General features: G+C 58.5%; 2 protein-coding genes and 1 long non-coding RNA gene across 7 annotated transcripts; 2 read left to right on the top strand and 1 right to left on the bottom strand.

Moving 5' to 3' along the window:
* Positions 1-9,644: 9,644 nt before the first annotated feature.
* Positions 9,645-50,262, top strand: PALM (paralemmin). Of its 5 annotated transcripts, none has more exons than XM_031007822.3 (9): positions 9,645-9,934; positions 27,344-27,395; positions 28,214-28,294; positions 28,992-29,122; positions 32,516-32,666; positions 35,627-35,648; positions 37,716-37,775; positions 42,227-42,358; positions 48,217-50,262. In XM_031007822.3, exons 1-9 carry the CDS (start codon positions 9,930-9,932, stop codon positions 48,744-48,746), a joined length of 1,164 nt encoding a protein of 387 aa, XP_030863682.2. In that variant the 5' UTR covers positions 9,645-9,929; the 3' UTR covers positions 48,747-50,262. The 5 variants fall into 5 exon arrangements, with proteins under 5 accessions (XP_030863682.2, XP_030863683.2, XP_055226967.1 ...); XM_055370992.1 differs by lacking the exon at positions 9,645-9,934 and adding an exon at positions 10,297-10,302; XM_019016386.4 differs by lacking the exon at positions 9,645-9,934 and adding an exon at positions 19,849-20,483.
* LOC129528797 (uncharacterized) lies at positions 17,923-20,769 on the bottom strand. The gene is made up of 2 exons (XR_008674088.1): positions 20,506-20,769; positions 17,923-18,348 (listed from the first exon to the last, which is right to left on the bottom strand). It is a non-coding gene; the product is annotated as an uncharacterized lncRNA (long non-coding RNA).
* A 9,453-nt stretch (positions 50,263-59,715) lies between the features above and the next one.
* On the top strand, positions 59,716-67,507 carry MISP (mitotic spindle positioning). Its single transcript, XM_019014381.4, has 4 exons — positions 59,716-61,584; positions 62,771-62,901; positions 64,796-64,834; positions 66,666-67,507. Exons 1-4 carry the CDS (start codon positions 59,805-59,807, stop codon positions 66,753-66,755), a joined length of 2,040 nt encoding a protein of 679 aa, XP_018869926.1. The 5' UTR covers positions 59,716-59,804; the 3' UTR covers positions 66,756-67,507.
* The last annotated feature ends 775 nt before the right edge of the window (positions 67,508-68,282 follow it).

Genomic DNA, 68,282 nt, shown 5'->3' on the forward strand with positions numbered 1-68,282 from the left:
TGGGCCTCCCAAAGTGCTGGGATGACAGGCGTGAGCCACCGCGCCCGGCCCCTCCCCTGCGAAAAATTGTTTTTCAAGACAAGATGTTGCCTGGTCACTGAGACTGCAATCACAGCTCACTGCAGCCTCTGCCTCCTGACTCCGCCTTCCCTGTATCTGGGACCACAGGCTCACAAAGCCACCACGGTAATTAAAAAAAAAAAAAAAAAAAGCTAGACACAGTGGCTCACACCTGTCATTCCAGCACTTTGGGAGGCCGAGGCTGATGGATCACGAGGTCAGGAGATCGAGACCATCCTGGCTAACACGGTGAAACCCCGTCTCTACTAAAAATACAAAAAAGTAGCTGGGCGTGGTGACGGGCGCCTGTAGTCCCAGCTACTCGGGAGGCTGAGGCAGGAGAAGGGCGAGAACCCGGGAGGCGGAGCTTGCAGTGAGCCGAGATCGCGCCACTGCAGTCCAGCCTGGGCGACAGAGTGAGACTCCGTCTCAAAAAAAAAAAAAAAAAAAGTTTTTTTGGAGAGATGGGGTCTCACTATGCCGCCCAGGCTGGCCTCAAACTGACCTCGACTGATCCACCCACCTTGGCTTCCCAAAGTGCTGGTGTAATAGGCATGAGCCACTGAGCCTGGCCTCACTTTATTTTTTATTTTTATTTATTTCCTTTTTTTCCTTTGAGATGTAGTTTCACTCCTATCGCCATTGCATTGAGAAGTGCAATGGCACGATCTCAGCTCACTGCAACCTCCACCTCCTGGGTTCAAGCAATTCTACCTCAGCCTCCTGAGCAGCTGGGATTATAGGTGCCCACCACCACACCCAGCAAATTTTGTATTTTTTTTAGCAGAGACGGGATTTCTCCATGTTGGTCAGGCTGGTCTTGAACTCCTGACCTCAGGTGATCTGCCCACCTCAGCCTCCCAAAGTGCTGGAATTACAGGCGTGAGCCACCGCACTCAGCCTCACCTTATTTTTATTTTTTTGAGACAGATGCTTTGTCACCCAGGCTGGAGTACAGTGGTGCGATCTCCGCTTACTGCAACGTCTGCCTCCCAGGTTGAAGCGATTCTCCTACCTCAGCCTCCCAAGTAGGTGGGACTACAGGTGTGTGCCACCACGCCTGGCTAATTTGTTTTGTATTTTTAGTACAGACAGGATTTCACTGTGTTAGCCAGGATCGTCTTGATCTCCTGACCTTGTGATCTGCCTGCCTCGGCCTCCCAAAGTGCTGGGATTACAGGCATGAGCGTCTGTGCCCAGCCTCACTTTATTTTTTAACCCCAATAAATGTATATCCACAGGAAATTGCTTCTTCTTTTTTTTTTTTTTTTTTTTTTTGAGAGGGAGTCTCGCTCTGTCACCCGTGCTGGAGAGCAGTGGTGCGATCTTGGCTCTCAGCAACCTTTTCCTCCTGAGTTCAAGAGATTCTCCTACCTCAGTCTCCCAGGTAGCTGGGATTACAGGCATGCGCCACCACGCCCAGCTAATTTTTTTTTTTTTTTGAGATGGAGTTTTGCTCTTGTTGCCCAGGCTGGAGTGCAGTGGTATGATCTCAGCTCACTGCAACCTCTGCCTCTCGGGTTCAAGCGATTCTCCTGCCTCAGTCTCCTGAGTGGCTGGAATTACAGGCACCCACCACCACGCCCAGCTAATTTTGTATTTTTAGTAGAGACGGGGTTTCGCCATGTTGGTAAGGCTGGTCTTGAACTCCCAACCTCAGGTGATCTGCCTGCCTTGGCCTCTCAAAGTGCTAGGATTACAGGTGTCGCCAACGCGCCTGATCTTTTTTTGTATTTTTAGCAGAGACAGGTTTCGCCCTGTTAGCCAGGCTGCTCTCGAACTCCTGACCTCAGAGGATCCGCCCGCCTCGGCCTCCCAAAATGTTAGGATTACAGGCGTGAGTCCCCGTGCCCGGACCTGCTTCCTATTTCTTGAAATGGAAGATAGCTGCCTTAAGAATACACATAGCACTGGCTGGGTGCAGTGGCTCGTGCCTGTAATCCCAGCACTTTGGGAGACTGAGGCAGGCGGATCCCCTGAGGTCAAGAGTTCCAGACCAGCCTGGCTAACATGGCGAAACCCCATCTCTACTAAAAATACAAAAATTAGCTGGGTGCAGTGGTGTGTGCCTGTAATCCCAGCTACTCGGGAGGCTGAGGCAGGAAGATCACTTGAACCTGGGAGGAGGAGGTTGCAGTGAGCCAAGACTGCACCGTTGCACTCCAGCCTGGGCGACAGAGTGAGACTCCATCTCAAAAAAAAAAAAAAAAAAAGAATACACATAGCACAACCCAACACTGCCTGCCTTCCAGCCAGACTGGAGAGGGCTGGCTTGGCCACTGCTGGGGGTCCCTGAGCTGTCTAAAGGCCCTGCTCCCCGGAGCTCTCTGGCCTCGGTTTTCCATCTAGGGAATGGGTTGCCCTGGGGCAATGCCGAGAGTGCTGATGAGAATTCAGCAAGGTTGGCTGGGCGCAGTGGCTCACGCCTGTAATCCCAGGACTTTGGGAAGTTGAGGCGGGCGGGTCACCTGAGGTCAGGAGTTCGAGACCAGCCTGGCCAACATGGTGAAACCCCGTCTCTACTAAAAATGCAAAAATTAGCTGGGCGTGGTGGCGGGCACCTGTAATTCCAGCTACTCGGAAGGCTGAGGCAGGAGAACTGCTTGAACCCAGGAGATGGAGGTTGCAGTGAGCTGAGATTGCGCCACTGCACTCCAGCCTGGGTGACAAGAACGAGACTCCGTCTGAAAAAAAAAAAACAAAACAAAACAGCAAGGTACTGGATGCAGCATCCTGGTGGGGACTGGGGCCCTGGCGCCCCTTGTAAAGCGCCTGTTTGCCCATCCGTAAGCTAGATCCTGCCCCGTCCTTCCCATGGAAGCCATCACAGTCAGAGAAGAGGGTAGAAGACAGGAAACCATCCATTCATTCACTCGACTCATTCCGTGAGCATTTATTGAGCACCTACTGTGTACAGACAGTGTTGTGGGCCTTGGGGACTCAGCAGTGAAGAAGACAGGCAAGTTCCTGCCCTTGTGGGGCTGACATTCAGCAGAGAGGCAGGAAGGAAACGCTGAACACAACATGTAAATGACATTGTCTGTCAGAAGAATTTAGTGGGAAAGAGAGTGTGGACGGACAAGAGGAATAGCAAACGCCAGGCACGGTGGCTCACGCCTGTAATCCCAGCACTTTGGGAGGTCGAGGCAGGTGAATCACCTGAGGTCAGGAGCTCCAGACCAGTCTGGCCAACATGGTGAAACCCCGTCTCTACCAAAAATACAAAAATTAGCCAGGCATGATGGTGGGCACCTGTAATCCCAGCTACTCAGGAGGCTAAGGTGGAAGGATGGCTTGAACCCAGGAGGTAGAGGTTGCAGTGAGCTGAGATTGCGCCATTGCCCTCCAGCCTGGGCAACAGAGCAAGACTCTGTCTCAAAAAAAAAAATTAGCCACGTGTGGTGGTGCACACCTGTAGTCCCAGATACTCAGGAGGCTGAGGTGGGAGGATTACCTGATGGGGGACGTCGAGGCTGCAGTGAGCCAAGATCACGTCACTGCACTCCAGCCTGGGTGGCAGAGTGAGACCCTATCTAATTCAAAAAAATAAAAACAACAAGGGTACCGAGGGGACCCAGTGACAATGGGGAAACTGGGGAAGTTCTCCCCAGAGGAACGCACAAGGCGTCTAACAGCAGGTGTCTAGATGGCTGAAGCCCAAGCTGGTTATGGGGCAAGGAGAGGTGAGCAGGGAAGAGACAGGATTGTGTGGGCTCAGCTGTGCCTTGTGGGGCTGCAGGGCACTGGGGAACCATAGATGGTGTTTGAGCTGGGGCAGGCCAGGGCATATTTCTCTGGTGAAGGAGTGGAGTAGGGAGAGGAGGTGGGGAGACCCAGAGGCGACACGGCTCAGGGTTGGGGTGGGGGCCACAAGGCCTCAGCTAAAGTCATGGCTGGGGAGAGGCGAGGGGGGGTCTCTGACTCAGGGACAGGGGAGGAGTGAGGTTTTGGGGACCACCTATAGCTTCCGGTCGTCCAAGGCTCCAGAGGGTGGCCAGATCTGCAAGGAATGGTGGGGCGTGCTGGGCGGAGCCCCGGGGTGGAGCTCTACGGAAGTAGGAAGGGCAGGGGCGCCCTCAGGGAAACCTCACTCCTCCGCTGTCCCTGAGTACAGGAAGGGGTCAGGCCAACATCGCTCTGGAAGCCTGGAGGCGGGGCCGAGGTGCAAGGGCGGGGCCGACATTGCCTGGGAGGCGGGGCTGAGGTGGAGGTGCAGGGGCGGGGCCGACATTGCCTGGGAGGCGGGGCTGAGGTGGAGGGGCGGGGCCTACATTGCCTGGGAGGCGGGGCCGAGGGGCAGGGGCGGGGCCGACATTGCCTGGGAGGCGGGGCCGAGGTGCAAGGGCGGGGCCGACATTGCCTGAGAGGCGGGGCTGAGGTGCAGGGGCGGGGCCGACATTGCCTGGGAGGCGGGGCTGAGGTGGAGGGGCGGGGCCTACATTGCCTGGGAGGCGGGGCCGAGGGGCAGGGGCGGGGCCGACATTGCCTGGGAGGCGGGGCCGAGGTGCAAGGGAGGGGCCTACATTGCCTGAGAGGCGGGGCTGAGGTGCAGGGGCGGGGCCTACATTGCCTGGGAGGCGGGGCTGAGGTGGAGGGGCGGGGCCGACATTGCCTGGGAGGCGGGGCTGAGGTGTAGGGGCGGGACCGACATTGCCTGGGAGGTGAGGCCGAGGCACAGGGGGCGGGGCCAATGTGCAGGGGCGGGGCCGACATTGCCTGGGATGCAGGGAGGTGGGGCCGATGTCGGGGGGCGGGGCCATGGTGCATGGCGGCGGGGTCGGGGCGGGGCCGAGATGGCCTAGGCTGCTGGGAGGTGGGACTAGGGTGCAGGGTGCGAGGCTAGCGGGGAGATGCAGGGGCCGAGATTGCGCAGGAGGCGGGTCCGAGGTTCAGGGGGCGGGGCTAGGGCGCAGGGGGCGGGGCCGACATTGCTTCGGAAGCTGGGAGTGGGGACCGAGGTGCAGGAGGCAGAGCCTCAGTGCAGTGACTGCTCCCCACGGGACGCGGATGGGCGCTGCAGTGCCTGTGGGTGGGTGAGCGCAGTGAGGCGGTGGAAGTGAGGGTGTGAAGGGCAACTTGAAGCAGCTTCTCTCCGGTCCACTACACACCCCACCTTGTCCCACCTCCACACCTTTGCCAGGCCGTTCCGGCCACCTGGAACGTCTCCCTCCACCGTTTGCCCGGCCCATTTCCCCGGTTCATGTGGCATCACCTCCAGGCCTGTGTGTGCTGGAGTCGGGAGGTGTGGGCGGCGCGAGTTTTTCGTGCAGGGCCTTGAGAGTGGCAGGAGGACTTTAGCTTTTGCTCGGAGGGAGGTGTGAGTCCTGGAGGTTTAGAGCTGGGGCGGTGGGAGAAATGATCCCAGCAGTCCCTTACCCTCCCCACGGCCTCCTCACTTCCTCCTATTTTTACACAAAATGCCTCCACCACCCTTCAAACCCTGAATCTTTTATTTTATTTTATTTTTGAGATAGGGTCTGGCTCTGTCACCCAGGCTGGAGTGCAGTGGTGTCTTCACAGCTCACCGTAGCCTCGATCTCCTGGGTCCAACTGATCCTCCTACCTCAGCCTGTGAGTAACTGGAACTACAGATGCATGACACCTCACCTGGCTAATTTTTTAAAAAAATTTTTGTAGGCTGTGTGCGGTGGCTCACACCTGTAATCCCAGCACTTTGGGAGGCCGAGGCAGGCGGATCAAGAGGTCAGGAGATCGAGACCATCCTGGCTAACACGGTGAAACCCCGTCTCTACTAAAAATACAAAAAATAAGCCGGGCGTGGTGTCGGGAGCCTGTAGTCCCAGCTACACAGGAGGCTGAGGCAGGAGAATGGCGTGAACCTGGGAGGTGGAGCTTGCAGTGAGCTGAGATCACCCCACTGCACTCCAGCCTGGGCGACAGAGTGAGACTCTGTCTCAAAAAGAAAAAATACATTTAAAAATGTGTATATGGCTAGTGCCTGCTGTACTGAACAACCCAGTCCCCAAAAGCAAATGAAATAACAGCTGCCACCAAGTACCACGGTCACGTCTAAAAACCAATTAACACCTCGACAGCTCATGCAGGTTCCGTTTACTCGGGAGTAAAAGCGGGCCACCCGATACAGGGTCACTATGATCCCCCAAGCCCGTGCCTCGCCCTGTCTCTTCTTCCTCCTTATAATTAAAATCTTGAAGGACCCCGATGGCAGCCTGTCCCACTGCCCTGCCTGGGTCTGGCCCCTGCAGCTTGTGATGCTTCTCAGACCCATTCCCAGCCCTCCGGGGGGTCACGGAGGGGTGAGATCAGACAGAGGTTTGAATCTGGGGGTGGCCTTTCCTTGGATGGAGCAGTATTTTTTAAAAAAAATGGGCCGGGTGCGGTGGCTCACGCCTGTAATCCCAGCACTTTGGGAGTCCCAGCTACTCGGAGAGGCTGAGGCAGGAGAATGGCGTGAACCCAGGAGGTGGAGCTTGCAGTGAGCTGAGATCGCACCACCCATGAGCCTGGGTGACAGTGAGACTGTGTCTCAAAAAAAAAAAAATTTGTAGAGATGGGGTCTTTCTGTGTTGCCCAGACTGGTCTCAAACTCCTGGGCTCAAGTGATCCTTCTCAGCCTCCCAAAGTGCTGGGATTACAGGTGTGAGCCACTGTGTCTGGCCCTGAATCATTTATTTTATTTTGAGCCAGGGTCTGGCTCTGTTGCCCAGGCTGGAGTGCAGTGGCATGATCACGGCTCACTGTAGCCTCAACCTCCCAGGCTCATGCGATCCTCCCACCTTAGCCTCCCAAGTAACTGGGACCACAGGCGCACACCACCGTGCCCAACTAATTTTTAATTTTTTTTTTTTTTTTTTTTTTTTTGAGATGGAGTTTCACTCTTGTTGCCCGGGCTGGAGTGCAATTGTGCGATCTCGGCTCACTGCAACCTCCCCCTCCCAGGTTCAAGTGATTCTCCTGCCTCAGCCTCTGGAGTAGCTGGGATTACAGGCATGCACCACCACGCCCGGCTAATTTTGTATTTTTAGTAGAGACGGGGTTTCTCCATGTCGGTCAGGCTGATCTCGAACTCCGGAGCTCAGGTGATCCGCCCACCTCAGCCTCCCAAAGTGCTGGGATTACAGGCGCACACCACCATGCCCAGCTAAGTTTTGTATTTTTAGTAGAGAAGGAGTTTCACTGGCCGAGCGTGGTGGCTCACACCTGTATTCCCAGCTACTAGGGAGGCTGAGGCAGGAGAATTGCTTGAACCTGGTAGACGGAGGTTGCAGTGAGCCGAGATCGCGCCATTGCACTCCAGCCTGGGCAACAAGAGCGAAACTCCGTCCCCCCACCCGCCAAAAAAACAAGTGGTTTCGCCATGTTGGCTAGGCTGGTCTCTAACTTTTGACCTCATGATCCACCAGCCTCAGCTTCCCAAAGTGCTGGGATTATAGGCGTGAGCCATGGCGCCTGGCCGCAAAAACGGAACTTCTGCATCACAGGTGACTAATGGTGCCAGGCACACAGTAGGTGTTCAATAAATCACTTTGGACTAAAAGAACACAGAGGCCAAGGGGAAGTGAAGAAACGACTCACAGGTCAGTTTTATTGGGTGCCTAGTGCAGAATTCAGTACACTACGGCCCTCGGATCAGCTCTGGCCCATTGCCTGTTTTTGTAAATAAAGTTTTATTGGGTGCCTAGTGCAGGAGTCAGTACACTACGGCCCTCGGATCAGCTCTGGCCCATTGCCTGTTTTTGTAAATAAAGTTTTATTGGGTGCCTAGTGCAGGAGTCAGTACACTACGGCCCTCGGATCAGCTCTGGCCCACTGCCTGTTTTTGTAAATAAAGTTTTATTGGGTGCCTAGTGCAGGAGTCAGTACACTACGGCCCTCGGATCAGCTCTGGCCCACTGCCTGTTTTTGTAAATAAAGGTTTATTGGGTGCCTAGTGCAGGGGTCAGTACACTATGGCCCTCGGATCAGCTCTGGCCCACTGCCTGTTTTTGTAAATAAAGTTTTATTGGGTGCCTAGTGCAGGGGTCAGTACACTACGGCCCTGGGATCAGCTCTGGCCCACTGCCTGTTTTTGTAAATAAAGTTTTACTGGGTGCCTAGTGCAGGGGTCAGTACACTACGGCCCTCGGATCAGCTCTGGCCCACTGCCTGTTTTTGTAAATAAAGTTTTATTGGGTGCCTAGTGCAGGGGTCAGTACACTACGGCCCTCGGATCAGCTCTGGCCCACTGCCTGTTTTTGTAAATAAAGTTTTATGGGCACAGAGCCATGCCCATGGTTTTACATATTGTCTCTGGCTACTTTCACTCTTCGATGGCAGAGCAGAGTCACTGCCGCAGAGACTGTGGCCTGCAATGCTGAAAATATTTACTCTCTGGCCCTTTACAGAAAAAGTTTGCCAAACCCTGAGCTAGTGTGTGCTGGGCCCGGTGCCAAGCCCTTTGTGTGTGCTCACTCAGTTAACCCTCCCACAGCCTTAAGGGCGGGGGCGGGGGGGTGGGGGGGAGTAAGGCTCCGAGAGGTTGAGAAACAGACCCAGGGTCACACAGCTTGGAGATGGGTGAGCTGGGAATCAGACAGACCCGGGACCCCTGATATTCCTTAGGATCTTTGCTTTGTTAACCTTTGCTAATTTATCTTATTGTCTTAAATGCTAAAATGAATACACATTCTTTGTAAAAAGGGAGAAATAAAGAAAAGGTGTTGACGGCCTTCTTCAGCCTGGGGTACATCCTGCTGTATCTTTCTCCACAGCTCATCCGGGGCTACTTTCCTTTAAATCTACAGCCATTCACCAAACATCGGCAGAGGAGAACCGTTTTATAAGAAAACTAAGGAGTTTGGAAGAATCTTTCCTTCCTGCCCACCCTGGACCCCCATGAGTAGGTGTGCTGGGGCTGGGCTGCAGTGTTCTCACGGGAAACCGGGAAGCTGGGCCCACGGCCTACATGTTGGGGAAGACAGGTCCTGCCTGTCTCCTGCTGTGGCTCCCCAGTGCTCTGAGGACAAAGCCTGAGCTCTTCCTGATCCTCCACCGTCCCTCTCACTCACTCTGGTCGTCTGGTCGCTGGGCCTTTAGTGAGTGTGCCATGGGGGCCCTGGGGCCGATTAAATTCATCGGCCTACTTCCAGCCCCGGGGACCGGGCTCAGCTCCCAGCCAGGGCACAGACAGATCAGCACCTGCGGTTGTCTCCACCCCAACCCCCGGCCTTTGCAGGCACAGCGCCCTCCACCAGATACTCCCGCAAAGGAGGCCTGGGGACCCTGCGGGCGGGGACGGGGGTGCAGGGAGCTGTCAGCTCCTCGCAGCGGCCTCCCCAGGACCCCCCTATCCCCTCGCTCGCCCTGAAATGTGTGTCCCTCTCGGCGTCTGGGCTCTCGAGAAAGGCCTTTGCTTGTCTGACTTCGCGAGGGTCCCGGCTCTGGCCCAGGAGCTGGGGAGGGGCGGGACTTGGTGACAGCCGGGTCCCAGCGCCGCGCCCAGACCTAGGCCCTTCTCAGGGGTGCCCCGGGGCGGGGCGCGCGGGGCGGGGGGCGGCGGCACAGCCGGCAGGAGGCGCAGCGCCCGCTCGCAGCGCGGGGAGGTGGGAGGGGAGCGGGGCGGGGAGCGGGGCGGGCGGGAGGGAGAGGGGAGCGCGCCGGAGACGCGCGCGCCCAGCCCACCCCCCGCGCCCGCCGCCGCCCGGACAATAAACAGCAGCTTTGCGCGGGGCGATGCCCGAGCCGGTGCCGCCGCCCCCGCGCCGCGCAGCCCCGGCCGCCAGGCCTTAGCCCGCCCCGGCCCCCGCCAGGCCGCGTCCCCCTCCCCTCCCCTCCCCTCCCCTCCCCCGCGCGCCACCCGCGCCCGCCCCCGCCCGGCACCGCGGACCCACCCGGACCTCGGCGGGGAGATGGAGTGAGTAGGCGCGCTCGGGCCGCGGGGCTGGGGGCCCGGAGCTCCGGGAGCCGGGGAGGGGGGAGGCCCCCTCTCTCGCGCCCCATTGGGGGCGTCGCTGCCCCCGCGAGGAGCAGGAGGCGGCGCGGGGCTGCTGGGGCCGCGGCGCAGCCGGGAAGAGACTCGGGCTGGGCCGCGCCTGCCGGGAGGCCTCCCCGCTCCCGGACCCTTGCTGCCCACCCACCGGCGCGTGGGGACCCGGGCAGCGGCGGCTCGGGCCAGTCCAGGACGCGGGGAGGGGGAGGCTCGCGTCTCCGCCCGCGCCCCGCCCGCGTCTCCAGGGCGAGCCTCGGTTCTTGGCCACCTGTGGGTGGCCTCGGGGAGATGGAGCGACCCCTCCCCAGATTGCACTGGTCCGGCCTCGCGCTCACGCACCCTTCCCCCGCTCCAGTCTGAGCGCACGGCTCCTGGCGCCCTGGACGCGCGCGCGGGCCGGTGCCCCCCCACCCCCGCCCTTCCCAAGGGCCTCCAGGGGTGTCCTGAGCCCCCCGCCACTGCGCAGGTCCCGAGTTACCGCTGGAGGGAGAGGGGCTGCCCTCGGCTTCCCGGGTCTCTGGGGTGTGTGAGAAGGCAGAGGAACCGGCGTTTTCCAGCGGGGCGCCTGGGTGGGATACCCTCTCGGGGAAGTGTCTCGGAGCTGGGGCTCCACTGGTGTAGCTACAGGAGTGGGCTGGCCCTGGGCTGGGATCCCTGGACCCCCGCATGCCTGCGCCTGTGTGTGGGGGGGTGGCCAGTGGAGGCACCGAGCGAGGGCGCGTGGTCATTTCGGGGACCGGTCCCCTCCTCCCGGTGCTCGGGTGCCCCCCTGCCCCTCACTCCCACAGGTGGGCACTGCACGGGCAGGGGTCAGGAGGCGCCTCCTGGGGTCACCCACCTGCCCACTTCAGGACGGGGGAGCCAGCTGCTCTGCTGAGGCCCGGGTCCCCACCCCAGCCCGAGGACCGAAGACCGGATCTGGAGGCCGCCTGTGGCCCCCTGCCCTTCCCACTGGGCGTGTTTTCTAAGCTGCCAACTTTCCCCGGGGGATTCACCCGTGACCCGCCACGCCCGCGGCTGGGTGGGGGCCGCTGCCTCCCTCCCTCCCTGGGAAAGCGAGACACCCAGTGTCCTCTGCTTTTGAAAACCCAGACAAAGGCCTGACCCCTCTCCCCGTCACCCCGCCCCGGGAGCTCAGCCAGGGGCTCAGGGGAGCCAGGGCCTAGACTTGCCTGCTCCACACCCCCACCCCCCAGCCTTGTTTATCTGCCCTGCTCGCCAGGCCCCGAGGGAGCCTCCGGGCCTCTGACAGCCAGGCCTGGGCAGGGTGTGGCTGTGGGGAGGGGGCTGCCTAGGAGGACGACGGAGATCTCCCTCCCAGAGGAGGGGTGTCAGCGAACACTCCGGGTCGGGCCCATTGTTTCCTTCCTGCCACCCCTTCCTTTCCCACGGGGGATACTGAGGCCCTGAGAGGAGCTGCTGCGCCCCCCCCCACCCCCCCTCCATCACACAGCACCTGGGGCTGGGGGGCCTCGGTGCCTCCTGCTCTGCCCCACGGTTTCTCCGTCCTGGGTCAGAGGGTGGCCCACAGGTCCCCCATTGGGTCATCATTGCTTTTGGGGATGCAGACATGGGACAGGCACCCAGCGTTAACCGGCTGCTGTGAGCCGCCATGCGAGGACGCCTCTCTCCCCGGTTCCCGGGCTGACAATGGGTGGGGACAGGCCCATCTGGTGCCGCCCGGTCTTGGACACCTGCCCCTTCGTTCTTCTCCCCGGCGGGCTTCAGGCACGAAGGCCCCGTCCGCTAGAACGTGATCGCTTGCCTCCTCCCGTTTCCACAGATTTTCCAGTCGAAGACACGGGAGCTGGCTGTGGTTTGTGGTGGTGCCCGTCTCGCTGGAAAGTTTCACAAATGAATTTAAGAATTTAAAGAATTTTAAATGTCATTCAAGAACAGGTTAAGTTATTTTTTGTTAATGTGAGGATTTAAGGAGAACTAGCGGGTTGCTAACCACAGGGCCGATGCTGCCAGGGTGAGGAGACCGTCCGGGAAGGAGCTGGGGAGAATCTCTGCTTCGGAGGGAATCTCTGTGCTCTGGGAGGGTTTGTGTGGCCCCTGAGTGACACATGGTCTGGCTGGTAAAATAAAGATACTTTGGCCTGGAGCAGCCATTCTCCAGCACCCACAGCCTTGTCCTGGGTACAGGCAAGGCTCAAACCCCCAGGATGGGGAGGAGAACAGACTTGGGCCTGGACAGATGGTAAAGACCGGCCCAGACTCCTCCCTGCTTGCAGACCTGGAAATTTTCAAGAGGAAAGTCTCCGTTGGGTGCTAACTGGGTCCTTAACGCTCCTTCACACTTGCTAATCCCCCTTTTTAATGAGAGGCAGAGCCTGTTAAATCCAACAGTATCTAGTGATAATTGAATTTAATAACAAGCTTTTACTTCCGTTGTATCTGTTTCTTCCTCCATGTTTCCGCTGTCGTTTGTGGCGGTGGCTTCTGGTTTGCTCAGTGTTGATCACAATATAATGTTTCTTTCTAAAACAAGGCGATTTGATTTACACTGGAGTGGCTTTGAAGGCAAAGAATAGACAGATACTGTCCAGGAGGCGGCGGAACGTGGGAAGGTGGTTTCTTTCTTTTTTCCATGTTGCCCAGGCCAGTCTCGAACTCCTGGGCTCAAGCGACTTCCCTGCCTTGGCCTCCCAAGTAGCTGGGACGACAGCATTGCATGGGAAGGCGGTTCGAGAAGTGCAGGCGTAGTTTATTCACTCGGCAACCATTAAGTGGGTACCTGCCTTTTCCACGGCCCTGTTTTGAGTGCCCTATATGTGTGTGAATTCCTCTGATGCTTTTTTTTTTTCTTTTGGAGACAGAGTATCTCTCTGTTGTCCACGCTGGAGTGCAGTGCTGCGATCTCCACTCGCTGCAACCTCCGCCTCCCGGGTTCAAGCAATTCTCCTACCTCAGCCTCCCGAGTAGCTATGACTACAGGCGCCCGCCACCATGCCCGGCTAATTTTTGTATTTTTAGTAGCGACAGGGTTTCACCAGGTTGCCCAGGCTGGTCTTGAACTCCTGACCTCAGGTGATCCGCCTGCCTCGGCCTCCCCAAAGTGTTGGGATGAAAGGCGTGAGCCACGTGCCTGGCTGACACTTGCCTTTTCCACGGCCTGTTCCGAATGCTTTATGTGTGAAAACTCCCTTGACCCTTGATCCTTTTTTTTTTTTTTTTTTTGAGACAGAGTCTTGCTCCATCACCCAGGCAGTGCAGTGGCGTGATCCCGGCTCACTGCAACCTCCACCTCCTGGGTTCAAGCGGTTCTTCTGCCTCAGCCTCCCAAGTAGCTGGGACTACAGGCGCCCACCATCATGCCCGGCTAATTTTTTGTATTTTTGGTAGAGACAGGGTTTCACAGTGTTAGCCAGGATGGTCTCAGTCTCCTGACCTTGTGATCCACCCGCCTTGGCCTCCCAAAGTGCTGGGATTACAGGTGTGAGCCACCATGCCTGGCTTTTTTTTTGTTGGAGACAGAGTCTCTCTCTGTCACCCAGACTGGAGTGCAGTGGCGCGATCTCGGCTCACTGCAACCTCCACCTCCTGGGTTCAAGCGATTCTCCTGCCTCAGCCTCCCAAGTAGCTGGGATTACAGGTGCGTGCCACCACGCCCGGCTAATTTTTGTATTTTTAGTAGAGAAGAGGTTTCGCCATGTTGGGCAGGCTGGTCTCAAACTCCTGACCTCAGGTGATCCGCCCAGCTGGGCCTCCCAAAATGCTGGGATTACAGGTGTGAGGCACCGTGCACGGCCCACTACCTTGATCCTTACAGAAGCCCTGTGAGAGAGGGAAACTGAGGTACAGGGCCGTCCAGTGGCACATGTAAGGACACACAGCTGCAGAGGCATGGGTGGGGGGTTTGCTCCTGGGTGGGCCGAGCATGCTGTCTCTAAGCCGCCGGGGACAGGGGAGGGTTTTTGGTACCTGTGTCTGGGGGTTGTGGTCTTGTAGGGCGTGGTGTTCTGGATATCAGACATCCTGGTGTCGGCTTTCAATCCTGGTGTGTTTATTGAGAAACACAGACGGTGGCCTTGTCGGTGGTCTTGGCTCCTGGGGCATCTGCCCTGCCTCTGTGCCCACCCACGCCGTTCTGTGATTTGGGAGAGGAGTGTGGAGAGGGGGGTCCTGACTCCCCGTCACACCTTAGCATGTCAGTCTCCTCTGGGCCTCACTGTTCTCATCTGTCGAGTGGGGATGTGACTGCCATCATTAGGGGAGGTGGGGGTAGAGGAAGGGCAGGTGCTTTATGGGCCTGGACCCTCTGAGCACCACCCAGTGGGGGCATCTCTGCCTCTACCCATTAGCCAGGTTCATCCTCAAGGGCCTCAGATTTTGAACCTAGGAAATTGGCTTATGTTCTTTTTGTTTGTTTGTTTGAGCCACAGTCTCGCTGTCACCCAGGCTGGAGCACAGCGGTGTGATCTCGGCTTATAGCAACCTCTCCCTCCCGGGTTCACGCGATTCTCATGCCTCAGCCTCCCAAGCAGCTGGGACTACAGGCATGCGCCACCACGCCTGGCTAATTTTTTGTATATTTTTAGTAGAGACGGGGTTTCACCATGTTAGCCAGGCTGGTCTCGAACTCCTGGCCTCAAGTGATCCGCCTGCCTCAGCCTCCCAAAGTGCTGGGATTACAGGAATGAGCCACCATGCCCAGCCTATGTTCTTTTTTTCTTTTTTTCTTTCTTTTTTTTTTTTTTGAGACAGAGTCTCACTCTGTCACCCAGGCTGGAGTGCAGTGGGGTGATCTCGGCTCACTGCAACCTCTGCCTCCCAGGTTCAAGCCATTCTTCTGTCTCAGCCTCCTGAGTAGCTGGGACTACAGGTACCCGCTACCACGCCCGGCTAATTTTTTTGTATTTTCAGTAGAGATGCGGTTTCACTGTGTTAGCCAGGATGGTCTCGATCTCTTGACCTTGTGATCTACCCTCCTGGGCCTCCCAAAGTGCTGGGATTACAGGCGTGAGCCACCGCGCCCAGCTTGTTGTATATTTTTTAGTAGAGACAGAGTTTCACCATGTTGGCCAGGCTGGTCTTGAACTTCTGGCCTAAAGTGATCCGCCCACCTCGGCCTCCCAAAGTGCTGGGATTACACGCATGAGCCACCATGCCCAGCCTATGTTCTTTTTTTCTTTCTTTTTTTTTTTTTTTTCCAGACGGAGTCTCGCTCTGTCGCCCAGGCTGGAGTGCAGTGGTGAGATCTCGGCTCACTGCAAGCTCTGCCTCCCAGGTTCACGCCATTCTCCTGCCTCAGCCTCCCGAGTAGCTGGGACTACAGGCGCCCACCACCACGCCGGGCTAATTTTTGTATTTTTAGTAGAGACGGGGTTTCACCGTGTTAGCCAGGATGGTCTCAATCTCCTGACCTGGTGATCCACCCGCCTCAGCCTCCCAAAGTGCTGGGATTACAGGCGTGAGCCACTGCGCCCGGCCTTCTTTTTTTTAGACTGGGTCTTACTGTGTTGCCCAGGCTGGAGTGCAGAGGTGTGATCATAGCTCACTGCAACCTCCACGTCCCGAGCTCACGTGATCCTCCACCTAGCCTCTTGAGTAGCTGGAACTACAGGTGCCACCACCACACCCTGCTAATTATTATGTTTTGTTTTGTTTTTGTAGAGACGGGGTCTCCCTGTGTTGCCCAGGCCGGTCTCAAACTCCTGGGCTCAAGCATCCTCCCACCTCGGCCTCCCAAAGCACTGGGAGTACACACGTGTGAGCCACTGCACCCAGCCTGATGTTCTTTAAAAGCATCATATGGGCCGGGTGCGGTGGCTTATGCCTGTAATCCCAGTTCTTTGGAAGGCCGAGACAGGAGGATCACCTCAGGTCAGGAGTTCGAGACCAGCCTGGCCAACATAGTGAAACCCCATCTCTACTAAAAATACAAAAATTAGCCGGGCGGGCGTGGTGGCGGGTGCCTGTAATCCCAGCTACTCGGGAGGCTGAGGCAGGAGAATCACTTGAACCTGGGAGGCGGAGCTTTCAGTGAGCCGAGATTGCACCACTGCACTCCAGCCTGCGTGACAGACAGAGCGAGACTCCGTCTCAAAAAAAAAAAAAGCATTATATCACCTTTTTCTGAGTGTGGGCCCCTGTTTCCTCTCATCCTTTCTTGATCTAGGAAATCTGTCATTTGTTTATTGAACAAATAAATGCTCCCTCCTCACCATCCTCGTGCTGTGCGGGATCAGCAGGGTCTGGAAAGCTATGCAGCATCTTCTCTGAGGTGTGAGAAAGGCTTCCTCATCCAGTCCATCATGAACCTTTTCTGAGAAGGATGTTTCAGGGTTCATCCAGGCAGGCAGAAGGGATGCACCTTGTGGAGGGACTGGCATGTGCAAAGGGCTGGAGGTGGGAAAGCATTGGAAGAAGAGAATGCTCTTTGGTGTTTGTTCCTGCTGGGTCTTGAGTGCCAGGATGGGGAGTCATGGATAGTGTGTGAGCAGGGGAGGAGCAGTGGCTGACCTGGTCATCAAAAAAAAGGTGCTGGCAGCTGAGGAGTGAGCCCAGGGAGGAGCAAGTCATGGCCAAGCCTTGATTGTGGCCACGAGGGCTGCATGGAGAGAAATGGCAGAGCCAGAGGGGGCAGGACCCCACATCTAGGAGGGCAAAAACAGGATTCCAGAACTGCGTGTGGTCAGTGATGCCCACAGGGATGAGGCTCCCTGGCTGGGGAGAAGTAGCCTGGTCCCTGGATACATGAAGGGGTGGAGGGCGTCCTCTAGGAGGATGGCTGCGTGGATGTCTTGGTGTCTGAGGAGTGTAAAATTAGGTCAGAGTGGCTGTCTCCCGCCCCAGGGTTTCAAGCAGAAATTCAGGGACAGTCAGAGCCGGTCACCAGGACAGAGCCTGAACTGGGTGGGAAGAGGGAAGGGGAGCTAGGCCTTGGGATGGGGAAGACTTAGATTAGGGCTGGGCACGGTGGCTGACGCCTGTAATCCCAGCACTTTGGGAGGCTGAGGTGGGCAGATCACCTGAGGTCAGGAGTTCGAGACCAGCCTGGCCAACATGGTGAAACCCCGTCTCTACCAAAAATACAAAAATTAGCCGGGTATGGTGGCAGGTGCCTGTAATCCCAGCTACTCGGGAGGCTGAGGCAGGAGAGTCACTTGAACCCGGGAGGAGGAGGTTGCAGTGAGCCGAGATTGTGCCACTGCCCTCCAGCCTGGGTGACAGGGCGAAACTCTTTCTCTCAAAAAAAAAAAAAAAAAAAAGAAAGTTTAGATTAGGACCAGAGTGAGGCCAGCTGAGTGGGAGGCGCTGCATGGTCAACAGACTGGTGGTGGGACAGGGCCAGGCCTGGGAGCCCCTCCTGGGTGGGCAGAGGCTGTGGGCAATGGAGGCAGAGATGCGGGACCCTGAAGGCCGGGGAGGGACAGAGGCCTGGGGTTCTTCAGTAACCCCTGTCAGGGAGCGAGAAGCTGATGTCCTCATCAGTTTGTATTCAAACGCTTCCAACCATGGAAAGTCTCAGGGCAGGGCCAGCAGGGGCTTCAGCACTCCGTGGGGGTTGGGAAGGACCCCAGCCCCTGGCCTGGCTCTTGTTGAGAAGGCTGGCATTCCCATTACACATGCACGTATACACACACGTACACAGGTATGTATACACACGTCTGTATGTATATCATTCTTAACAGCTTCATTAAAATACATTTCACACGCTGCACAGTCTGGCTGCTTAAAGTGTACAGCTCAGGCGTTTTTAGTACACTGACAGGGTGTACTTTTTTTTTTTTTTTTTGAGACAGAGTCTCTCTGTCACATAGGCTGGAGTGCAGTGACGTAATCCCGGCTCACTGCAACCTCCGCCTCCCGGGTTCAAGCGGTTCTCCTGCCTCAGCCTCCTGAGCAGCTGAGATTACAGGCACGTGCCACCACGCCCAGCTAATTTTTGTGTTTTTAGTAGAGACGGGGTTTCACCATATTGACCAGGATGGTCTCGATCTCTTGGCCTTGTGATCCACCTGCCTTGGCCTCCCAAAGTGCTGGGATTACAGGTGTGAGCCACCGCGCCCAGCAGAGTTGTGTATCTTTCACCACAATTTCAGAACATTTTCATCACCCCCAAAACAAGCCCTGTCCCCATTAGGCATCCCCTCCCGTCCCTTCCCCAGCCCTCGGGGAGCCAGTCCCCTTCCTGTCTCTGGATCGGCAGGTCCCGGACATTTCGTAGACATGGGATCACACGCTGCGTGGCCTTCTGTGTCTGACGTCTCTCACTGAGCATGATGTCCTCAAGGTGCATCCGCGCCGTGGCCTAGGTCAGAGCCTCGCTCCTGTTCACGGCTGAGTCATGTCCCAGTGCGTGGACGGCCACGTTGCGTTTACCCACACATCTGTGGATGGACATCCAGGTTGGTTTATCTGTGAATCTGTAGTTATCCCCTGAGATGTTTGGAGCTTGTGCTCTGTTCACACTGAGGAGTCCGGGTCCTACTTTACATAAGTGTAAGTCGTGACAGTGAGTTTCTTTAAAAAGAAGAGGCAGTGATCAGATGACAGGTGGCCCTGGGAGTGGCGGGAGTGTGAGAAGAGGGGGCCGGGATTGGGGGGACCTCTGGGTGGGGGCTTCCTCTGAAGATGGAAAGACCCTAATCGACTCCCTGGGGCAGCAAGCATTTATTGAGCACCTGCTGTATGCCTGGTGCCAGGGACATGGCAGGGACAAAAATGACACAGTTGCTGTCCTAGTGGGAAGACAAGATCACGCCTGTAATCCCAGCACTTTGGGAGGCTGAGGCGGGCGAACCACCTGAGGTCAGGAGTTCGAGACCAGCCTGGCCAACATGGTGAAACCCTGTCTCTACTAAAAATACGAAAATTAGCCAGGCGTGGTGGCATGTGCCTGTAATCCCAGCTACTCAGGAGGCTGAGGCAGGAGAATCACTTGAACCCAGGAGGCGGAGGTTGCAGCGAGCCGAGATCGCGCCACCGCACTCCAGCCTGGGCAACAGAGGGAGACTCCATCTCAAAAAAAAAAAAAAGAAAAGAAAAAGATAAGTAAAGTGATCCGGGTGGTGACGGCTGCAGGGGTGCCTGGGGCTGAAAATTAGGCCAGAAGAGGCCTAAATGAGGAGGTGACGTCTGCAGAAAGGCCTTGGGCCTGAGGCCCGGGGAGGTCTGGGTGACCGTGCACCAGGCAGCAGTGCAGCCAGCCCAATGGCCCTGCAGTGGGAGCTCTGTGGGACGTCTCAGGAGTGTGGCTGGAGTGCAGTCACGTGGGGAGGGACCATGGGGCCTCTGCAGCAGGGTTTGCCCTGAGACCCTGCTGAAAGCCAGGGAAGGGCCCGTTCATGCCTCACTGCCCCGTCTTCCCCTGAGGGCCCGGGCAGGGTCCCTTCCCACCCCAGGTTAATAGGCAACAGGTTTGCTTCTCTGCATCTGTGGCCTGCTTTGACCTCCGTCTTCTCCTCTCCCCTGGGGTGATGCCTCTCTGCCGTTTAGGGTTCTCGGTGCCCCAGAGACTGGGGTGGCCCTGGGGGCCTCAGTGCTGCATCCTGTGAGGGCTGGGAGGAGGTTCCTTCCTGGAAGGCTGCCTGGAGGAGGTGGCTGTGCTTGAGCTGATCTTGGCGGTGGAGAAGGGAAAGGGGAAGCTGGGAGCTGATGAAGGGTGAGGGGCTGACATTGGGGCTTGGACTCCGGGGCTTGGAGCAGGGCAGGGCGGTGGAGGAAGCAGGGCGGGGGGTGCCAGCGCTCAGGGGAGACACAGGCTTTGAGGACCGAGGATCACCGGGACTGGGAAACAGCTGGGGTCCAGACTCCCCGAACTCCATCCCCTGCCCGGTGGGGGAAGGGACCCCCCTGCTCCCCCCGCACCTCACACCTCGCAGCCCCGCGTGACTCCCCCACCCCCCACAATGGCCAAGGTCACCGTCAGCTCTTTCCTTTCAATTAGCAGCAGGAATGTTCCCGGCGCTGGGCTCGGCGCCTGCCCGGGCAGGGACCCCCTCGTTCTGGCTGGAGCTGCCCGGGCGTGGGTTCTGGAAGGACGAGTGCGACGCCCCCATCCCACACACGCCCCTCCCGCCTCGGACAAGGCCCGCCCTGCTCGCTGGGTGACCTTGGCCGTTGCGTAACCTCTCTGGGCCCTTCCAACACCAACGCCCCGCACCGCGGAGGCCTCTGCGGGGCTCTCGTCGGGTTTGGGCCTCATGAACTCATCTCCTGGAGCAGGACTATCTCACGCGCTCCAGACGACGCCCTCGCCGGGCCCCGAGCCGCCCACACCGCCACACGCCGTAAAAAGCATCGCGGGGACGGGAGGCCTGTGCGCGCCGGGGTGGGCGTCGGGCGGGGGGCGTGGCGCTCCAGGGGCTCTGCGCGGCTGCGGGGAGCCAGGAGGCTCGGAGACCCAGCACCTGCCCCGGGACCCCCAGCACCTGCCCCGGGACCCCCAGCACCTGCCCCGGGACCGCCGCCGCCCTGAGCCTTTCCACGCCTTTGCCCGGGACTCAGCTCCTCCGCCCAGCATGTAAGACCTTTTGTGATCTGACCTCCGCTTCCCTCCGTGAGCCCGGGGGAGCCTCAGCCTCCGCCGTCCCGCCGACCCCGGGAAGCCCCTGCGCCGGGGTCCTGGTCGCGGCCTCGCCGATCACATGGGAATGAGACTCCCCCGCGCCTGGCGGGCCCCGCCCGCAGGAGGATGAACGCCGGGAGAAGGCCGCCCTGCCCGGCCTCAGTTTCCCCGTCGGTGAAATGGGGCCGACCCGGCCGCAGGAGGGAGCGAGCGCTGGGGGAGGCGTTCTCGGTTTGTGGCCGTTTTGATCCGTGCGTCGTGGTCATATTTCGCTTGATTTTTCCGATCTGTGACGTGGAGCGTTCTGTCGGCCTGACCTGGGCTACCCGGCGTCGGGGGCGGGTCCACACCCCTCCCGGACGGAAGCCCCTTCCTGGGCGGGCGCCCCCCGGACGCCCAGACGGGACCCCCCTCCCCTCCCCCAGCCGCAGCGCGGGGGAGAAATTCCCGACCCCTCCCGCCCGTCTAGGCCGCCCCAGGCCCGAAGCCTCGGCCCCCCCAACCCCCCCAAGCACAGGCCGGGGGCGGGAGATGCTGCGCCGGCCCTACCCCCGCGCGCCGGGCCTCGGCGTTGCCATGGGGACGGCGCGGTTGCCACGGCGACCGCCTCCCGCGGGCCCCTCCATCCATCACCGGGGCGGCGGCGCCCGGGCCTGGGGAGGGACGAGGGGCGCGCCTGGGTCTGGGGAGGGGCGAGGGGGGCGCATCCTGCGTGTCCTGGGGAAAGGCGAGGGGGCGCCCGGCCCTGGGGAGGGGCGAGGGGGGCGCCGGGTCTGGGGAGGGGCGAGGGGCGCGCCTGGGTCTGGGGAGGGGCGAGGGGGGCGCATCCTGCGTGTCCTGAGGAAAGGCGAGGGGGCGCCGGGTCTGGGGAGGGGCGAGGGGGGCGCCGGGTCTGGGGAGGGACGAGGGGGGCGCCTGGGTCTGGGGAGGGGCGAGGGGGGCGCATCCTGCGTGTCCTGAGGAAAGGCGAGGGGGCGCCGGGTCTGGGGAGGGGCGAGGGGGGCGCATCCTGCGTGTCCTGGGGAAAGGCGAGGGGGGCGTCCGGGCCTGGGGAGGGTGAAGGGGGCGCCGAGTCTGGGGAGGGGCGAGGGGGGCGCATCCTGCGTGTCCTGGGGAAAGGCGAGGGGGGCGTCCGGGCCTGGGGAGGGTGAAGGGGGCGCCGAGTCTGGGGAGGGGCGAGGGGGGCCCCGGGTCTGGGGAGGGGCGAGGGGGGCCCCGGGTCTGGGGAGGGGCGAGGGGGGCGCGTCCTGCGCGTCCTGGGGAGGAGCCTGCGCCCTGGGGCTGCTTCCCGCGCGTTCCCTGCCCGCCCGCCTGACATTCCCCCGCCCTGGCCGGCGGGGCAGGGACAGGCTGCCCCAGGACAGACACTACCGCCTTGTCTCCAGCCTGGGAGGCGGCCACACAGCCACACTCTGTCCCCGGGTCCGGTCTGAGCGGCCACCTGCCTGCCGGGTGGGGACCTGGGCAGGCGGCGTCCAGCCTGATCCTGGGGCCCAGGAGTCCCGCCGTTTTGTGGACCTCCCGCCCCAGCTCTGCTCCCTCCGGGGTGGCCCCGAGCCCACTTAGAGCTGGAAACCAGGACTGTGGGTTGGCCCGGGGCTGGGCGGTTGTTGTTCCAATCTGGCTGTGCCCAGGGCCACGCTGTGCCCTCCCTGGACGTGGCTTCCAGCCATGGGAAGAGGGTGCCGGGCAGGGGGAACCGTGTGTGAGAGGCCCTGGGGTAGGAGGCTTGGTGCATAGCCAGGGGGCCCTGCAGGAGTAGACCAACAGGGGGGAAGTGAAGGGGCCGACCTGGGGGTTCCTGTAAGGGCTCATGGGAGCCAGGGAGCCTCTAGAGCTGGAGAGGGACAGGGTCTGATTAATTATTACTATTATTATTATTATTATTATTATTATTTTGAGATAGGGTTTCACTCTGTCCCCCAGGCTGGAGTGCGGTGGCACGATCTCGGCTCGCTGCAACCTCCACCTCCCGGGTTCAAGTGATCCTCCTGCCTCAGCCTCCCAAGTAGCTGGGATTACAGGCGCCCACCACCACCCCCAGCTAATTTTTGTATTTTCAGTAGAGACTGGGTTTTGCCTTGTTGGCCAGGATGGTCTCAAACTCCTAACCTCAAGCGACCTGCCCACCTTGGCCTCCCGAAGTGCTAGGATTACAGGCATGAGCCACCGTGCCTGGCCTTCTTTTTTTAATTTAAAATATTTTTTTTGTTTGTTTGTTTTGTTTTTTGAGACAAGAGTTTCTCTCTTGTTGCCCAGGCTGGAGTGCAATGGTATGATCTCGGCTCACCGCAACTTCTGCCTCCCAGGTTCAAGTGATTCTCCTGCCTCAGCCTCCTGAGTAGCTGGGATTACAGGCGTGCGCCACCATGCCCGGCTAATTTTGTATTTTTAGTAGAGATGGGGTTTCTCCACGTTGGTCAGGCTGGTCTCAAACTCCTGACCTCAGGTGATCCGCCCGCCTCGGCTTCCCAAAGTGCTGGGATTCCAGGCGTGAGCCACTGCACCTGGCCCATTTTTAAAAATTTTCATTTTTTTAATATATATTTTTTGAGACGGAGTCTCGCTCTGTCGCCCAGGCTGGAGTGCAGTGGCGCGATCTTGGCTCACTGCAAGCTCCGCCTCCCGGGTTCACGCCATTCTCCTGCCTCAGCCTCCTGAGTAGCTGGGACTACAGGCGCCCGCCACCATGCCTGGCTAATTTTTTGTGTTTTTAGTAGAGACGAGGTTTCACCGTGTTAGCCAGCATGGTCTCGATCTCCTGACCTCGTGATCCGCCCGCCTTGGTCTCCCAAAGTGCTGGGATTACAGGCGTGAGCCAGCGCGCCCGGCCTTAAATTTTTATTTTTGAGACAAAGTCTTGCTCTGTCACCTAGGCTGGAGACAGTGGCACAATCACGGCTCGACCCAGCCTCAACCTCCTGGATTCAAGTGATCCTCCCACCTCAGCCTCCCAAGTAGCTGGGACCACAGGGACATACCACCACACCTGGCTTTTTATTTATTTAGTTAGTTAGTTATTTTTGTAGAGACAGGCTCTTGCTATGTTGCCCAGGCTGGTCTCGAACTCCTGGGCTCAAGCGATCCACCGGCCTTTGCCTCCCAAAATGCTGGAATTACAGGCTTGAGCCACCACACCTGGCCTAGGGTCTGATTCTCTTTTTGAGAAGCTGCCTCTGGCTGGCGGGTGGAGAGGGAGCTGTGAGGGGGCAGGGAGTTGGCAGGGAACACTGGAGGCCTGGGCTAGGGTGGGGAACGTGGGGTAGGCAGGAAGCGAGGGCCCGGGCCTCGAGGGAATGCACAGTGGATGGTTCACTGTCTGCATCACCCGTTGCTGGGGCTGACCCAGAACTCCAGCTGAGCTGGCTATTCAGGAAGGGCTCCCAAGCCAGAAAGCTGGATCAAGCCTTTCCTGAACCCCACCCGGTGAAGGCAGCTGAACCCAGCCTCCCTGAGGAGGGAGAAGGGAAAGCCACAGAGGGCACAGCTGGTGTTCCCGGGCCCCTGGGAGGCACCGGGAAGGGTAGGTGTCACCTGCCAGGAAGGGAGGAGCCAGTGGGGTCACCTCTGGGGCATGGGAGCTGGACAACTTCACAGGCCTCAGCAGGGCCAGGAAACCGAACCCAAGTGGGATGGGCAGGCGGGGCACCTCGGGCTCCAGGGAGGTCTTGACCCGGAGCAGCCTCCCAGGCGGGGCTGGGGGTGAGCCAGTGCGCTGTGCAGTTTCATTTTCTCTGCTGAACTGGGGGAGGGGACGGGGGCACAAGGGGGACGTCATAGGAGGCCTTAGAGCTGCAGGCATCTGTGCCTCCGTGTTTGCGTGGATGGGGAAACTGAGGCCCAGAGAGGCGCGAGGGCTCTTTGGAGGCAGGACTGGCTCTGGGCCCTGACACCAGGCTGAGAGGGCTGGGGGTGGCGACAGACACGAAGGGCGGGCTGTAATTTCAGTTTCTGGGAAGATAAGATGTTGGGGATCGGGAGAACCTGTCTCCTACCCCCTTACCCCTGGTTCCCGCCAGGCCCTGCCCGTCAGCCTGGGCCTCCCCCTGTTGATGCCGCCCAGGGCCCTGGCATTGTTCGGGACGTGAGACCGATTCTCCAGAAATCCCCTACTTGAGTTTGGGACACCCACCGCCAACCCCCACCGTCCTCTCCCTGCCTCGCTGCAACAGCCTTGGAAGCCTGAGGGTCGTTGGGAAGGTCAAGGCCAAGCTCAGCCCCAGTCTAGGGCTTGGTGCTCCTTGCGTTTTTGTTTTTGTTGTTTTGCTTTGTTTTGTTTTGTTTTTGACGGAGTCTCGCTTTGTTGCCCTGGCTGGAGTGCAGCTGCGTGATCTCTGCTCACTGCAATCTCTGCCTCCTGGGTTCAATCAATTCTCCTGCCTCAGCTCCTCAAGTAGCTGGTTTTACAGGTGCCTGCCATCACGCTCGGCTAATTTTTGTATTTTTGGTAGAGACGGGGTTTTACTGTCTCTGTTGGCCAGGCTGGTCTCGAACTTCCGACCTCAGGTAATCCACTTGCATCGGCCTCCCAGAGCGCTGGGATTACAGGCGTGAGCCACCGCGCCCGGCCTGCTTTTTGCATTTTACTAAGCACCTACTACGTGCAGCTTTCTGAGGGCCCACAGACCAGGGAGGGGAGGGGTTGGGTGGCAAAGCTCTTCTTCTAGGAGGTGGGAGGGGAAGCGAGAAAGCAGTGGGGTGGGGGTGCCCTGAACTCCATGTGGACCACGGGGCTGCAGACAGATGAGGAGGGGGGCTCTGCACCAGCTTCTGGAGCTGCAGGGCAAGGTTGCTGTGGGGAGGTCAGAGAACCACAGAATTCCTTGGTCCTTTCCTGGGCGAGTGAGCTTGTGGTGGGTGCCTGGTGGGGGTGGCGAGGGCTTCGGTTTCTGGACCTCCTTCCCACACCACAAAGGGCCCTATATCTTTGAAGCCTGAAACCCGGTCCCTTCAGGCGTATCCGGCAACAGTGGTATTCATTCATTCATTTATTGTTTGTTTGTTTGTTTGTTTGTTTGAGGTGGAGTCTCGCTCTGTTGCCCAGGCTGGAGTGCAGTGGCGTGATCTCGGCTCATGCAACCTCCGCCTCCTGGGTTCAAGCCATTCTCCTGTCTCAGCCTCCAAGTAGCTGGGATTACAGGTGCCCACCACCACGCCTGGCTAATTTTTGTATTTTTAGTAGAGACGGGCGTTTCACCATGTTGGGCAGGCTGGTCTAGAACTCCTGACCTCAGGTGATCCTCCCACCTCAGCCTCCCAAACTGCTGGGATTACAAGCGTGAGCCACCGTGCCTGGCCATTCATTCATTTTTGAGACAGAGTCTCATGCTGCTGCCCAGGCTGGAGTACGGTGGTGGGGTCACGGCTCGCTGCCCCCTGGACCTCCCAGGCTCAAGCAGTCCTCCCACCTTAGCCTCCCGAGTAGCTGGGACTACAGGCACACACCACCACACCTTGATAATATTTTTTATTTTTATTTTTGGTAGAGATGGGGTCTTACTAGATTGCCTAGGCTGGTCTCGAACTCCTGGGCTGGAGTAATCCTCCCACCTCGGCCTCCCAAAGCGCTAAAATTACAGGCGTGAGCAGCCGTGGTTTTGCTTTTGTTTTGTTTTGCGACAGGGTCTCACTCTGTTGCCCAGGCTGGAGGGCAGTGGCGCGATCTCAGCTCACTGCAGCCTCGACCTCCCGGGTTCAAGCAATTCTCCCACCTCAGCCTTCTGAGTAGCTGGGAGCAATTCTTGTGCCTCAGCCTCCACGCCCAGCTAATTTTTGTATTTCTTGGTAGAGACGAGGTTTTGCCATGTTGGCCAGGCTGGTCTCGAACTCCTGACCTCAAGTGATCCGCCTGCCTCAGCTGCCCCCTGATATTTGTTAAGCGCCTACTGCTTACCAGCCCTGGGAGGTGAGGCTACAGCTGCACTAGGTGGGCTGTTTTCAAAAGACAATGATTGGGCCCGGCATGGTGGCTCACGCCTGTAATCCCAGCACTTTGGGAGGCCAAGGCGGGCAGATCACCTGAGGTCAGGAGTTCGAGACCAGCCTGGCCAACATGGTGAAACCCCCGTCTCTACTAAAAAATACAAAAATTAGCCGGGCATGTGGGCAGGCACCTGTCATCCCAGCTACTTAGGAGGCTGAGGCAGGAGAATCGCTTGAACCCGGGAGGCGGAGGCTGCAGTGAGCTGAGATCCTGCCACTGCACTGCAGCCTGGGAGACAGCAAGACTCCATCTCAAAAAACAAACAAAACCACAATGATTGGATAAGAGTAAGTCTGGGGTTGAATCCGGACTTGGATCCTTTGCTGTGCGTCCTTGGGAGGCTCGTCTCCCTCTCTGGGCTTTTGCAAGCCCAGGCTTGGGAGGTGGGGCTGGTGGGTCTTTCATCCTCTGTTTGCCCCTCCTGGGGCTGCAGAGTAGGTCTTGGTGGGCAGGAGGGTGCAGAGAGGACTGTCCTGATCTGTCTTATGGTCTGGGCCAGGAGGTGATACACTTCCTTCTTCACGAAACACCCTTCTCTGGCCTTTGATGCCTGGTAAACTCCTATGTATCCTTGGTGGCCCTGCCTCAATGTCCCCTTCTCCCCAAACCCTTCCTGGTCGCTAGGCAGAGCCTCGTCCTCTCCTGTCCTGGCTTCCTTGGCCACTGAGGGGGCAGGGAGGGCCCCACTTTACAGAAGGGGAAACTGGGGTTCAGAGATGAAATCCCTTGCCCTGGTTACCCCTAGGGGAAGAGGCAGAGCTGGGATTTGAACCGCGTCTGATGGACAGCAGGGCTTAGTGAACCGGAGCTTGACCTTATCTCCCTCCTGCAGGGTCCTGGCGGCAGAGACCACGTCCCAGCAGGAGCGGCTGCAGGCCATCGCAGTGAGTTTCCGCCGCCCCGCAGACAGTGTGGTCAGGGTGGGGAAGTGGGGGGACCTGGGGTCTTGGGCCCCGGGCCTGTCCTAGGACCTGGAACCAGGGCATGGTGGGTGGTGAGTTATTTGCTTGGGAAACTTGGATCCTGCTGACCCGCAGAGAATGGAAGTGGAGACCCCCTGAGTCGGCAGCTCCTGGACCCCTGGCCTCGCTCTGCCTGATGGGTCGGCAGGGAAACTGAGGCTGGCATTCCCCGGAACCCTGCTCTCGTCCTGCAGGAAAATAAACTTTGGTGATGGGAGCACAGATGTGCTTTGGTGCCATCTTGGTGGCCTCTGGCCCAAGAAGGCCCTCTTGGTGTCCGCAGACCCCTCTCTGTGAACCGACCCTCCTGTGACGTGGCCCGATTCCCGGGTTCAAATGACTCTCCTGCCTCAGCCTCTCCAGCAGCTGGGATTACGAGTGACCGCCACCACGCTGGGCTAATTGTTGTATTTTTAGTAGAGATGGGGTTTCACCATGTTGGCCAGGCTGGTCTTGAACTCCTGAACTCAAGTGATCCTCCCGCCTTGGCCTCCCAAAGTGCTGGGATTACAGGTGTGAGCCACCGTGCCCGGCCAGTCATTGATTTTCGAGACAGGGTCTTGCACTGCTGTCCCGGGCTAGAGTACAGTGGTGCGATCCGCTGTCACCTGGAAGCCAGTGGGCCACGCGGATCCCTGGACGGAGGAAGCAGGATCGGGCTGGGCAGAGCCTTGCGTGGGTGTGGGGGGGTCTCCGGGACCCCCACGCCCGGCCCTGACCGCACCCGGCCCTCCCCACAGGAGAAGCGGAAGCGGCAGGCAGAGATTGAGAACAAGCGCCGGCAGCTGGAGGACGAGCGGAGGCAGCTGCAGCACCTGAAGGTACGAGCGGGGCCGGGACCCAGGGTCAGGGAGTGCAGGCAGCTGTGAGGTGGAGGCGACCCAGCCCCGGATTCCTGCCCAACCCTGATCCTGACCCCAATCCCAGCCCTGACCCCGACCCCAACCCTGACCCTGATCCTGATCCTAACCTGATCCTGACTCCAAACCTGATCCCGACCCTGACCCTGACACCAACCCTGACCCTGATCCCAAACCTGACCCTGACCCCAACCCTAACCTCAACCCTGACCCTGACTCCAACCCCGACCCTGACCCCAAACCTGACCCCAACCCTGACCCTGACTCCAACCCTGACCCTGACCCCGACCCTGACCCCAACCCTGACCCTGACCCCGACCCTGACCCCAACCTGACCCTGACCCTGACCCCAACCTGACCCTGACCCTGACCCCAACCTGACCCTGACCCCGACCCTGACCCTGATCTCAGTTCTGACTCTGACCCTGACCTGACCCCAACTTCAATCCTGACCCTGACCTTGACCCTGACCCAGACCCTGACCCCAACCTCGATTGTGATTCTGACCTCAGCACTGATCCCAACCATAACCCTGACCCCAACCTTGGTCCTGCCTCAGCCCCAACCCTGATCCTGACCCTGACCCTGACCTTAGTCTTAAGTCTTAACCCTGGCCCTGGTCCTGCCCCCGACTCTGACCTGGACCCCTGCTGCTCAGTCCAAGGCACTGCGGGAGCGCTGGCTGCTGGAGGGGACGCCGTCCTCGGCCTCAGAGGGGGATGAGGACCTGAGGAGGCAGATGCAGGACGACGAGCAGAAGACACGGCTGCTGGAGGACTCGGTGTCCAGGTGGGGGCTGCAGCGTGGGTGCAACTGGGCTGGGTGGGGCCTCGGGGGCCGCTGGCTCCTGGGAGGGTGTGGGCTGGGAAGAGTCGTCAGTGTGCTTTGAGGGAGATGCGTGGACCGGGCAGGCCAGGACCCAACATGCTTTGAGGGGGACGCAGGACGGGACAGGTCAGGTCGGGGCATCCACCTGGGCCTGGGGCAGCTTGCTGGGGGCAGAGGCTGGCTGCGTGGCCTCAGGCAGGGAGACACCCCTTTCCTTCCCACCGCCCTTGTTTGAGCCAGCGAGGGACGTGGCGTCGAGCTCCTGGGTCCCTGGAGCTGGCCAGCGGGGGACGTGACGTCGAGCTCGTGGGTCCCTGGAGCTGGGTGTTGCCGGCATTGGCCTCCCTGGGGGCTTCCTGGCGCCAGCCCAGCTGGCGGGCAAGCGCTCCCATGGTTCGAACGGGATGGATGCAGAGCAGCTGGGCCCGCAGGAAGCTTGGGCGGGGGCAGGAAGGGGACAGGATGGGGAAAGTGGCAATCCCTGTGGGGGCTGGGACCAAAGGCCTGGAGTTTCTGGCGGGCGGGAGGCCCAGGCTGTGCTCGGGGGCAGCAGGGTCAGGGTGGAGGGAAGTGACGACCAAGATTCCAAACGTCTGCCCTGGCCAGGGAAGGGGCCCAGAGGCGGGAGGCCGGCCGGATCACACGGACCTCGCAGGCCCTGCCCAGATGCTGGGTTCTGACCCCTGTGGGGGCCCCTCCCTGCCCAGGTCTGCCCATTTGCTTTGAAGAAAGCACGTTGGGGGTGTTCGGGATGGACTTCCCTCCTGGGCAGGGCGTGTAAAGGCATGGACAGGCTGGGCGCGGTGGTTCACACCCCTGATCCCAGCACTTTGGGAAGCCGAGGCGGGAGGATCACTTGAGATCAGAGGTTCGAGACCAACCTGACCAACATCGTGAAACCCCATCTTTACTAAAAATACAAAAATTAGCCTGGTGTGGTGGTGCCCAGCCTGTAATCCCAGCTACTCCGGAGGCTGAGGCAGAAGAAGGCCAGGCGCGGTGGCTCAAGCCTGTAATCCCGGCACTTTGGGAGGCCGAGGTGGGTGGATCACGAGGTCAGGAGATCGAGACCATCCTGGCTAACACAGTGAAACCCCGTCTCTACTAAAAATACAAAAAAATTAGCCAGGCGTGGTGGCGGGTGCCTGTGTAGTCCCAGTTACTCATGAGACTGAGGCAGGAGAATGGCGTGAACCCGGGAGGCGGAGCTTGCAGTGAGCCCAGATCTCGCCGCTGCACTCTAGCCTGGGCGACAGAGTGAGACTCGGTCTCAAAAATAAATAAATAAAAATAAAGGCATGGACATGCTGGGCGTGGGTGGGGCTCACACCTGTAATCCCAGCACTTTGGGAGGCCGAGACGGGAGGATCACCTGAGGTCAGAGATTTGAGACCAGCCTGGCCAAGATGGCGAAACCCAGTCTCTACTAAAAATGCAAAAATTAGGTGGATTAGTGGCGGGCGCCTGTAATCCCAGCTACTGGGGAGGCTGAGGCAGGAGAATTGCCTGAACCCGGGAGGCAGAGGTTGCCTTGAGCCGAGATCTCTCCACTGCACTCCAGCCTGGGGGATAGAGCGAGAATCTGTCTAAAAAAGGAACGTATGGACAGGGTGGGGCAGTTCTGGTGGGTTTGGGGCCTTGGAATGAGCCGAGTGTTACCCACTCCCTGGGCCTCAGTTTCCTCACCTGTGAACCAGGGAGGCAAAAATCCCACGGTGCATCTTTTTTTTTTTTTTTTTTTTTTGAGAAGGAGTCTCGCTCTGTCGTCCAGGCTGGAGTGCAGTGGCGCGATCTCAGCTCACTGCAAACTCCACCTCCCGGGTTCACGCCATTCTCCTGCCTCAGCCTCCCGAGTAGCTGGGACTACAGGCGCCCGCCACACCTGGCTAATTTTGCATTTTTAGTAGAGACGGGGTTTCACCATCTTGGTTAGGCTGGTCTCGAACTCCCAACCTCAGCTGATCCGCCCGCCTCTGCCTTCCAAAGTGCTGGGATTACAGGTGTGAGCCACCGCACCTGGCCCCACTGTGCATCTTAATTCCAGCAAACATTAAGCACCAGCTGTGTCCCTGGGCTGGACAGGATGTTCAGACAGAGGTGGGGCTGAGACAGGCCTGGCCCTGTCTGCAGAGAGGTGGATGGTCAGACACCTGGGCGAAGGCAGTGGGAGTTACTGGCCGTGGGGGCTGGGCACACTGGGGTTCTTTTCACGCAGCCCTAGTGGGCACAGGCTCAGGCCCCTCAATGGAGGGTGAAGACCTGGCTTGAGGCCTAGTCTGCTTTCAGAGGCCTCGGCTTCACCCCTCGCCAGGGCAGCCCGCTTCTCAGGTGCTGAAACTGAGCTGCTCTGGGTCTCCACTACCCACCTTCTGCCTGCTCAGGGGCTCTGCCCAGGCACCTCCTGCAGGAAGCCCTCCAGGCTGACTGTGGGCTCCCAGACACCTCCTGCAGGAAGCCCTCCAGGCGGACTGTGGGCTGGACCCCTCTTCTGGTTGTGGGGGACACAAGTCTGGCTCTGTGTCCAACCTGTCAGCCTGGGCCCACCTTGTTAGACCTACGCACTCAGCCCTCGTCTGTCCTGTCCTCAGGCTGAGGCTGAGCTGCCGTGAATGTCGCCCGCCCTTGCCAAACCCCGGGGCTGGGATTTCATATCCCGGTTTTGTTTTCCTGGATCTGTTTGTCCCGTTATCTTCTAATACTTGGAAAGTGACATGGTTTTTCCAGTTTCCCTGGTGAGATAAAGTTTCCTGTTAAAATACGCAAATTTGAGCGGGAAAGGAGAGTTCATTTGATACAGACAGTGACATAAACCGCGCAGGCCAGGGGTCAGGGGACACAGGGAGCTAGCCCTGGTTTGGATCCCGCCTCTGCTACCTGCTGGCTGTGTGGCTTTTGCACTCCGTGCCTCAGTTTCCCCCATCATGAAAGAGCACGATGCCTCTTGGGGCTGCCTGGGAGCCTTAAATTCGGAGAGCTAGGCCGAGTGCGGTGGCTCACGCCTGTAATCCCAGCACTTTGGGAGGACGAGGCAGGCAGATCACCTGAGGTCGGGAGTTCAAGACCGGCCTGGCCAACATGGTGAAACCCCGTCTCTGCTAAAAATACAAAAAATTAGCTGGGTGTGGTGGTGCACGCCTGTAATCCCAGCTACTCGAGACCCTGAGGCAGGAGGATCACTTGAACCCGGGAGGTGGAGGTTGCGGCGAGCCAAGATCACGCCATTGCACTCCAGCCTGGGCAACAAGAGCGAGAATCTGTCTCAAAAAAAAGACATTGGGGAGCTGTCGTACAGAAGGTGCCCAGAGCCCCACCGGGGATGCAGGAGTCACCCTCACACGCACACCCTCTCCCCAGGTTGGAGAAGGAAATTGAGGTGCTGGAGCGTGGAGACTCCGCCCCAGCCGCTGCCAAGGAGAACGCGGTGGCCCCGAGCCCGGTCCGGGCCCCAGCCCCGAGTCCAGCCAAGGAGGAGCGCAAGACAGAGGTGGTGATGAATTCACAGCAGGTAAGGGGGTGACTGGGGGGAGCGGATCCCCAGGCACCCACTCCCGCTGGCCCCAGAGCGAGGCCCCAGCCCTTCCATGTCAGCATAGCTGAGGGGACAGGCACAGACTAGAGCCAGGCACTTGATTTCCAGCTCACCTGAGCCACTTCCCAGCTGTGTGAGCCGGGACACGTAGTTTCGCCTTGCTGGGCCTCGGTTTCCCCATCTGTAAGATGGAGTAATCAGAGCAGCCACCGCTGGGGGTATCAGAAGGACTCAGGGAAGCAGGAGACCCGCCTGGGGGCATCAGAAGGACTCAGGGAAGCAGGAGACCCGCCTGGGGGCATCAGAAGGACTCAGGGAAGCAGGAGACCCGCCTGGGGGCATCGGAAGGGCTCAGGGAAGCAGGAGACCTGCCTGGGGGCATCAGAAGGGCTCAGGGAGCAGCAGGAGACCCGGTGCTGGTGGGTGTGGTCATAGTGTTTTTTTTGCTTTTGTTGTTTTTTGAGACGAGTCTCGTTCTGTTGCCCAGGCTGGAGTGTAGTGGTACAGTCTGCAATCTCCACCTCCCAGGTTCAAGCAATTCTCCTGCCTCAGCCTCCCAAGTAGCTGGGACTACAGGCGCCTGCCACCACACCCGGCTAATTTTTTTGTATTTTTAGTAGAGATGAGGTTTCCCCATGTTGGCCAGGCTGGTCCCAAACTCCTGACCTCAGGTGATCCACCCACCTCGGCCTCCCAAAGTGCTGGGATTACACGCATGAGTCACCTTACTTGGCCTGGTTATTTTGTTTCTGTGTTTGTTTTTGACACAGGGTCTCTATCTGTCACCCAGGCCAGCCAGAGTGCAGTGGCACAATCACAGCTCACTGCAGCCTCGACTTCCCCAGCTCCAGCGATCCTCCTGCCTCAGCCTCCCGAGTAGCTGGGACCACAGGCGCCCACCACCACGCCCGGCTAATTTCTGTATTTTTGGTAGAAACGGGGTCTCACTCTGCTGTCCAGGCTGGGGTTGTCATGGTTTCTATCGAGCACCTGAATCTGTTTCATGTGGCTGAGGCTCCCGAAAGCCCTTCCCGTGGGAACAGTATCCCCGTTTGATGGAAGTAAAAATCGCAGCCCACAGAGGCAGAGAGGCTGGCTCAAGGCCACACAGCTGAGTGGTCCTTAGTGGAGTCGGCTGTTAATTCTGGCATCTGCCATCTAAGCCAGACGATGTTAAAACCAGACCCTTGGCCGGGCTTAGTGGCTCACGCCTGTAATCGCAGCACTTTGGGAGGCCGAGGCAGGCACATCATTTGAGGTCAGGAGTTCAAGACCAGCCTGACCAACATGATAAAACCCCATATCTACTAAAAATACAAAAATTAACCAGATGTCATGGCCGGCACCTGTAATCTCAGCTGCTCGGGAGGCTGAGGCTGAGAATCACTTGTACCCAGGGGGCAGAGGTTGCAGTGAGCTGAGATCACGCCACTACACTCCAGCCTGGGAGACAGAGCAAGATTCTTTCTAAAAAAAAAACCTGGTTCTAGGCACAGTCCCGGACCCCACTGAGCTCACATCAGGTGGGAAGATGGCGTGAATTGGGGACCACCCAGGGAGGGTGGTCAGGCCGAAGAGGTGGGAAGCCCAGGGCGCTGTGGAATCCCCAAGGAAGTGCCTCATTCGTGGGAGGGCTGGGCAGGCGACCTGGAGGACGTGGGTTTCGTGGGAGGGCCTGGAGGACGTGGGGTGGTTTTTTTGTGTTTTTTTTTTTTTTGAGACAGAGTTTCACACTTGTTACCCAGGCTGGAGTGCAATGGCACGATTTCAGCAACCTCTACCTCCTGGGTTCAAGTGATTCTCCTGCCTCAGCCTCCTAAGTATCTGGGATTACAGGTGCCCGCCACCATGCCCAGCTAATTTTGTATTTTTAGTAGAGACAGGGTTTGGCCATGTTGGTCAGGCTGGTCTCGAACTCCTGACCTAAGGTGATCCGCCCGCCTCGGCCTCCCAAAGTGCTGGGATTACAGGCATGAGCCACCGTGCCCAGCCAAGGAAGTGGGTTTTGAAGGTTGAATAGGAGTTCTCTAGGTGCTTTTCCCTGAAGGTTGGTTGAGCATGGACTAGTGCTGGCATGGGAGACTCAGCAATACACCTGCACGGCCCCTGCCTTCCTGACGGGCACACCCAGTGACGTGATGAGGGAAGAGTGCAGTGAGGGAGCATCAGACACCACGGCCCTGAGACAGGAGTGTGTCCCAGAAACAGCAAGAAGACCAGGGAGGCCGGGGCACAGTTCAGGGAGAGGGGCCTGTGTGCAGGGTCTGACCATGCAGGGCAGAACGGGCTCACACAGGAGACACTAGACCCTGAGCCTCGCACAGTGGCTCCCAGGAGGCCAAGGCAGGAGGATCGCTTGAGAGCGGGAGTGGACGAGACTGGAGGGGGCACGGAGGAGCCGGCTGGATTCAGGGTGGCCTGCGGGAGCCACTGATGCAGGGGTATGTGGGGAGGGAGGGAAGAAATGAGATGGACCAGACGTGGTGGCTCAGCCTGTAATCCTGGCACTTTGGGAGGCCGAGGTGGGCGGATCACCTGAGGTCAGGAGATCGAAACCAGCCTGGCCAACATGGAGAAACCCTGTCTCTACTAAAAATACAAAATTAGCCAGGTGCAATGACGCAGGCCTGTAACCCCAGCTACTGGGGAGGCTGAGGCACGAGAATCGCTTGAACCCAGGAGGCGGAGGTTGCAGTGAGCCAAGATTGCCCCATTGCACTCCAGCCTGGGCGACAAGAGCGAAACTCCGTCTCAAAAAAAAGAAAAAAGAAAGATGACCTCTGTGTTTCTGGCCAGAGTCCCAAGAGGATAGGATGAGAAGCGGGTGCGTATGACGTCACCCACTGTGCCATGCCCTCCCCAGGCTCCTGACCCCATGGCTCCCCTTCCTCTTCCCGGGGATGCTGACGCCCCTGACCCTTCTCTCTTTCTTGCAGACGCCGGTGGGCACGCCCAAAGGTAGGACTTCTGGAAGGAACTCGTGGGGCCTCGGTGCACTCTGGTGGCCAGAGAGGGGATGGCAGGGCGGGGAGTGAAGCTACAAACTAAGTTGCTTGGTGCCTCACGCCTGTGATCCCAGCACTTTGGGAGGCCGAGGCGGGTAGATCACCTGAGGTCAGGAGTTCGAGACCAGCCTGACCAACATGGCGAAACTCAGTGTCTACTGAAAAAATGCAAAGACAATTAGCCGGGTGTGGTGGCTCATGCCTGTAATCCCAGCACTTTGGGAGGCTGAGGCAGGAGGATCGCTTGAGCCCAGGAGTTTAAGAGCATCCTGGGCAACACAGGGAGACCCTGTCTCTGCCAAACATAAAAAAATTAGCCGCCGGCCAGGCCCAGTGGCTCAGGCCTGTAACCCCAGCGCTCTGGGAGGCTGAGACAGGTGGATCCCTTGAGGTCAGGAGTTCAAGACCAGCCTGGCCAACATAGTGAAACCCCGTCTCTACTAAAAATTCAAAAAAATTAGCCGGGTGTGCTGTGCGCCTGTAGTCCCAGCTGCTCGGGAGGCTGAGGTGGGAGGATCACTTAAGCCCAGGAGGTTGAGCTGTGATCGCACCACTGCACCCCAGCCTGGGCGACAGAGCGAGACCCTGTCTGTAAACTGCATTTCACGGAACGTGTCCGCTTCTGTATCGATAGCGGGACAGCCACCAGCCGGGATTGACACTGGCATCTGAAGTGCTTCTGGCCTGGTTTGTTGTGTGTTAATTATTCATAAGGAGAGTGTCTCCTTGTCTTACTGTAGAATTAAAAATTAATCATTAAAAAATCCAGACAGGCCTCTCAGGGATTTTGTGAAAATCACTGGGCTGAGGATGAGGAATGAACTGTGAGGCTGCCTGTGGGATTTTCTAGGGGTCTCGGTGGGGGTCCAGGTGCCTGTGTCTGTGCGGGGTCTGTGTGTCTGGCGGCCTGTGTCTCGGGGCGCAGGTGCCTGTGTCCTGGTGTCTGGGTGGGGTCTGTGTGCCTGGGAGCCCAGGTGCCTGTGTCTGTGTGTCTGGGGGTCTGTGTCTGGGGGCCCAGGTGCCTGTGTCTGGGTGTCTCGGTGGGGTCTGTGTGTCTGGGGGCCCAGATGCTTGTCTGGATGTCTGGGGGCCCACAGGTGCCTGTGTCCGGGTGTCTGGGTGGGATCTGTGTGTCTGAGGGCCCAGGTGCTTGTCTGGATGTCTGGGGACCCAGGTTCCTGTGTCCGGGTGTCTGGGTGGGATCTGTGTGTCTGAGGGCCCAGGTGCTTGTCTGGATGTCTGGGGGCCCAGGTTCCTGTGTCTGGGTGTCTGGGTGGGATCTGTGTGTCTGAGGGCCCAGGTGCTTGTCTGGATGTCTGGGGGCCCAGGTTCCTGTGTCTGGGTGTCTGGGTGGGATCTGTGTGTCTGAGGGCCCAGGTGCCTCTCTGGGTGTCTGGGGGCCCAGGTGCCTGTGTCCGGGTGTCTGGGTGGGATCTGTGTGTCTGAGGGCCCAGGTGCTTGTCTGGATGTCTGGGGGCCCAGGTTCCTGTGTCTGGGTGTCTGGGTGGGATCTGTGTGTCTGAGGGCCCAGGTGCCTCTCTGGGTGTCTGGGAGCCCAGGTGCCTGTGTCCGGGTGTCTGGGTGGGATCTGTGTATCTGAGGGCCCAGGTGCTTGTCTGGATGTCTGGGGGCCCAGGTTCCTGTGTCCGGGTGTCTGGGTGGGATCTGTGTGTCTGAGGGCCCAGGTGCCTCTCTGGGTGTCTGGGGGCCCAGGTGCCTGTGTCCCGGTGTCTGTGTGGGATCTGTGTGTCTGAGGGCCCAGGTGCTTGTCTGGATGTCTGGGGGCCCAGGTTCCTGTGTCCGGGTGTCTGGGTGGGATCTGTGTGTCTGAGGGCCCAGGTGCCTGTCTGGGTGTCTGGGGGCCCAGGTTCCTGTGTCTGGGTGGGGTCTGGGTGTCAAAGGCCCAGGTGCATGTGGGGGTCCGGATGCACTTCTGTGAAGGGGCGTTGGGCTGTCTGGGGGGTCCGTGTGACCTCTCCTCTGACCCCCATCTCTCTCTCCGCTTCCGCCTCCCGTGCAGACAAGCGAGTCTCCAACACGCCCCTGAGGACGGTTGACGGCTCCCCCATGATGAAGGCAGGTGGGTTGGCCCCCAGGCTCCCCATGATGAAGGCAGGTGGGTTGGCCCCCAGGCTCTGGGCCCCAGATCGAGCCGCTGTCAGGGACCAAGTCTCGGTCTGGGGGGCCGGGTGGGGCAGGGGCGACACCGACCTGCTCTCCGCAGCGTCTGACGGGGCTGTGGTTATGGGGGTGGCAGCTGGACCGAGGCCGAGGCTCTGAGCCTGGGGTGGGGGCCCCCTCTGCTTTGTTGCCCTGGTCCCACGCCGGCCCACGCTTCCCTGAGAAGACGGGCCCCACGCATGGCGGCTCTAACCGACGCGACCTCACGGCTTTCATTCCACCCTAACCTCACGGCTCCCTCCTGGGGCCCGCGGGGGGTGGCGCTCACGCCTGAACACGCTCGCTGCAAATCTTACCTGCTCCGGTCCTCGGGCAGTAGGACTGGCTGCCCCGGGAGAAAGTGGGCGCCCCGTCCCTGGAGGCAACCAAGCCAGGTCCCCAGCACCGCTGCGCTTCCGAGAAGCAGGGGAAGGTGGGGGTTGACGCTGAGTGCTACACGGTGCTCAAGTCAGGCTCGAACCCCTGGTCTGCCGCCTTGAATTTCTCCGCCTGCCAGAGGGGTGGGACCTCGGTACGCCATCCTGGGGCCCGGCACGGGACAGGAGCCCAATAATGAGAAATCGTCACAGTCGGCAAAACCACTGCTATGTGAGTGAGCTGGAACAGCACAGAAAGAAGGCAGAGGGCCGGGTGCGGTGGCTCACACCTGTAACCCACCCCAGCACTTTGGGAGGCCGAGGCGGGTGGATCGCCTGAGGTCAGGAGTTCGAAACCAGCCTGGCCAACATGGTGAAACCCCATCTCTACTAAAATACAAAAATTAGCCGGGCATGGTGGTGCACGCCTGTAATCCCAGCACTTTGGGAGGCCGAGGCGGGTGGATCGCCTGAGGTCAGGAGTTCGAAACCAGCCTGGCCAACATGGTGAAACCCCATCTCTACTAAAATACAAAAATTAGCCGGGCATGGTGGTGCACGCCTGTAATCCCAGCTACTCGGGATGCTGAGGCAGGAGAATCGCTTGAACCTGGGAGGCGGAGTTTGTAGTGAGCCGAGGTCGTGCCACTGCACTCCAGCCTGGGCGACAAGAGCAAGACTCCGTCTCAGAAAAAGCAGCAAGGCAGGGAGGTGAAGAAGGACTCTGGGGTGGCTGCCCAGGACAGGACAGGGCTGGAAGGAAGGAGAGCCACCCGGAGGCCTAGGTCTCCAGCATGGTCCAGGGTGGGGATTGCCCCAGGATGCAGCAGACAGAGGCATTTGTCAGAGCAGGTGATGCCTGTGGGCCTCTGTGCCAGTGAGACCAGCCCTGGCAGACACCGAGGCCCAGGTCCCCCGCTGATCCCTGTGGCCACTGACTTTGTGCAGTGCGCAACCTGCTCAACAGTGTGGGCAGCTCTGGACTAGCTGTCTGGGGTGGAGGGCTGAGGCTGTGCAGAGATATAGAGTTGAAAAACAGTCGTCCCTTCACCCAAAATGCCTTTCAAGCGCCTGCTGCGTGCCAGGCATTGGGGGAGAGGGTATTCTAATGAGGGCCACAACCTCTACTACGGTAGAAAAGTGAGGCCAAGGACGTCGAGCTGGAGGAAGGAGAATTTGAACCAGAGGGCTCAGGGGAGGGGAGCGTTCAACGTAAGAGGTGACGTCTGAGCAAAGACCCAGAGGTGCTGAGGGAGCAAGGCACGCAGCTATCTGGAGGAAGGTGTCCAAGGCATGCAGCTATCTGGGGAAAGGTGTTCCAGGCAGAGGGCACGGCCAGTGCAAAGGCCCGGGGGCAGGACTGCGCCTGGGGTGTTGGAGGAACGGCCAGGAGATCCCTGTGGCTGGAGCAGCGTGAGGAGGGGGAGAGGGCGGAGGGGAGATGATGGAGAGATTGTTGAGGGCCCTGTGGCAGGGGCGGGAGGGGACCGTGGGCTTTTCCCCAGAGGGAGGCGGGAATCATGGGGGGCTGCAGGCAAAGCCGGGACCGCCCCGACTCCGTGCTCACCCACGCCCTCTGGTGACTGCAGGGAGAACAGACCGCGGACGGTGCCAGGTGGAGGGGACAGGGCTGCTGGGGGAGGAGGCTGGGATGGGCCGTGGAGGGGCGAGCAGTGGGCGGTTCCTTGTGTTCTGAAGGTGGAGCCCCCAGGGTTTGAGGAGAAACGAGGTGTCAGGGAGGACTGGCCGGGCACGGTGGCTCACGCCTGTAATCCTAGCACCTTTGGAGGCCAAGGCAGGCAGATCATTTGGGGTCAGGAGTTCAAGACCAGCCTGAGCAACATGGTGAAACCCCGTCTCTACTAAAAAATAGAAAAATTAGCCGGGTGTGGTGGCTCACCCCTGTAATCCCAGCACTTTGGGAGGCCGAGGGGGGCAGATCATGAGGTCAGGAGATCGAGACCATCTTGGCTAACACGGTGAAACCCTGTCTCTACTAAAAATACAAAAAATTAGCTGGGCATGGTGGCAGGTGCCTGTAATCCCAGCTGCTCGGGAGCCTTAGGCAGGAGAATTGGTTGAACCTGGGAGGCAGAGATTGCAGTGATCTGAGGTCACGCCACTGCACTCCAGCCTGGGCAGCAAGAGCAAAACTTTGTCTCAAAAAAAAAAAAAGAGGGAGGACTGAGCTGCCCCCAACGGGTGGGAAGAGCCAGGGTGGGGGCAGGTGTAGGGGGCAGATTGGGAGTAGTGTTATGGACGTGTGAGAGTGGGGCCCCTGTGGATAGGGGCTGAGTCCAGGTCAAGGTCCAGGTGGGGATGGGTGTGCAGGAGATTAGAGCCCAGTGCCTGGGCGAGGTCCCCGGCGCAGAGCAGAGTCCAGGGCCGCAGCCGGGCCTGAGCATCGAGGTTGGGTGGGAGGAGGGAAATGAGGTGGCTGTGGGGGCCGAGGGGCCAGGCGATGGCAGGGCTGCCCACGATGGGGACTGGTGGCCCTTCAGAAGTGGTGAGGACATGCAGCTATCTGGGGGAAGGGTGTGCCAGGCATTGGGAACAGCCTGTGCAAAGGCCCTGAGGCCGGGCCGCACCTGGGGTGCAGCGTCATGGGTCAGGCCAATCCTGGCAGCCCTGTTCAGCTCCCACTGTGGGGCGGGGTCTCAGGGAGGTGCCTGGTGATCCCCAGTGCTCGGCATCTTCAAGCAGGCCTGGGGGTGGCGGGCAGCCACCAGTCGCTGTTAGGATGCAGGCTCTGTGTGGTTTCTGCAGGAATGATTTTTACAGAGTAGGGGCGAGGTGCTGGCTGTGGAGTTAGGGCCCTGATGAGTAGCAAGTTCGACTATCTCAGGAGGGTTCCTTCGTTCTGAATCTAAATAGATGACGGCGTGTCCAACCATTGGCTGGAAGGAGGCGTCGAGTCCTGGGAGCTTGGATGGTCGGGGTGGGGGTTGTGGGTCTGCAGACTGAGCCCCAGTCTCGACCGTGACCCCGGGCAAGGCAGGATCTCTCTGGGATTCACCTGCTCCTCTGAGAAACCAGGAATGGTGGGGCTCGAGGGCTCACGTTTATAATCCCAGGGCTTTGGGAGGCCGAGGTGGGAGGATTGCTTGAGCCCAGGAGTTTGAGACCAGCCTGGGCAACATAGTGAGACCCCCATTTCCAAAAAAGATAAATAAGTTAGCCGGGTGTGGTGGCGCACACCTGTGGTCCCAGCTACTTGGGAGGCTGAGGTGGGAGAATGGGGTGAGCCAGGAAGGTCATGACTGCAGTGAGCTGTGATCGTGCCGCTCCACTCCAGCCTGGCCAACAGAGGGAGACCCTGTATCTATTTAAATAATAGGCCAGGTGCGGTGGCTCACGCCTGTTATCCCAGCACTTTGGGAGGCCAAGGCAGGTGGATCACCTGAGGTCAGGAGTTTGAGACCAGCCTGACCAACATAGAGAAACCCCGTCTCTACTGAAAATACAAAAATTAGCTGGGCGTGGTGGCGGGCGCCTGTAGTCCCAGCTACGTGGAAGGCTGAGGCAGGAGAATCGCTAGAACCAGGAGGTGAGTCCAGATCACACCACTGTGCTCCAGCCTGGGCGACAGAGCAAGGCGGCTCCGTCTCAAAGAAATTAAAAAGATCCGGGAACAATGAAGGCTTTCCAGGTGGGCTGGGCTGGAAACCGAGCTTGACAGACAGGAGTTTGGTGGCAAAACAGAGGACACAGTGCAGAGTACAGGGACGAGGACCATCTGGGCGGACAGCAGGATGGGCCTCAAATGCCAAGGAGAGGTGTTCAGACTGGTCGTCTCCGGGCACTGGGGAGCTATGGAGGGATGTAGAGCTGGGGAGGGCCGCGTCGAGAAGGTGCCCAGGCATCCCTGGCTCCGCCTGCCCCATCGCTGCTTGGCTCTGCGCTGCTGGCTCCCCCCTCCCTGGCTTGGCCGCAGCCCGGCGGGGGGGTGCAGGGGCGGGCAGGCCGTGGTGTAACCCCGTGACTCTCGTGCCAGCCATGTACTCGGTTGAGATCACTGTGGAGAAGGACAAGGTGACAGGGGAGACCAGGGTGCTGTCCAGCACCACGCTGCTCCCTCGGCAGCCGCTCCCTCTGGGCATCAAAGTCTACGAGGACGAGACCAAAGGTACGAGCACCCCGGCCCCTGCCCTCCCTCCACCCGGGCCAGAGCCCCAAACACGTGTGCTCCCAGCGTGTGGGTCCGGCGTCTGCCCCGGAGTCAGGACCCCGATTCGATGTGAAGCAGATGACGCTGTTCAGGCCAGGGCCTCACCCCCTGCGGCCCACGGCCGGGCTGAGAGGTCATTCAGCCCTGGGCCCACTGCCCAATCATTCATCCACTCCAGAAAGCTGCCTGAAAGCTGAGCCGGGCACCAGGTACCCAGCCGGGCTCTGGAGGGAAATCTGGAGGTAGATTCAGCTTCTGTCCTTGCCGGGTGGCAAACCGGGCCCTTCCATCTGGAGCTCCTAAATAATTTGTTTAAATAATTACTGCTAGCCCAAGGGCTCACGCCTTTAGTCCCAGCACTTTGGGAGGCCGAGGGAGGAGGATCGCCTGAGCCCAGAAGTTTGAGACCAGCCTGGGCAGCATAGCAAGGCTCCGTCTCTACCAAAAAAAAAAAAAATTACCCTGGCATGGTGGTGCGTGCCTGTGGTCCCAGCTACTTGGGAGGCTGAGATGGGAGGATCACTTGGGCCCAGGAGGTTGAGGCTGTAGTGAGCCGTGATCGCACCATTGCACTCCAACCTGGGCAACAGAGTGAGATCCTGTCTCTTAACAATAAAAAATAATAATACAAAAAGAATTGCTAGCGTGACAGAAGCCACAGAAAATGCACATCCAGGGGGCTGTGAGAAGTCTCACAGGGTGAGGGGGGGCCGGGGGAGGCTTCCCAGAGGAGGCAAGCAGGGGCTCATCAGAGACACGCAGTGCATGGGAACCACACCTGGCAGAGCCGCAGCCCCTGCAAAGGCCCTAAGGTAGGATGGAGTCAGCTGGGCTGGAGGGTTGAGGGGAGCTGGGCTGGAGGGTTGAGGGGAGCTGGGCTGCAGGAGTGAGGGGAGACGGGCTGCAGGAGTGAGGGGAGATGGGCTGCAGGAGTGAGGGGAGATGGGCTGCAGCGGTGAGGGGAGCCGGGCTGCAGGGGTGAGGGGAGATGGGCTGCAGCGGTGAGGGGAGCCGGGCTGCAGGGGTGAGGGGAGCCAGTGTGCGGGGTGAGGGGGAGCCTGGCTTCAGGAGTGAGGGGAGACGGGCTACAGGAGGGAGGGGAGCCAGGCTGCAGGGGTGAGGGGGAACCAGGTTGGTCAGGGAGTTGAGGAGCTGGGCTCACGCAGGGAGGAGAAGGGTGCTTTGCCTGGAGGCAGGGGGACAGGCGGGGCCGTGTCCTGAGGGCTTTGGGAAGCCTTGGGTGCGTTGGGTCCTGACGGTGCTGAGGTCTAATTTGGTTTTGAGGGCTCCTCCTAGAGGTCAAGAGGCAAACAGGCTGTGGGAGATGCCAGGGACCCCAGGAGGAGGAGGGAAGCTCCGCACTGAAGCCCCAGTCTCTTTCTTTTTCTTTTTATTTATTTACTTTCTGGAGAAAGAGTTTCACTCTGTCGCCCCGGCTGCAGTACAGCGATGCCATCACAGCTCACTGCAGCCTCCAGCTCCTGGGCTCAGGCGATCCTCCTGCCTCGGCCTCCCGAAATGCTGAGACCACAGGCATGAGTCACCGCACCTGGCCTCTTTTTCTTTTATGAGATATAATTCGCAGACCATAAAATTCCGCCTTAATGGGAGGCTCATCTGGGCCCGGGACACTGAGGCTGCAATGAGCTATGATGGCACCCCTGCACTCCAGCCTGGGCGACAGACCAAGACGCTGTCTCAAAAACAAGAAAGAGGAGAGAAGCCCCATCCCCATCAGCTGTCACTTCCTGTCCCCTCCCCAGTCAGCGTCACTCCCTATCCCCTCCCCAGCTCTGGCACCCACGCATCCCCTCCTGTCTCTCTGGATTGGCCTGTCCTGGACATTTCATAGAAATGAGATCACACGGCCGGGCGTGGTGGCTCACACCTGTAATCCCGGCACTTTGGGAGGCCGAGGTGGGTGGATCACCTGAGGTCAGGAGTTCGAGACCAGCCTGGCCAACATGGAGAACCCCCGTCTCTGCTAAAAAGACAAAAATTAGCTGGACGTGGTGGCGGATGCCTGTAATCCCAGATACTTTGGAGGCTGAAGCAGGAGAATCACTTGAACCCAGGAGGCGGAGGTTGCAGTGAGCCGAGATCGCGCCACTGCTCTCCAGCCTGTGCGACAAGAGTGAAACTCTGTCTCAAAAAAAAAAAAAGAGAAGAAATGGGGTCACACACTGCACGTGGCCTTCTGTGTCTGGCGTCTCTCACTGGGCGTGACGTCCCCAAGGTGCATCGGCACTGTGGCCTGGGTCGGAGCCTGACTCCTTTTCATGGCTGAATACTATTCCACGGGTTGGGTGGGCCATGGTGGGTTTATCCCTTCTTCCATCTGTAGACTGTTGGGCTGTTTCTACCCTTTGGCTGCTGTGAGTAGCATGCTGAGGAATTTGTGTGCAAGTATTTGTTCACGCCCCTGCTTTCGAGGCCTTTGGGTGTACACGTAGGAGTGAACTGCTGGGTCCTGAGGCGACTGTGTGGGGCTCAGTGAGGACCTGCCGTTTTCCACGGCGGCTGCACCGTCCCGTTCCCACAGGTCGTGGACGAGGGCCCAGTTTCTCCACGTCCTCACCAGCGCTCGTAGCCCATTCTCGTGGCTGTCCTGGTGGCGTGACCTGGGGTCTCCCTGTGGTTTGGATTCCCAAAGCCTTCTGTTCTCAGAGGCAGCTTGGCCTCTGCGGTGCCCCAGATGCTGTCAGAGGGGTCCCCGCAGCCCAGCTCTGGAGTGGCTTTGGGGTGTGGCATTGGTGGCATCTCAGCTCTAGCTCTCCCCAGCTGTGTGGCCCTGGGAAGTCCCCATGCCTCGTCTTCCGGATGAGATCCTCGCCCCCATCACTCCACCCTCCTCAGCCTCACCTGGTCCCTGGGGATTCCAGACCTGCCAGGCTGGACACTGGTTGCTTAGCAACGGGCAGGTGATCCGTTTCCATGGCAGCCGAGGGCTCCGATTCCTGTCTTGGGGCAGCGGCCAGTGGGACACACTGAGTTCAGTTCCGCCTGATCCAGACACACCCCACCCTCTGGGCCTCCAGCCCAAAGTCATTGAGAGGCCTTCAAGCATGGACTCCCCTCCCTGGGGGCTTAGAAACTGAAAGTGGAGAACACTTTCCTTCTGGTCTGTAGCCAGGAACAGGAGCCCTGACCCTTGGCCGAGAGGAGGCGAGTCCCTGGGCGTCCCTCCCAACTCCCAGCGTGGCCCAGGCAGCCGTGTTTCTAGAAGGAATTTGCAGGGCTGTGAGCTAGGGCTGGTGTCAGATCAGCAGGGAGCCGTGGGGTGCTGAAATCCGGTCCTTGGAGAGTCCAACACAGCTCAAGAAATGTCAAGTCAGAGAGACACAGATAAGGAAATTTGGAAAGACTTGAGAAACACATTTAGCAAGATTGATTATGTATATAAAATGCTACCCAGTGGAGAATACACATTCTTTTCAAACACAGAACATTGTCAGAAAGTGACCACCGCGGCCCAGGCTGCCAAGGAGGTTTTAGGACTGTTACAGAGTTTGTATCTTCTGCTCTGTGTTCCTCTCTTCCCTGAAATTTAAAAACACCCTTCTAAATAAATTGTGGCTTCCTGTGGCAATCAGTCAAACTAGGAATTAAAAACTATTTACACTTGAAAATGAATAACATTGGCCGGGCACGGTGGCTCACGCTTGTAATCCCAGCACTTTGGGAGGCCGAGGCGGGAGGATCACGAGGTCAGGAGATCGAGACCAGCCTGGCTAACAAGGTGAAACCCCATCTCTACTAAAAATGCAAAAAATTAGCCAGGCGTGGTGGCAGGCACCTGTAATCCCAGCTAGTCAGGAGGCTGAGGCAGGAGAATGGTGTGAACCCGGGAAGCGGAGCTTGCAGTGAGCCGAGATGGTGCCACTGCACTCCAGCCTGGGCGACAGAGCGAGACTCCATCTCAAAAAAAAAAAAAAAAGAGAAAGTGAATAACATCGTCTAACTCGTAGGACACAGCCAAAGCAGACCTCAGAGGAAAATGTGTAGCCTTTAGGGCAGCTCCTAGAAAACAAAAATAAATGAATGAAACTTTAACTCAAGTTAGAATGAATGAAAATTTCAATTTAAGATCAATCAAATACACCCATAGATGGAAAAAATCAGAATCCCTGTAATGGCCAGGCATGGTGGCTCACACCTGTAATCCCAGCACTTTGGGAGGCCAAGGTGGGTGGATCACCTGAGGTCAGGAGTTCAAGACCAGCCTGGCCAACGTGGTGAAACCCCGTCTCTACTAAAAATACAAAAATCAGCCGGGCGTGGTGGCGGGCGCCTGTAATCCCAGCTACTCCGGAGGCTGAGGCAGGAGAATTGCTTGAACCTGGGAAGTGGAGGTTGCAGTGAGCTGAGAATGCGCCACTGCACTCCACCCTGGGTGACAGAGCGAGTCAAAAAAAAAAAAAAGCAGGCACGGTGGCTCACGTGTGTAATCCCAGCACCTTGGGAGGCCAAAGTGGGTGGATCACCTAAGGTCTGGAGTTCGAGACCAGCCTGGCCAACATGGTGAAACCCCATCTCTACTAAACGTACAAAAATTAGCCTGGTGTGGTGGCAGGTGCCTGTAATCCCAGCTACTCTAGAGACTGAGGCAGGATAATTGCTTGAACCTGGAAGGTGGAGGTTGCAGTGAACTGAGATTGTGCCATTGCACTCCAGCCTGGGCAACAAGAGTGAAACTCCATCTCAAAAAGTGAAAGAATCCCTGTAACGTGTAACCTCCAGTTCCCCAGGGTGGGTGGTCCTGTCTTGTAGAAGAGAAACACGCCCCGATGCGGGGAAGGAGCAGGGGTTTGGCTCTGTGACCTTGGCCCAGCTGTGTCCCTTCTTTGAACTTTCATTTTTGCTATCTTTACGGCGGAAATGAATCCCTACTTTTCAGGGTTATCACGTGGGAGCTAAGTTGGCTAAAGAATATGGAATTACAGGCCAGGTGCGGTGGCTCACGCCTGTCATCCCAGCACTTTGAGAGGCTGAGGTGGGCAGATGACTTGAGGTCAGGAGTTTGAGACCAGACTGGCCAACCTAGTGAAACCCCAGCTCTATTAAAAATACAAAAAATTAGCCAAGCATGTTGGTGCATGCCTGTAATCCCAGCTACTCAGGAGGCTGAGGCAGGAGAATTGCTTGAACTAGGGAGGTGGAGGTTGCAGTGAGCCGAGATAGTACCACTGCACTCCAGTCTGGGCAACTCCATCTCAGAAAAAAAAAAAAAAAAATCCCAATTCATTCCTTTCCACTCTTTCTTGGTTCCTAATAAATGTTTTTGTGCTTATAAATTTTCCTCATTGTCAGCTGGGCATGGTGGCTCATGCCTGTAATCCCAGCACTTTGGGAAGCCAAGACGGGCGGATCACCTGAGGTCAGGAGTTCGAGACCAGCCTGGCCAACATGGAGAAACCCCGTCTCTACTAAAAATACAAAATTAGCCGGGCGTGGTGGCGGGCGCCTGTAATCCCAGCTACTCAGGAGGCTGAGGCAGGAGAATCGCTTGAACCCGGGAGGTGGAGCTTGCAGTGAGCTGAGATCGCGCCACTGCACTCCAGCCTGGGCGACAGAGTGAGACTCCGTCTCAAAAAAAATTTTTTTTCCTCATTGTACGCCGTTGGCTGCATCCACAGATGCCAACAGGGGGCTTTAATTGTCTGTCAGTTCTGACGGTGTAATCTAGTTCGTGATTTCCTCTTTAGCCTGGAGGAGGATACAAGCCTTGCCAAGGTTTCCCTCCTGCCTGAGCCAGGTCACTCTCTCTGTCCCTGGTGCCTGGAGCTGGGTCATTCTCTCCGTCTCTCCTTGTACAGTGGTCCATGCTGTGGACGGCACCGCCGAGAACGGGATCCACCCCTTGAGCTCCTCCGAGGTGGACGAACTCATCCACAAAGCAGACGAGGTCACGCTGAGCGAGGCAGGGTCCACGGCCGGGGCGGCAGAGACCCGGGGGGCCGTGGAGGGGGCAGCCCGGACCACGCCCTCCTGGCGGGAGATCACCGGTGTGCAGGCACAGCCAGGCGAGGCCACGTCCGGCCCGCCGGGGATCCAGCCCGGCCAGGAGCCCCCGGTCACAATGATCTTCATGGGTTACCAGAACGTGGAGGATGAGGCCGAGACCAAGAAGGTGCTGGGCCTTCAGGATACCATCACGGCGGAGCTGGTGGTCATCGAAGACGCGGCTGAGCCCAAGGAGCCTGCGCCACCCAACGGCAGTGCCGCCGAGCCTCCCACGGAGGCCGCCTCCAGGGAAGAGAATCAGGCGGGGCCCGAGGCCGTCACCAGCGACCCCCAGGACCTCGACATGAAGAAGCAACGTTGTAAATGCTGCTCCATCATGTGAGCCGGCCCCCGAGACCCCGGCCCCCACCCCACACCACAGACACCCACCAGCCCGGCCCCTCCCGGCGCCTGCCCACCCTCCACCCACAGCCTCACGGGTCCAGGACTTGGCGTGTTGTTACATGTTCCTTCCGAGTTTTCTTTCGCTGGAAAGAGGGACAGGGGCCCCCACCCGTCACCACGCCCCAACACTCCCCCCGAACCAGAGCCGTGCACTTGTGCCTGGTAGGAGAGAGACAGGACAGACCCGCTTTTCCCAAGACGAGGACCCCCCATGTCACGGCAGCTTCACAGACGCGGCTCGCGCCCACCGGGGTCCTGGCGGGTGGGACCCGCGGCCTCCACGCGGCCCAGGCCAGCCTGCCACCCTCTGGGCCTCCCACCTGTGCCTTTCTCTGAGGGGACACCCCGCCAGAGAGGGCCCCGGGAGCCGGGGGCAGGTACTAGGGCCTGCTCAGGCCCTGGAAGTGGGGCTCTATGGGGTTCCCTGGCCAAGGCGCTGGCCCCCCAATCTCAGGCAGTTGGGGTGAGGCCGTGCCTCTTTGGGGGCTAAAGGTCTTGGGTGGAGGACAGGCCCCTCTGCTGTGCCCCCACGCCCTGTGTGGGCCCAACCAGTGGACAATGGAGTCTAGGGGAGGGGGAACCCCGGGGACATGCCCCCACCCGGGAGGGGCCGGTAACCCCTGGGCTATCTTCTACATGGGGCGAACCAGGGGTCATTGACCTGCCCCCTGCACAGGGCAGGGACCGAGTGAGCCACTCCTTGTCCCGAGCTCCCGCCCCCACTGGGCCCTCCTTCCTCCTGGTGCTAATTTGGGGACCCCAGGGGCCGCCCCCGGCCTCTTCTCCAACCTGCTTGGACCAGGGTCCTGGGTCTTCCCAACCATACCCCAGAGATCAGGCCCCACCTGCCAGCTCTACTGGGCTTGGAGCATGTCCGGGCAGTGGAGGGAGGGACATAGCCTGGGACAGGAAGCCTCTTGGGTTGGAGCAGGAGACCCTCATTTGCCACCCAGACCAATGTGAGCCTGCCCCCAGCCCCCTCTCATTGGAAGTGGCAAGGGGCTTCCCTCCTGGGGGCAGCTACACTCGTCCCCAGAGGCACATTCGTGCACATTCTCACAGACACCGTCTCACACGTTGGCTTTGGACAACCAGGCCCCAACTTGGTCCCTGCCCTAGGGACCTCCAGCCTGGTGCCCAGTGCTCAGGCCACCTCCTGGTCCAGTCACCACCTGCAGCCTCAGCAGGGCAGGTACAGGGGCCACCTCGGATGGGAGCCTGGGTCCCTGCCTCCGCTCTGCCCCTGGGTGGCTGGGAGGAGAGGCCCTCTTGGGGGTGACCTGAGCGTCAGCCGTGGAACCCCCTCCTCCTCCCTGGAGTCTGCCCGAGTCCCTCGAGCCGCGAGCCTTCGCTGAAGTGCCCTTGCTATAACCCCCTCTGCTTCTGGTGTGTGACGAGGCCCCCGATGTTCTTGATTTTCCCAGAGAAGCAAATAAACAGCGTGAACAGCCCCAGTTCCTGGAGTTCTTGCCTTTCAACCTGGCGAGGAAGGCGTGGCCAGGCCAGGGGGTGGGGCCTGCCGGCCTTTGAGCCATTAAAGGGAGGCTGAGCAGGGTTCCGGTGTGCTGGTTTCACCTGCCTGCACCCGCTCACCTGCTGGGCTCACCCTGAGCGCCGTGGGGTGGTGGGAGGCGCTGGAATCCCCACTGTGCAGGTAAGGCCTGGCGATAAGGGGCTGCTGTGGGGGGGCAGGACTGGCTTCCCGGGGGGCCCTCGGGTTCTGCGGCCGCCCCGTCCTGTCCTTTGTTCCTCCCTTTGCTGGGCTCACAGCCCCTGGGTGATGACAGAGGGTCCCCTGGACACCCACAAGCTCTGCAGAGAAGCCGGCCCCTGGGAAATACACAGGAGGCCTGGGGAGGAGGTGTCTGTAGAAACCAGCATCATGCTCATGGGAAGGTGCCGCCCCATCAGCCCCACTCTGTCTCACGCTGTAGTCTTGGAGAAGTCGCTGCCTCCTCTGGGCCTCAGTTTTCCCATCTGTAAAATAAGCCTTCGTGGCCGGGCGCGGTGGCTCACGCCTGCAATCCTAGTACTTTGGGAGGCCGAGGTGGGCGGATCACAAGGTCAAGAGATCGATACCATCCTGGCCAACATACTGAAACCCTGTCTCTACTAAAAATACAAAAACTTAGCCGGGCGTGGTGGCTCACGCCTGTAATCCTAGCTATTCGGGAGGCTGAGGCAGGAGAATCGCTTGAACCTGGGAGGCAGAGGCTGCAGTGAGCTGAGATAGTGCCACTGCACTCCATCCAGCCTGGGCGACAGAGCGAGACTCTGTCTCAAATAAAATAAAATAGGCCTTCGGAGCCCTGAGTGGGAGGCCAGCCTCAGCCTGGGCGTGGGACGTCTCCACAGTGCCCCCAGCTCATGGGCGATCCAGCCTCCACCCTGCTGGGGCCTCAGTTTTCCCCGATGAGGTGGTGAGTGTGGTGGAGAGCACTGATGAGGGAACTCAGGTTCCAATTCCAGCCTAACCCCCCGCCATTCCTGGGGCGCGATTTTAAGCTTTCTGTACCTCCGTTTCCCTATCTACAAGCCAGGGAGAAAAGGATGTGAAGGGGGTGGCGGGAGGCGGCGGTGGGAGGCGCCGTGAGGCCGTGCACCCTGAGCTTTCACACACCCAGTAGCATTAGGTGCCACGCTGTCCTTTGGGGGCCCTTTATCCAGATTTGTCCTTAAACACCCCCATCCTGGCCGGGCGCCGTGGCTCACGCCTGTAATCCCAGCACTTTGGGAGGCTGAGGCAGGGACATCACCTGAGGTCAGGAGTTCGAGACCAGCCTGGCTAACGTGGCAAAACCCTATCTCTACTAAAAATACAAAATTAGCTGGGCGTGGTGGCTCATGCCAGTAATCCCAGCTACTCGGGAAGCTGAGGCAGGAGAATTGCTTGAACGGGGGAGGTTGCCGTGAGCCGAGATCGCGCCACTGCACTCCAGCCTGGGCGACAAGAGCGAGACTCCGTCTCAAAAAAAAAACACAAAAAAAGCACCCCCCTCCTGAGCAGCCCTGCTGGATTCGGAGCTGGGGGCCTTTTTACTCAGAGAAGAGACTGAGGTTCAGAGGGGCTCCACAAGCAGCCCCTCTGGCGTAGGTCAGGACAGAGCCCCAGCCTGGGGAACTGAAGTCCCCGCCCCCTCGGCTGTGTTCCCTGCCCCCAGAGACGGCGCTAGGCCCAGTGGCCCGACTTCCCCACAGATGCTGGGCTCCCCACAGTCCCAGCAAGGCCTCTGCACCTTGACTAAGAATCCAGGAGGACCGTGGGCGCCTGAAGGCCTCTGCGTCCCCATCTCTCGGGGGGGGCCTGGGTCTTTTGATGGTCTCGTGCGGTTCTTTTTTTTTTTTTTTTGAGTTGGAGTTTTGCTCTTGTCGCCCAGGCTGGAGTGCAGCGGTGCGATCTCGGCTCACTGCAACCTCCATCTCCTGGGTTCAAGTGATTCTTCTGCCTCAGCCTCCCAAGTAGCTGGGGTTATAATAGCGCGCCACCACACCCCACTAAATTTTGTATTTTTAGTAGAGACGGGGTTTCGCCATGTTGGCCAGGCTGGTCTCGAACTCCTGGCCTCAAGTGATCCGCCCACCTCGGCCTCCCAAAGTGCTGCGAACACAGGCGTGAGCCACCAAGTCCGGCCCCCTCGTACGGTTTTTTATGTGGATGGGGCCTAGGGAATTCCTCCCAGCAGCCCTGAGGGAGCCCGGGCGTGATGTTCCCCCACGTCCCGGAGGAGAAAACAGGGCTAAGAGAGGTCAGGTGGGATCAGAACCTAGGCCACACCAAACCCCCCAGAGTCTGCCAAACCTGGTTTATGCAAGAAGGGGGCCATCAGGGGAGTCGCCCCAAGGGGTGGGCTGGGCCAGAAGGCACGGACGGGATTGGGACTCAGCCCCTCCGACCCCCCAGGAGACACAGGCCACTGTGGACGCTGAGCTGCTGTGTGGCCCTGGACACCTGCTGACCCTCTCTGAGCGGTGCTGAGAGGCGGTGGGAGGGCCAGGCAGCCAAGGGAGGTTTCGGCTGAGTTCTGGCTCCTCGGGGCCGCCTGGAGGCCCTGGGGGCGGAGGGGCAGCCGGCAGCGGGCACGGTGCCCGCCCTTGCCCAGGCTGGTATCCTCTTTCTCCCTCCTCCTCCTCTGGACTTTGTTTCCTGATCCCAGGTGGGGCTGGGGGGAGGGGGCACACCTGCCTCCCCTGGGTGGGGCCTCTGTCCCCTGGCAACCTGGCGGGCAGGGCGGAGCTGGGAGGCCTCTGTGCCCATCGAGGAGTCAGAGTTGAGGCTACAGACTGTGGAGCCGGGAGCCGGCAGGTGAGGCTGGGGGCGCCCCGGGCCGGGCCGGGCGGGGATCCTGTGTGGGGCGGTTGGATCCACATTTGGCGTGGGGGCGTCATGTGTCTGTGGGCGGGGTCTGCTTGCCTGGGGGCACTTGGGATCCAGGGAGGCCCCCTGCCCCACCCCGTCACCCTCGGAGCCTCCCTGAGGCACCTTTCCCTCTGCCCCCGCTAGGTACTCTTGGGCCTCAAGGGCACCCACTGGGAGAGCAGAGAGGCCCTTGTCCCTGAACTCCGCTGGGGCTTTTGGACCCCAAATCCCAGAGCCCTCCAAGGGAGGGGCCGGGTTGGCACCCCCATGGTCAGAGGCCAGAGGGGCCCCTCCATGGTTCTGGGAATTCCAGAGGCTTCTGGAGAGATGCTTATCCGTCCCACCAGGCCCCTGACTGGGAGGCTCTGGACAGTAAACACCCCCGCGGGGCTGGGGGCTGGTTTGGGGACACGGAGGAGGGGTGGCTGAGTACAGGCGGAAGGAGTCTCAGGCCGGGGCTGGGGACTTGGCCTGGGTCCTCGGGTGGGGGTGAGGTGGTAGCCTGGGATCCCTGGCAGCCAGCAGGGACTCGGCCCAGCGTCTGCCGGTGGAGCTCCGCCCAGGAGCCCAAGGAGCTGAGATGACTCAAGGGTGACTGCAACCCTGAGGGATGGGAAAAAGGAACCGGGCCCTCCCTTCTGCATGGCCTCCTTGTCTGAGTCGCGGCCCCACAAGGGAACCTTTGCCCCTCACATGGAGCCAACTGGCTGATGAGGAAGGAGGTGTGGCACCAGGGTCCATAAACCCAGTTTCATTCTGGTATCAACAGGGTTCAGGGTGAGGCTGGGAGGAGCAACCCAGGGGGCTTCCTGTAGGAGGAGGTGATTAGGAGCAAAGTCTGAAAACTGGCTTCAGACACTTGCTCTGTCATCGCTGTGTGACCTCAGATGAGCAGGTTCTCCTCTCTGGGTCTCAGCTCCCTCTCTCGAAAACCAGAGTCGAAAACGGTTCCAAGGTGTTGCAGGAAGAGTCTCAGGACGCCGAGGTCCTTAGCCACCGCGGGGCCTTGCAGGGGCCATCTTCCGTCCTGGGGCTCTTCCCCCGAGGGCAGCGCCGCTGCCCAAGAATGCCGGCCATGAGAGCCGCCGTGGATCCAGGGGTTTTTTTGGCCGACACAGTGAAACCCCATCTCTACTAAAAATACAAAAATTAGCCGGGCGTGGTGGCGGGCGCCTGTAGTCCCAGCTACTCGGGAGGCTGAGGCAGGAGAATGGCGTGAACCCGGGAGGCAGAGGTTGCAGTGAACGGAGATCGCGCCACTGCACTCCAGCCTGGGTGACAGAGGGAGACTCCATCTCAAAAAAAAAAAAAGTGGGGGGCCGGGGTGGGCACTGAGGCACAGGCAGCAGGGGAGGGGGCCCAGTGGCCTTGAACCCAAGAGCTGGACCCCAGGCCTCATCCGCTGGCTTCAGTGAATCACTGGGGAGGAATGAGCAGAGGAGGATGCGTGCCTTCATCCCCACCTAACCCCACCCCACTGGGAGACCCAGCACCTGCTCGAGGCTGGGCGGACAGCTCCCTTTCTCCCGGAGTTGACGTCTGATGTGGGTTATAAATCCCGCTGTGTAAACGTCTGTCCACTCACTGGGCAAACATTCCTACACCCGCCCTCCCCGGGGAGCTCCAGGGTGCAGGGCGTGGACCTGCCCAGCCCTTCAGGGCCAGAAGGCACGGTGGAGCCGGTCTGCATTCCACAATGAGCCCGACCCCCACGTCTGAGCAGCTGGGATGAGTGGTGTTCGCTTAGCCAGTATTTATTAGGCGCCTGCTGTATACCAGACTCTGGGCTGCAGGAAGGGTGCTGACCTGTGGCCACAGCAGGCGAGAGCGAGGCCTGGGCTGACGGTTTCGGGTGGGAGAAGGCGAGGCCTTCCGTGAGCTGGGCAGGCGGCGTCCACGGAGAAGGAGGCCTCGGGTCAGGGGAGCCATCTGTGCGTCACGCTTTGGGAGGAAGCTCAGCTGTTTGTGTGGGATTTATTCACCAATGCCGCCTGCTTTTCAATGTTTCCCCTATTTTAGTTTCTGACATTTGATACGCGCGGAAGATTGCATGACACATTGCGTGTAGTTTCAACACGGCTCCCCACAGTCCCTCCACTTTATGCTGTTTGATGCCACTTTCCAGTTCAGAGAGGGGCTGAGTTTTTCTTTTTTTTTCTTTTTTTTTTTTTTTTTTTTTTTGAGGCGGGATCTCGCTCTGTCACCAGGCTGGAGTGCAGTGGTGCGATCTCAGCTCCCTGCAAGCTCCACCTCCCGGGTTCACAGCGTTCTCCTGCCTCAGCCTCCTGAGTAGCTGGGACTACAGGCGCCCGCCACCACGCCCGGCTAATTTTTTTTGTATTTTTAGTAGAGATGGGGTTTCACCGTGTTAGCCAGGATGGTCTCGATCTCCTGACCTCGTGATCCGCCAAAGTCCTGGGATTACAGGTGTGAGCCACTGTGCCCGGCCGACGCTGTCTGTTTAAAAACAAAAAAAAATGCTGCTGGTTGGTGTAAAGGCAGCAGATCTAAATAATAGCCTTGGTGGGCCCGGGAGCGACAGTCCTGCTTTTTGGGGGTTTGTTTGTTTTTCTTTTGAGACAGGGTCTTTCTCTGTCACCCAGGCTGGAGTGCAATGGCACAATCTCAGCTCACCGCAACCTCCACCTCACAGGTTCAAGTGATTCTCCCACCTCAGCCTCCCAAGTAGCTGGGATTACAGGCCTGAGCCCCTGTGCCCAGCCGACAGTGCTTTTTTTAGGAGTCAGGAGCTCAAGCTTTTGAGGTCCCTGCGTCTACAGGTGAGGCTTCCTTTCCTCAACTATGAAAGATGATGCCTGCTGGACACGGTGGCTCACGCCTGTAATCCCTGCACTTTGGGAGGCCGAGGCAGGCGGATCACCTGAAGTCAGGAGTTCAAGACCAGCCTGGCCAACATGGTGAAACCCGTCTCTACTAAAAATACAAAAATTAGCCGGGTGTCCTGGCCGGGCGCGGTGGCTCACGCCTGTAATCCCAACACTTTGGGAGGCCGAGGCAGGAGGATCACGAGGTCAGGAGATCGAGACCATCCTGGCTAACACGGTGAAACCCCGTCTCTACTAAAAATACAAAAAATTAGCCAGGCATGGTGGCGGGCGCCTGTAGTCCCAGCTCTAGGGAGGCTGAGGCAGGAGAATGGCGTGAACCCAGGAGGCAGAGCTTGCAGTGAGCCGAGATCGCACCACTGCACTCCAGCCTGGGCGACAGAGCGAGACTCCATCTCAGAAAAAAGAAAAAATTAGCCGGGTGTGGGGGCGGGTGCCTGTAGTCCCAGCTACTCAGGAGGCTGAGGCAGGAGAATTGCTTGAACCCGGGAGGCGGAGATTGCAGTGAGCTGAGATCACGCTACCGCAGTCCAGCCTGGGCGTCGCAGCGAGACTCCGTCTCAAAACAAAAGACAATACCTAAGACGGGTGCTGGGTACAAGGCCTGACATGAAGGAGGTGTTCAGATGATGGCTCTGGGGGAGGGGCAATCTGGGTTACTTCCTGGAGGAGGTGTCCATGGGCTTCAGCAGAGGAAGCCATGGAGAAGCAGAAACAGGCGGCCTGGAGACAGAGAGCTGCAGGTGGAGGAGGAGGGTGAGGTTTGGGGTGGAGGAAGAGGGCCTGGTTTGGGGTGGAAGAGGAGGGCCTGGTTTGGGGTGGAGGAAGAGGGCCTGGTTTGGGGTGGAAGAGGAGGGCCTGGCTTGGGGTGGAGGTGCCCACAGAAATTGGGGTTTCGTGCTAAGGCCAGGAGCAGGGTGTGAGAACTGTGCCCTGCAGATGCCAGGAGCCACAGAAGCGTGCGAGCAGGTGTGTGACCTTCGGGAAGGCTCCTGGAACTGAGCCCAGCAGCAACCTGGACCCTTGGGAGAGGGCGAGAGCTGGAAGGCACTGGGTCAGGGTGTCACCCGCACGCTCCACGGCCCCACCTGGGCCCAGCGGGACAAGGTCCATGGTGTTCCTTTGCCCATCCTGGCTTTATGGCGACAAGGCCCAGGCGGGGATGTTGTCTCAGATGGGACGAGGTGTCCAGCTGCGCAGGGCAGGGTGGAGAACCAGGATGTGGGAGCCGGGAAACTGGAGTTGCTGTCAGTCCTTCTCTCTGGGCCTCAGTTTCTCCATTTGACATCCCTCAGCAAGGGGCCATCTGTAATTGTCAGATGGAAAAATCCCTCAGAGTGAGCTCAGGGTGGAAAGGCTCGGTGTACAGGAGACGCAGATAAATATGGCGTGGCCAAGGAAGGCTTCAGAGATCAAGGCTGAGGCCAGGCGCGGTGGCCCACGCCTGTAATTCCAGCACTTTGGGAGGCCGAGGCGGGCAGATCACCTGAGCTCAGGAGTTCGAGACCAGCCTGGCCAACATGGTGAGACCTCGTCTCTACTAAAAATACAAAAAATGAGCCGGACGTGGAGGTTGGCGCCTGTAATCCCAGCTACTCAGGAGGCTGAGGCACGAGAATTGCTTGAACCTGGGAAGCAGAGGTTGCAGTGAGCTGACATTGTGCCACTGCACTCCAGCCTGTGCAACAGAGGGAGACCCTGTCTTTAAAAATAATAAATAAATAAATAAATAAAAATCAGGCCAGGGACCATGGTTCACGCCTGTAATCCCAGCACTTTTGGAGGCCGAGGAGGGTGGATCACCTGAGGTCAGCAGTTCAAGACCAGCCTGGCCAACATGGTGAAACCCCATCTCTACTCAAAATACAAAAATTAGCTGGGCGTGGTGGCGGGCGCCTGTAATCCCAGCTACTCAGGAGGCTGAGGTAGGAGAATTGCTTGAACCCGGGAGGCAGAGGTTGCAGTGAGCCGAGATTGCACCATTGCACTCTAGCCTGGGCAACAAGAGCGAAACTCTGTCTCAAAAAATGAAAAAAGGCCGGGTGCAGTGGCTCACGCCTGTAATCCCAGCACTTTGGGAGGCTGAGGCAGGAGAATCACCTCAGGTCGGGTGTTCGAGACCAGCCTGGCCAAGATGACCAAACCCCATCTCTACTAAAAATCCAAAAAAAATAAAAATAAAATTAGCCGAGCGTGGTGGCAGACACCTGTAATCCCAGCTACTCGGGAGGCTGAGGTAGGAGACTCACTTGAACCCGGGAGGCAGAGGTTGCGGTGAGCCGAGATCACACTATTGCACTCCAGCCTGGGCAACAAGAGCAAAACTCCATCTCAAAATAAAATAATAAATAAAAGTTTTAAAAGGCTGAGTGCGGTGGCTCACGCCTGTAATCCCAACACTTTAGGAGGCTGAGGCAGGCAGATCACAAGGTCAGGAGTTCGAGACCAGCCTGGCCAACATGGTGAAACCCCGTCTCTACTAAAAATGCAAAACTTAGCCGGGTGTGGCAGCGCACGCCTTTAGTCCCAGCTACTCGGGAGGCTGAGGCAGGAGAATCACCTGAACCCAGAAGGTGGAGGTTGCAGTGAGCCAAGATCGTCCCACTGCACTCCAGGCTGGGCAACAGAGCGAGACTCCATCTCAAAAAAAAAAAAAAAAAAAAATCAAGGCTGAGCTGGACTCCACAGGGCAGGTGTGTGTGTCTGGGAGATAAGGTGGGCAGGGCACCCTGATTTTATTGGGCTGCAAATGTTAGATACATATAATGCGAGTTGTTGGGGTAGTAACAGGGACATTCAGAGATTCAGGTACGGTTGGAATCAGGGAGCTTAAAAGTTTTCAGGATGCTTTGCTGGTGTTGGGGTTGCTGTCAAGCAAGCTGTACCCACTGGGGGCACTTACGTCCCCAGCAATTCACTGTCTCATTCCATCAGCCTAACAAGACCAGGGGGAAGAGGGTCCCATCTTCTGCATTAATTGTAAAATCCCAGGGTCTCATGTCATTGGCTAGACTGGGTCACATGCTCATCTCTGAACCAATTACAGAGGCCAGAGGATGAAATGCTCTCACTGGCTGGACTAGGTCACTTATCCATCTTTGAACCAATCACAGAGGCCAGTGGGTGGGATGCTCTGATTGGTCAGGATGAGTCACTTACCCAACCCTGAACCAATCACAGAGGCCAGAGAATGGGCTACTCTGACTGGCCAGGGTGGGCCATTTACTCATCCTTGAACCAATCACAGAGGCCAGAAGGTGGGATGCTCTGATTGGCCAGGCTGAGTTACTTACCCATCCCTTAGCCAATCACAGAGATTAGACAATGGGCTGCTCTGAATGGCTGGACTGTGTCACGCACCCCTAAACCAATCACAGAGGTTAGAGAATGGGATGCACTGATTGGCTGGACTGTCACTTACGCACCCCTAAACCAATCACAGAGGTTAGAGAATGGGATGCGCTGATTGGCTGGACTGTCACGCACCCCTAAACCAATCACAGAGGCTAGAGAATGGGCTGCTCTGAGTGGCTGGACTGTGTCGCTTACGCACCCCTAAACCAATCACAGAGGTTAGAGAATGGGCTGCTCTGAGTGGCTGGACTGTGTCACTTACCCATCCCTAAGCCAATCACAAAGGCCATTTGATGGACACTTTGCCCTTTGGGGGACTGGAGGCTGTTCCTCTCCCTAGGTGCTCTGACTTGATGGCCCTCATTTCCTTCTCCTCCCTCAGTGAGCCCAGAGGTCTCCACCCCACGGGAGGAAGGTTGAGGCCAAGACCCCGGAAGAGATGGACCGCGTGACCAGATACCCCATCCTGGGCATCCCGCAGGCACACCGTGGCACCGGCCTGGTGCTGGATGGAGACACCAGCTACACATACCGTCTGGTGTGCACAGGCCCCGAGGCCAGCGGCTGGGGCCAGGATGAGCCGCAGACATGGCCCACTGACCACAGGGCCCAGCAGGGCGTGCAGAGGCAGGGGGTGTCCTACAGCGTGCATGCCTACACTGGCCAGCCGTCCCCACGGGGGCTCCACTCGGAGAACAGGGAGGATGAGGGTTGGAAGGTTTACCGCCTGGGCGCCAGGGATGCCCACCAGGGACGTCCAACATGGGCACTCCGCCCAGAGGACGGGGAGGACGAGGAGATGAAGACCTACCGCCTGGATGCTGGGGACGCTGACCCCAGGAGGCTGTGTGACCTGGAGCGGGAGCGCTGGGCCGTCATCCAGGGCCAGGCAGTCAGGAAGAGCGGCACCGTGGCCACGCTCCAGGGCACTCCTGATCACGGAGACCCCAGGACCCCCGGCCCACCTCGGTCCATGCCCCTGGAGGAGAACGTGGTTGACAGGGAGCAGATTGACTTCCTGGCAGCGAGACAGCAGTTCCTGAGTCTGGAGCAGGCGAACAAGGGGGTCCCTCATAGCTCCCCGGCCAGGGGGACCCCCGCAGGCACAACCCCAGGGGCCAGCCAGGCCCCCAAGGCCTTCAACAAGCCCCACCTAGCCAACGGGCACGTAGTTCCCATCAAGCCCCAGGTGAAGGGGGTGGTCAGGGAAGAGAAAAAGGTGCGTGCTGTGCCCACCTGGGCCAGTGTCCAAGTTGTGGATGACCCTGGCTCCTTGGCCTCAGTGGAGTCCCCGGGGACCCCCAAGGAGACGCCCATCGAGCGGGAGATCCGTCTGGCTCAGGAGCGTGAGGCAGACCTGCGAGAGCAGAGGGGGCTTCGGCAGGCAACCGACCACCAGGAGCTGGTGGAAATCCCCACCAGGCCACTGCTGACCAAGCTGAGCCTGATCACAGCCCCACGGCGGGAGAGAGGGCGCCCGTCCCTCTACGTGCAGCGGGACATAGTACAGGAGACACAGCGCGAGGAAGACCACCGGCGGGAGGGCCTGCACGTGGGCCGGGCGTCCACACCCGACTGGGTCTCGGAGGATCCCCAGCCCGGACTCCGGAGAGCCCTCAGCTCAGATTCCATCCTCAGCCCGGCCCCAGATGCCCGTGCAGCCGACCCAGCTCCAGAAGTGAGGAAGGTGAACCGCATCCCACCTGATGCCTACCAGCCGTACCTGAGCCCCGGGACCCCCCAGCTAGAATTCTCAGCCTTCGGAGCATTCGGCAAGCCCAGCAGTCTCTCCACAGTGGAGGCCAAGGCTGCGACTTCACCAAAGGCCACGACGTCCCCGAGACATCTCTCAGAATCCTCTGGAAAACCCCTGAGCACAAAGCAAGAGGCATCGAAGCCCCCTCGGGGATCCCCGCAAGCCAACAGGGGTGTCGTGCAGTGGGAGTACTTCCGCCTGCGTCCTCTGCGGTTCAGGGCCCCAGACGAGCCCCAGCAGGCCCAAGTCCCCCATGTCTGGGGCTGGGAGGTGGCCGGGGCCCCCGCGCTGAGGCTGCAGAAGTCCCAGTCATCTGATCTGCTGGAAAGGGAGAGGGAGAGTGTCCTGCGCCGGGAGCAAGAGGTGGCAGAGGAGCGGAGGAATGCTCTCTTCCCAGAGGTCTTCTCCCCAACGCCAGATGAGAACTCTGACCAGAACTCCAAGAGCTCCTCCCAGGCATCCGGTGAGAAGGGGCTCCAGGGAGTGGCTGCTTGGCTCAGGGTCTCAGATGTCGGAGCAGGGGAGGGTGGGGAGGTGGAGTTTGAGGCTGTCGAAGGGCTGGGGTTGGGGAGACATTGCCTCCTGACTGTTCATCCCCTCAGTTGCTGGTTTGTCTGCCTGTCTATTAAAAATGTAGATTTTGGAGAGAAATGTCAACTTTACCTTAGGGCTTTTGCTTTATGGATTTGGATGCCTTGTTGTTAGACGCATAAATGTTCATATATGTTTTGTGTGTTTTGTTTTTGTTTTTGTTTTTCGTTTTTCGGTTTTTTTTTTTTTTTTTTGAGATGAAGTCTCGCTCTGTCGCCCAGGCTGGAGTGCAGTGGCAGGATCTCAACTCGCTGTAACCTCCACCTCCCGGGTTCAAGCGATTCTCCTACCTCAGCCTCCTGAGTAGCTGGGATTACAGGTGCACACCACCACTCCCGGCTAATTTTTGTATTTTTAGTAGAGACAGGTTTCAACATGTTGGCCAGGCTGGTCTTGAACTCCTAAACTCAGGCGATCCACCCTGCCTTGGCCTCCCAAAGTGCTAGGATTACAAGCATGAGCCACCACTCCCGGCCTGTTCACATATGTTTATCCTCTTGGAAAGTTGCACCTTTTTGACAATATGAAATATTCCTTGTGTCACTTTTAATGTTTTTTTTTTTTTTTGAGATGGAGTCTCGCTCTGTCACCCAGGCTGGAGTGCAGTGGCGTGATCTCGGCTCAGTGCAAGCTCCGCCTCCCGGGTTCACGCCATTCTCTCGCCTCACCCTCCCGAGTAGCTGGGACTACAGGCGCCCGCCACCACGCCCGGCTAATTTTTTTGTATTTTTAGTAGAGATGGGGTTTCACCATGTTAGCCAGGATGGTCTCGATCTCCTGACCTTGTGATCTGCCCGCCTCGGCCTCCCAAAGTGCTGGGATTACAGGCGTGAGCCACCACGCCCAGCCACTTTTAATGTTCTTCACCTTGCGTGTCGGCCCATCTGTGCATGCAGTTTCTCCTGACTGGCTACTTTGGTCAATCTGTCAGTTTCCCCGATAGTCATCTGCTCTGTCTGTCCATACATCTGTCTCCTTAGCTGCTGGCTAGAGACTCTGTCTCCCGAGCAGAGGTCTGACAAATGTTCTAATGTTCTGCCCTTCCTGCCCCGCTACAGGCATCACGGGCAGTTACTCGGTGTCTGAGTCTCCCTTCTTCAGCCCCATCCACCTACACTCAAGCGTGGCATGGACAGTGGAAGATACAGTGGACAGTGCTCCTCCCGGGCAGAGAAAGAAGGAGCAATGGGTGAGTCTGGAACCCGTCTCTGCAGAGGCCAGGCTGAGGTCAGACACCCCTATTAGGGCCACAGGAAGTTCGAGCAGGACTCAAGCCTGACCTGGGTTCAAGCACTGTCTCCCTCACTGCCCCCACCCCTGGCCGTGCCTCAGTCTCCTGCAGATGTCAGGTAAAAGATGATAAACTTGGTGTCCTTGTATCTCTGGGCTTCTGCTTGGAGAGGCCATATAAGCTGGGGTCTTTGTCCCCATCAGGAGGTCATCTCCAGGATCAAAGACCAAAGGACCAACTCTGCTTGGAGTAGGAGGACAGTGGCAATTTGTCATCGTCACCAGCATTAATTTCTTTTCTTTTTTTTCTTTGAGACAGAGTCTCACTCTGTCGCCCAGGCTGGAGTGCAATGGCGCGATCTTGGCTCATTGCAACCTCCACCTCCCGGGTTGAAGCGATTCTCCTGCCTCAGCCTCCCGAGTAGCTGGGATTACAGGCGTGCACCACCACACCTGGCTAATTTTTTTGTATTTTTGGTAGAGACGTGGTTTCACCATGTTAGCCAGGCTGGTCTCAAACCGATCTCAAGTGACCTGCCCACTTGGGCCTCCCAAAGTGCTGGGATTACAGGCATGAGCCACTGCACCTGGCCACAGATATTTACTTCTAAGAAAGAGAGAGAGAGAGAGAGAAGGCAGGAGGGAGGGAGGGATGGAGGGAAGGAAGGAACAAAGCGAGGAAGGAAGGGAGGGAGGGAGAGGGAGAGAGGGAGGGATGTGTCTGTGACACGCTGGCTCGGGGCTTCCAATGAACCACACCTTTAGCACCCTGGTGGTGTCACATGCCCAGGGTTAGGCAGCTCATGAACCCAGGCTTGACTCCAGGACCTACAGGCCACAGAGCTTTGCCCTAGGGGTTTTGCTTTATGAATTTTGATGCCTTGTTGTTAGACATGTAATTGTTCATATATGTTTATCCTCTTGGATGAGAGCTCCTTTTGTCAATATGAAATATTCCTCACGTCACTTTCAATGACACGAGGAATATTTAGTGCCATGAGGAATATCATGTCCTTTTTTTTTTTTTTTTGAGATGGAGTCTCCCTCTGTCACCCAGGCTGGAGTGCAGTGGTGCGATCTTGGCTCACTGCAACCTCTGCCTCCCGGGTTCAAGCGATTCTCCTGCCTTAGCCTCCCAAGTAGCTGGGGCTACAGACGCCTGCCACCATGCCCAGCTAATTTTTGTATTTTTTTTTAGTAGAGATGGGGTTTCACCATGTTGGCCAGGATGGTCTCGATCTCTTGACCTCGTGATCCGCCTGCCTTGAACTCCTAAAGTGCTGGGATTACAGGCGTGAGCCACTGCACCCAGCCTCTTTTTTTTTTTTTTTTTTTTTGAGACGGAGCTTTGCTTTGTCACCCAGGCTGGAGTGCAGTGGCGCGATCTTGGCTCACTGCAACCTCTGCCTCCCGGGTTCAAGCGATTCTCCTGCCTCGGCCTCCCATGTAGCTGGAATTACAGGTACGTGCCACCACTCCTGTCTAAAGGGAGGCTACTAGGGAGGCTCCATCCGGGAGGTGGAGGTTGCAGTGAGCCGAGATCGCACCACCGCACTCCAGCCTGGGTGATAGAGCAAGACTCAGACCCAATATTAATTAATTAATTAATTAATTAAATTAAATAAATCATGAATGTTGGACAGAGGCTGCACTGAGGGTAACAGCACGAGGAACAGCAAGGGGGATGGCTGTGAGTCTGGGTGATCTGGGACACGTGTTGAGAACACTCAGGGCAGGGGATGCCTTCCACTCTTCCCCAAATGGTGACAGAGAGGGCTGTGTGGGAGCTCTGGGCGGACTCTGCACCGGGCAGGGCAGAAAGGCCTGGGCTGACTTGTGTTCCTTTCCTGTAGTATGCTGGCATCAACCCCTCGGACGGTATCAACTCAGAGGTGAGTATGCTCCTGGGCACGAAGACTCAAGCCTTTCCCCGCCACATCTGTGCCGCTGCACACAGGGGCCAATGGAAGCCCCTTCCTCCAGGTGTGGGGATCGTATTGGGTGTCTTCTCAGTTGGTAGTGTCTGCTCAGGTTGGATTTTGCTGTGATCTGCTTGTGATGTCCGCCATGGGCATGGATTAGGAGAAGAGGGTTCACATGCCACCTCTCCACCACGTGGTGAAGATTTGTGAGGTTAGACCCCAAACAAAGGCAATGTTGTTTTGTTTTTGTTTTTGTTTTTGTTTTTGAGACAGAGTCTTGCTCTGTCGCCCAGGCTGGAATGCAGTGGCGCGATCTTGGCTCACTGCAAGCTCCGCCTCCCGGGTTCACGCCATTCTCCTGCCTCAGCCTCCTGAGTAGCTGGGACTACAGGCGCCCACCAGCACGCCCGGCTAATTTTTTTTGTATTTTTAGTAGAGACGGGGTTTCACCATGTTAGCCAGGATGGTCTCGATCTCCTGACCTCGTGATCCACCAGCCTCGGCCTCCCAAAGTGCTGGGATTACAGGCGTGAGCCACCACGCCCGGCCAAGGCAATGTTTTTTTGGGAGGATGGAGTCTCGCTCTGTCGCCCAGGCTGGAGTGCAGTGGCGTGACCTCGGCTCACTGCAACTTCCGCCTCTCAGGTTCAAGTGATTCTCCTGCCTCAGCCTCCCAAGTTGCTGGGATTACAGGCACCCACCACCATGCCCAGCTAATTTTTGTATTTTTAGCAGAGACGGGGTTTCACCATGTTGGCCAGGATGGTCTCGAACTCCTGATCTCAGGTAATCCTCCCGCCTCCACCTCCCAAAGTGCTGGAATTACAGGTGTGAGCCGCCACACCCAGCCAAAGGCACTTTCTTTGAGGAAGGTATGCACTGAGACTATTCAAGCCAAGCCCCCTCAGTCGGTTTATGGCACACGTGTGTGGCCCTCCTTTTTCTTTTCCTTTTTTTTTTTATTTTTACTTTTTTGAGACAGGCTCTCACTCTGTCACCCAGGCTGGAGTGCTATGATGTGGTCCCAGCTCACTGCAACCTTGACCTCCTGGGCTCAAGCAATCCTCCCACCTCAGCCTCCCAAGTAGGAACATAGGAATGTGCCACTGCACCCAGATAGTTTATTTTTATTTATTTATTTTTTTTGTACAGGCAGAGTCTCACTAGGTTGCCCAGGCTGGTCTCAAATTCCCGCATTCAAGGGATCCTCCCACCTCAGCACACCAAATTTCTGGGATTATAGGCATGAGCCACTATTGCCTGACCCCTCTTTGAGCTGAATCCAAAATGCCAAATACATTGGACAGGCACAGTGGCTCACGCCTGTAATCTCAGCACTTTGGGAGGCCGAGGCGGGCGGATCATGAGGTCAGGAGATTGAGACCACAGTGAAACCCTGTCTCTACTAAAAATACAAAAAATTAGCCAGGCGCGGTAGCAGGCCTCTGTAGTCCCAGCTACTCAGGAGGCTGAGGCAGGAGAATGGTGTGAACCCGGGAGGCAGAGCTTGCAGTGAGCCAAGATCGCACCACTGCACTCCAGCCTGGGCGACAGAGCGAGACTCCATCTCAAAAAAACACAAACAAACAAAAAGTCAAATACGGACATTTTTCCTGCCCTGGAGCTCAGCATGAGTTAGCATATTCTTTGGTCATATTACTAGGAGTAAAGGGTCTGAAACAGAGGAGGGGATCCTACTTTACCCCTGTTCTAGGCCTCTCTAATGAATTGGCAGTTGGAGGAGACATCTTGGGGGTGTGGTAGGACCTGGATAGGGGGAATTCATGCCTCCTTTTTGCAGGTCCTGGAAGCCATACGGGTGACCCGTCACAAGAACGCCATGGCAGAGCGCTGGGAATCCCGCATCTACGCCAGTGAGGAGGATGACTGAGCCTCGGGATGGGGCGCCCACCCCCTGCCCTGCCCTGACCCTCGTGGGAACTGCCAAGACCATCGCCAAGCCCCCACCCTAGGAAATGGGTCCTAGATCCAGGATCCAAGAACGACAGCTCATCTGCCAACAATCCCGCCATGGGTGCATTTGGGACTGTTGGGTTTTTCGTTTCCGTTTCTATCTTCCTTTAGAAATGTTTCTGCCTTTGGGGTCTGAAGCTTTTGGGGATGAAATGGGACCCCTGCTGATTCTTTCTGCTTCTAAGACTTTGCCAAATGCCCTGGGTCTAAGAAAGAAAGAGACCCGCTCCTCCGCTTTCAGGTGTAATTTGCTTCCGCTAGTCTGAGGGCAGAGGGACCGGTCAAAGAGGGTGGCACAGATCACAGCACCTTGAGGAGCGGCGGGTCTGAGGGAGGAGACACTCAGCTCCTCCCTCTGAGAAGTCCCAGGCTGAGAGGGGAGACCTGCCCGTTTCCAGCCCTGGGAAACCATCCAGTCTGAGGGAGGAGGCCAAACTCCCAGTGCTGGGGGTCCCTGTGCAGCCCTCAAACCCTTCACCTTGGTGCACCCAGCCACACCTGGTGGGCACAAAGCTCTCACATCGATAGGATCCCATGAGGATGGTCCCCTTCACCTGGGAGAAAAGTGACCCAGTTTAGGAGCTGGAGGGGGGTCTTTGTCCCACACCCCCAAACTGCCCTGAAATAAACCTGGAGTGAGCTGCCTGCCTTGGCCCCTGCCTGGTCCAGACAAAGTCCCCTGGGCCTCCCCTGTCTGTTTCATTTTCTTGGCGACGTTAGGTTCCACCCCGCTAGGCCGTGAGCCTGTGGGGCTATCAGGTTCCCATGGGAGGGTTCCCAGCGTCTGCATGCAGTAGGTGCTTAGCTGATGCTTGTTGCGTGACTGACAATTGATCACGGAGAGGCACCTTCAGCAACACCAGGCCCGGGGCCCAACCTCACCAGCCCGGCTCCTCCAGCCCCGTCTCACCACGCCCCTCGCAGTACCCAGGGTGCTTATTAAGGATTTGCTGAAACCCTCACCACTCTGGTCTCAGAGGAGGCTGGAGGGTCATTAATTCGGCTCCGCATGTATACCAGGCTCACATCCAGGGAAGCCAGATCCTACTGGTCAGAGGCGTGGGCGCTGGACCCAAGTCCTGGCTCTGCTGCCTGCTGTGTGGCCTTGGGTGGGGGGGGGGTCCTCTCACTGCCCCATGCCTCAGTTTCCCTCTGACACACAGGGATAACGATAGGACCAGGCTCCCGGGCAGTAGGAGTTAATTTACGTAAAGCTCTCAGCACATGGGGACCATTGACGTTGGATTCAGTGCCTGATGGCAGGGGCGTGTCCTCAGACACCCCCCAAAGCAGGCCTCGGCCCCCAGGCTCCCCCAACCCTGCTGGGAGCAGCGGGTGTTAATTACACCCAGGCCAGTGTCTCCTCCTTGGCTGCTCAGTGTCCGCTGCGCTGCCGCAGGGAAAACCGCACAGCCACGCCGGGCCCAGGCAGGCAGATGTGGAA

Source organism: Gorilla gorilla, chromosome 20 (genome assembly GCF_029281585.2).
Source record: "Gorilla gorilla gorilla isolate KB3781 chromosome 20, NHGRI_mGorGor1-v2.1_pri, whole genome shotgun sequence".
In the NCBI taxonomy this organism is placed as follows: domain Eukaryota; kingdom Metazoa; phylum Chordata; class Mammalia; order Primates; family Hominidae; genus Gorilla; species Gorilla gorilla.

Bases quoted from the DNA above. Each gene is read 5' to 3' on its own strand.
- MISP (XM_019014381.4), top strand. From the start codon at position 59,805: ATGGACCGCGTGACCAGATACCCCATCCTGGGCATCCCGCAGGCACAC. The intron at 61,585-62,770 runs GTGAGAAGGGGC...GCCCCGCTACAG, and splicing joins GAGCTCCTCCCAGGCATCCG to GCATCACGGGCAGTTACTCG. The intron at 62,902-64,795 runs GTGAGTCTGGAA...CCTTTCCTGTAG, and splicing joins AGAGAAAGAAGGAGCAATGG to TATGCTGGCATCAACCCCTC.
- PALM (XM_019016386.4), top strand. From the start codon at position 20,164: ATGAACTCATCTCCTGGAGCAGGACTATCTCACGCGCTCCAGACGACG. The intron at 28,295-28,991 runs GTACGAGCGGGG...CCTGCTGCTCAG, and splicing joins GGCAGCTGCAGCACCTGAAG to TCCAAGGCACTGCGGGAGCG. The intron at 32,667-35,626 runs GTAAGGGGGTGA...TCTTTCTTGCAG, and splicing joins TGGTGATGAATTCACAGCAG to ACGCCGGTGGGCACGCCCAA.